General features: G+C 46.0%; 1 protein-coding gene across 3 annotated transcripts; it reads right to left on the bottom strand.

Annotated features, from left to right (window-relative positions):
* Positions 1–12,598: 12,598 nt before the first annotated feature.
* On the bottom strand, positions 12,599–68,561 carry LOC137423654 (sodium-dependent phosphate transporter 2). 3 transcript variants are annotated; one of them, XM_078773914.1, is made up of 12 exons: positions 68,520–68,561; positions 61,411–62,177; positions 59,637–59,777; positions 56,208–56,293; positions 56,018–56,114; positions 55,695–55,811; positions 45,704–45,910; positions 45,222–45,414; positions 42,451–42,837; positions 34,842–35,027; positions 15,575–15,659; positions 12,599–14,423 (listed from the first exon to the last, which is right to left on the bottom strand). In XM_078773914.1, the coding sequence occupies exons 2-12, from the start codon at positions 61,697–61,699 to the stop codon at positions 14,265–14,267; spliced, it is 1,947 nt and encodes a 648-aa protein (XP_078630040.1). In that variant the 5' UTR covers positions 61,700–62,177; positions 68,520–68,561; the 3' UTR covers positions 12,599–14,264. The 3 variants fall into 3 exon arrangements, with proteins under 3 accessions (XP_078630040.1, XP_067967130.1, XP_067967131.1); XM_068111029.2 differs by having other exon boundaries at positions 68,251–68,535; XM_068111030.2 differs by lacking the exon at positions 68,520–68,561 and adding an exon at positions 67,634–68,012.
* Positions 68,562–72,089: the final 3,528 nt, after the last annotated feature.

Here is a 72,089-nt window from a genome sequence, read left to right as displayed (position 1 = left end):
TTAATGCAACACAGCAAGACTTTGCATGGCTACTTTCACGGTATTCACAGAGGCACCATGAAGACACATCAGACGGTATACCAGTTTGGTCAGCATACAATTCTCGTGTGTGCACTCCAGAAGAGAACAAGACACCCAACCTTGATCAAGATCACACAATGCCTATCATTAAGGCACCAGCTCATGAGTGGACAACACTGGTGACAGTTCTTGAGAAGCTTTCGTACCTCAATAGTGTTGTGTGTCCAGAAAACACTGGAAAGATCTTAGTTACATTTGACATGGATCTTTACAAGAGGGCCCTAAAGTTAGAATATCTTCATGACCAATATGCTGGGAAATGGATGGTATGCCCTGGTGGTTTCCACACTGTCTTGTGTGCACTAAGGTGCCTTGGGATGACTGTTCAGCACAGCGGGCTTGATGAAGCTTGGAGCAAGGATCTGTACAGCACTGTGACAGTAAATCAGATACTCAATGGGAATCACCACAATCGTGCTGTTCAAGCTCATGAGCTCACATTAGAGGTATTCTTTGATCTCTGGCTTTCAGAATTTCTGAAAGAGAAGCCTGCAGTTGTAGAAGCTCTATCTGCCTGTATGGCAGATACTTTGGCATAGCTTGACAAGACAAATAATAATAAATAAATAATAAAATTTACTTATAATATGCTTTTGCTTGCCTTTGTGCAAATGAAGCATAGCAAATAATTCAAATGGTGGCCATTTTGAATTTCAAGATGGCTGATATTCCACGAAAGAGTTTTTGTTAACTAGATATTAGTGTTCTAGTAGCTTTTCTGTACAAAGAATGACACAAATGCCAGAAAAAATGGTCAGTGTTTTATGTGAAAAGATACATCTTTCAAAATGAAAATAATGGCAAAATTGGTTCAAATGGCGGCCATTTAGAATTTTAAGATGACTGATATTTCTCAAAAAACGTCTGTTAACTAGATATAAGTGTTCTGGTGGATTTTCTGTACAAGGAATGACAAAAATGCCAGAAAAAATGGTTAATCAAAGTGTTTTATGTGAAAAGATACATACAAAATTGAAAAAAATGGCGGCCATTTTGACTTTCAAAATGGCCGCCAAAGACGCCATTGAAAAGAATGGAACCAACTCAGGTCTTGTTGCCTAGGGTATAGGGATTCCAAAAAACATTGGTTCCACTAGTGTAGAAAATTTTGCACTACAATGACAACACCATGTACTATACCTCAGCTTGTCATCTTTCCGAGGTCGTAAAATGAGTACCAGCTTATTTGGAACAGGGGCACTGCATTAGCGGCACAACCACACTTCCAGAAATAATGCAACCAGCAGCCACAGGCCTGCATATGAAACAACTCTATGTATTCACCCATTTGTCTGTAAACAGGATATCTCAAAATGTTTGACATTCTGACAAAATTTGGTCGACAGGTTGGGTGTGTGACGAGGACAGATCGATTAGATTTTGTCGAAGATTCGGATACTATCATTTAAGTAATACTTCACCATTGAGACATGGGGCCAAAAACGATGCATACCGTGATATTTCAAGAAGTTATGGATGGGTTAGGACAAAGCTTGGTGGGCGAGTTGGTATGAAACAGGGAAAGCCGAGAAACAAACGAAACTGTCATGACGTTCGCTCATTAGGTTGGAGCGCCAAATTATAGATACTAATTAGTTACTCCCAACCGCATCCAAGTCGACTCCAGGTAGTGAGTGGATACCAGAGATAATGTTGCCGTGTGGCAGGCGGTGCTTATCACTCCCAGTAAGGTGCAGCAGCAGCTGCATGGGACACCTTACTGGCGGTTCTCCACTGATGGTATGAAGTCGCATAATGACTGATTGATATATATACGTATATATAATCGGGAGATTAAATAAGACGCGGGCGTAGCTTCAGGACGGTCGATCTTTAATTCTCGACAAGCTTTCGACCAACAAAGGTCTTCTTCTTAGTCGTCCCCAAGTTCAGCGGAAGTTCCCCAAGTCGTCCCCAAGTTCAGGACTTCCGCTTCGTACATATTCATTCATTCAAGAAGTGTCTGCTTGTTTGTTTGATTTATATGCATTCCTAAACGACTGGATTGAACGAGTTGAAAACTGGTGGTTGTACTTAGGGTGTGCATGGCTAGGTTTTAGGTGGTAAAAAAAAATTAGTTCCACGAGTTCAGGGTTGGGGAAGGACTCCAATTAAATTTGTATGTGTATGGCATTGCACTGCTCCTGGTTGGAGGTGGTATTACAAGTCACAAATATGCTAATTATCTATACGAAAACCAGACATCATTGAAGTAGGCCATTATACTGTTTGTTTTAATGATATGTACTCCTGAAACGCTGGACAGAATGAATTGAAAAATAGTGGTTATACATTTATGGAGTTTTCGGAGGGGGGATGGGAAATGGGGGGGGGGGGGGGGGAGGGGTGGGGAGTGAAGTCCCAGCAGTTCAGGCAACAACTCTCTCTGTGCAAATGTATTGTAAATCACCACCTGTTGGAAGCCGGTATTACAAGTCAAAATAGACGTCATAAAAGTAGGCGAAAAAAAAACAACAAAAAAAACGTCATAAAAGTAGGTGGAAGAAACAAAAACAACCATTCCGTAAGGACAGGTTCTTTGCGAGATAAAAATTAAGAGCAAATTCACTAATTTGTCAGAAGAGATATCTTGATGGTGGAAAATATCAGATAGTCTTGAAAGTAAAGAACAAGTGACAATGAACTAAGGCAAATAAGAAACAAACAAGCGTTACGCCTAGTAGTCGTCAATCTAAATAAAATTTGACAAAACCCACCACAAATTGTAACAGAAATGAAACCTCTTCTATTTGTCAAAGTAAGGTCTACTTGATAACGTATCAAAAGTATAATGACATATTTGCGGTGGAAAATGGTGAATTTTGATAATTAAAATTATCTGTTTTTAACCCATTTTCATTATAAAACGCCGAAATAGCAGAATTTTCAGATAGGCATAACTTTGTCAATTTTCAAGATAAAACAATAAAAACAACACCATAACGCATAATTTAATGGTCTATTAATAATATGGACGTGTTTAAAGTATTATATTGGGTAACTAGGGGAGAGTGGGGATAGTTAAGCCAGAGGTAAGTTGAGCCACCCCCTCAAATTCGTGCTGGCATATATTTTGGGCAAATTTTTTTAATACTCTGGCAACATCTTCTAACGCTCGAGTTACATGCTGGTTTTTAGCGAATTCTATGAGGTCTGCATGATTGTATTGAAAATTCACCTTTTTGTACTAACCCTTTTTGTACTACCGTAAGTAATTTTATTATGTAAGTCCATGTAATTTTAATATTTTTTCTTTATTTTTACAGCTTCAACATGGAGAACTGTGTGTTTTGTGAGAAGCCATTATCAGATGAACCAAGTTACTTTGGGCACAAAAGGTTGCGATACCATTTCCAAAGCAAGTCTAGAACGTGACACTGAGGTCTTTGTGAAACCTGGAGACATTGTCCATGTGAAGTGCCGAAGAAAATTTTGCAACTCTTTGGAGATACAAACTTTCAAACGAAAGCGTGCAGGAGAAGGTACATCAAATTCTACTAACACAACACACTCTCTCCGCTCAGATGAACCTATCTTTTCATACCAGGACCATTGCTTGTTTTGTGGAAATCCTGGCAAGCATGAGGGTAAGAAAAAACTGTATGAGCTAATTCCTGTAAGAACAGTGGAGTTTGATAAAGCGGTACTACAAGCTTGTGATGAACGCAAGGATGAATTGTCAGAAAAAGTAAAAGGACGAATTGTCTTCGTCCAGGACCTTCATGCAGCGGATGCAGTGTATCACCAAACCTGTAGTGTGAACTTTAGAACTGGTAAACATATCCCACATTCATATGACAGGAAGGAAAGTGATCATTGCTCAAAGAAACAGAAAATAGGCAGGCCAGAGGATTCCAATAGAGCAGATGCTTTCAGAAAGGTCACAGAATACTTAGAGGCAAATGATGAAGAGCAGACAACTATTGGAGATTTCATCCAAAAAATGGCTGAGGTTTTACGTGGTTCAGGTCTGGAGCCATATGGTTTCACATACATGAAAGCTAAACTTCTTGGGCATTTTGGAGACGAAATCATAGTGACAGAATTAAACGGCACTCAAAATGTAGTGACATTTAGACGCACAGCTTCAGCTATTCTAAATGACTTTCACCGGCGACCCAAGGATAGTGATCCGGTGACTGAGAAGTTGAGACTGATAGAAGCTGCGTCTAATCTCATCAAGAGTGATATTAAGTCAGTTGTTCAGTCCAAGGATGTTTATCCAACTAGTCTTTCTATGTCTGCCATCCCAGAGGCAACTATCTTTCTTCCACAGTCATTGCAATTGTTGCTGGATCATTTACTTGTTGGAAAGGACAAAGACTCAAAGATCTGCTCATTAGGCCAAGCCATAATGCAAGCCACACGCCCCAGAATTCTCATTGCTCCCTTGCAATTATGTCTTGGTGTGCAACTACATTCCCATTTTGCCTCTCGATTCCTCATTGATACATTGAATGCACATGGCTTTTGCAGTTCATATTCCGAGGTACAGAGGTATGAATGGTGTGCAGCAATGAATCAGGGATTGGACATATCAGGATTTTTTCCTGGGCAATTTATGCAATACGTAGCAGACAATGTTTATCATGATATTAGAACACTTGATGGATCTGGCACATTTCATGGCATGGGAATCATAGCAGTTGTAACACCCAAAAGAGATGTGGCTTCAGTCATAAAACGTGTTTCTGTGAGTGCAGATGAGATAGCTGCTGTTGGACGTATTAGCATAAAGCAGTTCACATCAGATGGTGATGGCCTGGGTGGTCTCAAGTATGAAAGTCTGCCAAAATCATCCAGAGACAAGCACAACTCATTGATAGATATCTTATGGATGACATCTCTGTCACTTCGGTCGCCCAGACCTGCATGGTCAGGTTATATGCAAATGATATACCAAGGAAGCCACCCAGGACAAGCATCTGTGATGTTCCTCCCGATGATCGACATGAATCCCAGCGACATGACGTGTGTGAACTCAACGTTACATTTTGTATCTGAACATGCCAGGTACCATGGAGTGACACCAGTACTTACATTCGACCAGCCTTTGTGGTTCAAGGCAATGACAATTGTTGAAAGTGCTCCAGAGGACAGTCCATTGCATTCGGTGGTGCTACGACTAGGGGGGTTCCATACTTTGATGAGTTTTCTTGGAAGCATAGGACACTTAATGGTGGGGACAGGCCGTCAAGAGCTCCTGGAAGTGATCTTTGCTGGCAACACGGTTTTGCATATACTCAGTGGTAAAGCTGTTGCCCGTGCCATTCGCGGTCACTTTCTTATCGATTCTGTGCTTCATACACTTTTGCTCTGTGATATTTTCCAAACAAAGCTGTCCATATCACCCCAAGACATCAATTCTGAGGAACTTGAAGCAATAGGAAACCTCTACGATGATCTCGTTTCTGGTAAAACCACAGTGGAGGAAGTGAAATCATCTTCAGAGCTGAACTCTCTGCAAAGGAAACTTGAAGCAAGCACAAAAAGTCTACTGGAGGCAAAATACATCACTGCCAAACTGTGGCTGCAGTATATGGAAATGGTTAATATCATGATGACATTTATCAGATCTGAATGAACAGGCGATTGGTCTCTCCACCTAGGGACATTGCAAGCCATGTTACCATACCTTGCAGCATCTGGTCATAACCTCTACACAAAGTCCTTACACTTGTACCTGCAGAAGATGACGCAGTTGGCAACCACACATCCCGATGTTCACAGGCAGTTCACCCAGGGACTACACGTTGTCAGGAGGAGTGATCGTTTTTGGGGAGGGTTGTCCCCGGACCTTGTTATTGAGCAGGTACTAATGAGAAGCCTTAAGACGTGTGGTGGTCTTACGAGAGGGAGGGGCATGACAGAAATCCAACGACTCGTTTGGTGTCTGTCAAGACCTGCTTGCGCAGAAGTGAACATTGCCATGCAGCAGCTGACGTCAGTCACATATGAGACAAGTGAACAACACAAGGACCAATCAAGATCTAGGCAAACAAGGGACACTGCGGATTCAGAAAAGCTCATGTCATTCATTGAATGGAGGTCCCCATTTGAGGCAAAGATCTCATTTCGGAACGTAGTTAGTGGCATCACAGCTGGACCAAAGGTTAATGTTGATTGTGCAAAACAGATCTGAGAGGCCATTCTAAATGAAATGGATGGAAAAACTGTGCTTCAGTATTCTTTCAAGAGAAAGAACCAAGCTGTAACGTTTGATTCTAAGGCAGCAGTCAAGATAGGTAATGACGTGGTCCAAATAGACCCTCTACTCCTATTCCAAAGGCTAATCATCACCGGATCTCAAGCTAATGATCTTGCGAATGCCCTGACCTATGAACTCTGTAACTACCCCCCTGCATTGTTTGAAGGGAAGGACAGACTCTTAGAAGCCGTGAAAGCGCAACTTGCTAAAGCCATCTGGACTGTTGTACCATCACAACCACCACCAAGTCAGAATTTCAAGTATGTTCTTGATGGAGGGGCTCTCCTGCATCGTATTGCTTGGCAAGTGGGTGACACATATGACAAGATATTGGAGGATTATAGCAAATATGTGACAAAACACTATGGTCAGGCAGTGGTCATATTTGACGGGTATAAGGCAGGGCCTTCAACAAAGGACAGCACACATCAGCGCCGAGGGGGGTTTGAAGGGCAGAAAGTAATGTTCAATCCATCCATGAAGTTTTAGTTAAAAAAGAATGAGTTCCTCTCAAATCAAGAAAACAAGGTACGGTTCCTTGACCTTTTGGGGGAAAGTCTAGTCAGGTGTGGCTGTGAAATAGCATTTGCTGCAGGGGACGCTGACTTACTTATTGTCCAAACAGCAGTGGACATCTCAGAAACATGCGAAGCAGTACTAGTGGGTGATGACACTGACCTGCTTGTTCTGCTAATTCATCTTGCTGGCAGAAACAAGCACAATATCTACTTTCGACCCGAACCAAAGAAAGGAGCATGTGTCAAATGTATGGGGGTCAATGTCATCAGGGACACACTAGGGCAGAACATCTGTGAGAATATTCTTTTTGTGCATGCTTTCCTGGGGTGTGACACGACATCGAGGATATTCGGGGTTGGAAAAGCAGTTGCTTTGAAACTGGTCAATGACAACACAGAATTCTGTGAACAGGCTGAACTATTCGGAAATAGACAGTCATCAAAGGATCAGGTCATCAAAGCTGGAGAGAAGGCCATGGTCACTTTATACAAAGGGAAGGAGAATGACCACCTTAATGCCATGAGATATCTACGGTTTCAGGAGCTGGTCACTACACGCAAAAAAGCCATCCACCCCAACATGTTGCCGCCAACAGCTGCGGCAACAAAGTATCACAGCCTCCGAGTGTTCCATCAGATCCAACAATGGAAGGGTAACACATTGGATGCTGAAGAGTGGGGATGGAAGGTTTTGGATGGGCGCTTGACACCCACGACCTCAGACTTGGATCCTGCCCCTCAGTCATTGCTGAGATTGGTCAGTTGCACCTGCACGTCAGGCTGTGGTACACTACGCTGTGGGTGCCGCCGACAGGGACTGGAATGTTCATCGGCTTGTTCGGGATGCAGAGGCATTTGCCAAAACATGTCAAATGATAACGTAGATGATAATGAGGACAGTGACAGTTAAATGTAACTTGCCAAACATGTTGACCATACATGATGTTCCTCATATAATGTTCGACTATATGCTATGTTGACTCGGCGGCTGTTTGCATGTATTCCGTATATAAGAATGAAGCTTGAAACCATATATGGGTACTTAGGGCCACGTTACGGCCTAAATGGTGTTTTCATTTGAAAGATTGACCCTGAAAACATGGGTAAAGACACCAGATTTGTCCATTTCTGATGAATGGTTGAGGAGTTATGTAATTTTGTGAATTTTTTATATAGCGGTCAAGGCTACTGGACGGGTCATATGTTGAACCTGAAAAAAAAAAACGTTCCACTCCAAATAGTTTCTTATACTTTCAGTATGTCATTAAGATACCTTCAAGCAACAAAATACACCAGGTTTCATTTCTGTTGCAATTTGTGGTGGGTGTTTCTGCAGTTTGACTGGACTATAGGTCCCCCGTCGGTGAAGTGATGAGTTGACAAAGTGGAAGACGCAAGGTGGCCATCTTGGATTTTTACGTGGCGACCCAATTTTCAATAGGATTCTTCCTTATGCCTAGATACACACACCAGATTAGAAGTTGGTACTTCGCTTATTTTTCAAAATATTCCGCTCACAAGGTTCAGACATACATGACGTCAGACATACATGGCGGCGGCCATCTTGGATTTTGACGTGGGTTACACCCACACACCAAATTCGAATGCGGTCCTTCGCTTACGCACACACGGACAAACCATAGTCCCCCTTTCGCTCCGCGGTGCGACGGGGGACAACAAGGTTTGTGTAAATGGGAATGAAAATAAAGTGCGTGTGGTGTTTAAAATACACATGATGAAAGATTCATCAACCTTCCTCCCTCGAACTGAGTAGGTCTGTTGGAGATGAAAGCAGTCAACAAAATGAAATGAAAAAAAACAAAACCATTACAAGTATTCTTTAGTGGTAGATACTCAATACACAAAATATGTGAAAGCAATTGTTCAAAATTCAAAACCTCCAAAAAAGAACAAACTTGAAAAAACAAAGATTGCAGACCCTCGCCAGGACATGTTGTGTGGTGTCCATAAGTTTTGCCTCGATCTGTTTTGCCATTTGACAAAAAGGCGTTTTAGCGATTCCTAAGGCTTTTGTGTTAAAACAAATGTGGTGGCCGAACCAAGTGACCGATGACATCATTTTTTTTTTTCTCCACCAATTTATCCCAAGATGATGCTCAAGGAATTTCATCTCGATCGGATGAAGTTTTGTGCTTGTCGAATTATGACGTCATAATGGAGGCACCTGTGACATCATTAAAATATTTTATTCCACATGGGGAGTTCTTTACACCGGTGTGTACCCCGGTTTAGACTAGGTACACCGTATCCCTGCGTGTCGAAAGAAGCGACTAAGGGTTGGCGTCGGGAAGGGCATCCGGCCATAAAAACATTGCCTCAAAAAGAGAACCATGACAATTACAACTACATATGGGCAGGGTACAGCCCGAATTACCCCGTGGGGGACTCCACTCCCTCTCGCCAAAACTCAAGATGGGGAACCCGATTGAAGCAAGGGTGGAAATCACTCCATTTATGACGAAACGTCTGATGCCCGACGTGGAGATCAGTTTCTGAGGTTTGGGACATGGAATAAAGGGACAATGACAGGGAGATCAGGAGAAGTGGTGGAAGTATTGGTCAGAAGCAGAGTGGACATATGTTGTGTGCAGGAGACGAGATGGAAGGGAAGTGGTGTGAGAATGGTGAAGGGTAAGCAGGGACAGAAATACAAGTTTGTGAGGCAAGGGTGCCCAGAAGGCATGAATGGTGTTGGTGTCCTGTTTTCTGAGGAGTTTGTAGACAGTGTGGTGAGTGTGACTAGAGTGAGTGAAAGGTTGATGATGGTGAAAATGATGATTGGAAAGCTCTTGGTGAATGTCATCTCGGGATATGCTCTGCAGGTTGGTCGGAGCGATGGAGAAGGACACGTTCTGGTGTGCGATCGAGAAGCTGATGAAAAACGTGAAAGATGAGGAAGTTGTTGTGGTAGGAGGAGACCTAAATGGACATGTGGGAAGGAGTATGGACGGTTTTGAGGGAGTTCATGGGGGTTACGGATATAGTGTGAGAAATGGAGGTGAAAGGATTTTGGAGTTTGCTGATGGAGCTGATTTGTTGATTTGTAACACTCAGTTCCAGAAAGAGGATAATAAGTTACATACACGTCAGGTGGGTCGACGACAACCGTTGACTACCTGCTGGTGTGTAGGCGAGATAGGGGGCACCTCCGGGACACAAAGGTGATCCCGGGGGAAGATGCTGTTTCACAGAACCACTTGGTTGTCTGCGACATAAGGGTGAAAGGTGCGAGGAGAGCTCTACGGGTGAAGTACCAACCGAGAATGAAGGCGTGGAGGTTGAAAGAGGTGACAGTGAGGGAGGGATTAAAAGAGAGGCTCAGTATGGTAGAGGATGATGTGGTTGAGCTTGAAAGTGGTTGGATGTCAATGAAAGCCAGTCTGTTGGGAGCCGTTGGTGAGGTATGTGGATGGACAAAAGGACCACCGAGGCACTCGGAATAAAGATAGTAGCATGGGTGATGGTGGTGGGATGATGAAGTTGGAAAGAAGATAAAAGAGAGGAGGAAGAAGTTCAAAGAGTGGCAGAAGGTGAAGGGTATGGGGGCAGAAAAGGCAGAGCATGAAAATTATAAGGCAGCCAAGAAGGCTGCAAAGAAAGAGGTAGCAAAGGCGCAGGAGGCATGTAGGAAAATGTTCGGAGAACGCTTGGATTTGGAAGAGGGTCAGAGAGCGGTATTCAGGATTGCAAAGCAGATAGCGAAAGAGGTGTGATGTGATGGGGGTGAGTTTCTTGAAGGATGAAGTGGGACAAATCGTTGTGGACCCAGATGGAATTAAAGGAAGATGGAAGAGAAATATGGAAATACTGTTGAATGCAGAGAATGAATGGGATGGCAACATAGAGAGTAACCCAGTTTTAGGAATGGCAGAGAAGATAACCGAGAAGGAAGTTGAGGAAGCGATAAAAGCAATGAAGAGTAGAAAAGCGGGAGGGCCGACGGGAGTTGTGGGAGATATGTTAACGCAGTGGGAAATTGGGGTGTGAAGAGAATGACAGAGATCTGCAATCTGGTGGTGAAAGAAGGCCGCATTCCAGTGGATTGGGAACTGAGCACCCTCGTCCCTCTATACAAGGGGAAAGGTGACCCTCTGGACTGTGGCTCGTATCGAGCGATAAAGTTATTGGAGCATGGAATGAAGGTATTGGAAAGTGTGTTGGAGAGGAGGATAAGGAAGAAAGTGAAGATTGACGAAATGCAGTTTGGATTTATGCCAGGAAGAGGAACGACAGACGTGCTTTTTATTCTGAGGCAGTTGCAGGAGAAGTACATGGAGAAGAGGAAGAAGTTGTTTCTTGGGTTTGTTGATCTGGAGAAAGCATTCGATAGGGTTCCACGTGAAGTAGTGACATGGGCATTGAGGAAGTTAGGAGTGGAGGAATGGTTGATCAGAGTGGTGATGGCAATGTACAAAAGAGCGCGCACAGCTGTAAGGACAAAGGACGGGAACAGTGGTGAGTTTGAAGTGAACGTGGAAGTGCATCAGGGGTCGGTACTAAGTCCACTACTATTTGTTGCTGTGATGGAGGTGCTGGCTCGGAACGTAAAGGAGGGTTTACCGTGGGAGTTGTTGTATGCAGATGATCTGGTGTTGATTGCAGAAAGTATGGATGGACTGAAGGAGAAGATGAACAAGTGGAAGGAATGTATGGAGACAAAAGGTCTGAAGGTGAATATCGGAAAAACGAAGGCGATGGCAAGTGGTAAATCATGTGGTGAGGTGGAAAGAACTGGGAAGTGGCCGTGTGCTGTGTGCAGGAAGGGTGTCGGAGTGAATTCCATTCAATGTGCAATGTGTGCTGAGTGGGTTCATCAAAAATGTAGTGGTTTGAGAGGGTAATTAACCAGTGTGGCAGCTACATTCAAGTGTAAGGTGTGCACAGAGGGAGCTGCAGATGGAGGAAATGTTGAGTTGCATCTTGGAGACGGCGTGAAGCTGGAATGTGTGAAAACATTTTGTTACTTAGGAGACATGCTGAATGGAGAAGGTGGATCAGACTCGGCAACGGTTGCTGGAGTGAGATGTGCATGGAAGAAGTTTAAGGAACTGAGTGGCGTGCTGACGAGGGGGGAGTGTCGTTGAAGCTGAAGGGAAAGGTGTATGCTGCATGTGTGAGAAGTGTTATGATTTATAGGAGCGAGACATGGGTAATGAACGTAGAGCAGCAACGAAGGCTGGAAAGGGTTGAAATGCGAATGGTTCGGTGGATATGTGGAGTATCGTTGAGAGAGGGGAAGACAAATTATGAATTGCGAAAGATGATGGGAATAGAGCCTGTGATGGATGCTGTGAAGAGAAACAGTTTGAGATGGTTTGGTCATGTGTTGAGGAAGGATGAAAGTGACTGGTTGAGAAGAGTGATGGAAATGAATGCAGAAGGAAGTAGAGGACAGGGAAGACCGCGAAAGACTTGGCTAAAGATGGTCGAAGAAGAAATGCGGGCAAGGGGGTTAACGAGGGGAGATGCAGAAAATAGGGCAAAATGGAGAAGATTGTCATGGGGACCGTAAGGCAAACCCCCGCTCTTGCAGGGAAAATGGCCTTAAAATGCCTGTTGTTGTTGTTGTTGTTGTTGTATGCGGAGTTCTTTACAATGAGCCATGTCTTAATTTTTTCTATGCAGTGTTTTCAGATATAGATGTGCAAAGTTTTTCGGTTTTTCCAAGATGGCACCCATACCACGTGACCTATGATGTCATAATTATCATTAAAAAATTACAGGTGGAGTTACACCTATGGTGAAAATTTCCTGTCAATCGGACCAACGGTTGCAGAGAAAACCATTTATTCTGTGCGGACAAACAAACAAACAGACAAACAGACAAACAAACAAACGGACTCAAATGTGATAACCTCTCCTCAGGCGAGGGTAACAAAACGACAGTCCAGCAGCAATTGGTCATCACTTCATTAAAATGGTTTGGGTGAACCTAGCAATACGAGTCTTTGGAATACCAGAGCAAACCATAATCGATAGCATATCCAAAATATAGTGATGGTGATTTTTCAACAGGCAATGCAAGCGAAACTAGAACGGCACTCGATAGAGCACATACCTCCACCAGGCTGAACAGTTTGTTTTGTATCCCAATGATAGGCCGGATCTGGATTCAGACCTGAACCAAAATCGAATCGGCTTGTTCTTGTCGTCTAACTAACTCGTCCCCCAAGTTGTCATAACTCGGCCATAACTTTTTTTTTAAATATCACCCAATCCCTCAATGGTGAATCATTTAAAATTAAATAATTCTCGTATCTGAATCCATATTCAGATCTTCTCCAAAATCTAATCAATTCGTCCTTGTCACAAACCCAACCGGTCCACCAAGTTTCGTTCAAATCCGTCCATCACGTTTTGAGATATTGTGCTGTGTATCGGTTATTACTCAATGACGAAGGATCACTTAAAAAAATTATTTTCTTTAGAATTTTTGTCAACTTTTTCTACTCGACACAACAACAACAAAAATTCTACACAACTTTTTGAGATATCTTGTCCACAGACAGACAAACAAACAAACAGGGGTGAAAACAACCTTTGGTGACTGAGGTAATAAAAAATGCATACCCGTGAGATTTTTGGTGCGATCATCCAAAGATTGTATGATATACGGCGACAAATGGCAGCGTTTCTCATCGGTCACGCTCAAAATGGATTGGTAACCTTTTGTATGGGAGTTTCATGTTAGAAAAGTTATGCAAGCAATAAGGCTAATGAGCAATAGTGCAAGCGATTGCGCATGTAAATTGGCCGGCAAGGCGAAGAGGAAGCACGACGCGAGTGGAGAGATCACTCCATGCTTTAGCGCGTTGTCCCACGTATTAGATAGTCCTTTCAACTGATATTTATTCTAGCGAGAGCATCAGGCTAATCTAACGTTTCCCCTTGCACACACACTCAATTTCCCGTATTTGGCAACGATAATATGAACAGAAATCAAAATATGAACATTTTACATTTGTTTGCAGGAACAACAAAACAATTACCGAACAATTTCCAGATGCCAATGCAGGGTGGAAGTGGAAAAAAAAACAAGTCAGTAGAACAAAGCAAACATTGTACATATATTTTTACACTCCAGAGGCGGATGCAAATGCCTGCTGGCATTTTACAAGGACATGCTAAAAAAAACAAAAACAAGAACTAGAGAAAACACAATTCGGTGTCAAACTTCTTGAACTTTGCAAGTTTTTTTGGGGGTACATTTACAGAAGTGAGATTTTTGGTTTTGACAGTTCAGATCCACCCGGAAGCAAAACAAACAAGAAATTGCGAAAATGATTTCAGCAATCTTTTATAGAATGATGCTGTTTTGGCCCTGGTATGGGGCATTTCAACCTGAATAGTATTTGCACTGCCACTAGAACATTCTTAACGCTCTAACATATATAACACTTCTCCATTTAAAGTCGAGGCTATTCTTGTACCCATGGCTATCTGGGCATGAAGTAGATGAAACAGGCCATGACTCCAGCACTGAACAGCCCCGCAATTGGGATCGTCACAAACCAAGCAATGAAGATATTCCTGAAAAGCCTCCAATCCACGGCCTTGTGTGAGCGTATCCAACCGACAGAGACCACGGAACCCACCTGAAGGGCACACAGAAGGTGGTCTAAGTCTCAAAGAAGAACCAAGAACCCCACCACCAGTTTTGATCAGGTAAAATATCAATCGGCCGAGAGGGGGGGTGGGGGGGTGGTGGGGAGGGCAGAGAGATTCAAAGGGGGTTGGGTGCAGAGATTATTGCGCAAACTTCCCGTTTGACCCAAAATATTACATACGAAAAAAAAAATCTTCCTACTCCTACTCTCTCCTTCCCACCCCATACATCACCCTTCCCCCTCCTATCAACCTTCCTTACCTTCTTCTCCTTCTTCTTGTGGAGAGCCAATTTTGGGATCTCCATACCAATAACTCAGGACAATTACAAAAAAAGTAAATCAGTCAAAGGCCGTGGTTACCAAGAATTAAAAAATGTATGGCATAGAATACAAATAATAACTTGCAAGGGGTACTACATTTACATCCACAAAGCAAGGAAAATGAACTCCACATTTTATTAGAGTTCGAGCATAAATGAGCAGATTACTTCATCTCCTTAACCAAGAGGCCATCTAACATTGGCGACATGTTCACTGTCCTACAAGAGGACGAAAAGTAGGGGATGGGGTGGTGGGGGGGGGGGGGGGGGGTCTGCTACTCACGTACAACTAAATGCTTTTTGAAAATGTTAATTTTAAACCTGCAACTGACTGTTGAAAACTAAAAATAAAGAAATACCCAGATCAATAACCGGGCCGAGCCTACACCTTGATCAAAATTACCACACGCATTATACCGACATGGCATTCCTCGCTTTGTTATCAGCCACACTGCGATTTTATGGTCGACCAGTGCTAGTGGTACCCCGTATTACCGTATGTGTGTGTGTGTATCCTTGACGCATATAGTGTTCAATGAATGCACATATTCTCTTGACAAAACTATTAATTTGGGGAGGGGAGGGGGGGGGGGGGAGGAGGGGGAAAGTGTGGGAGACGGTCTTGAAAAGTGTTACTCTTTATAGTACAGTACTCTACTGTGAAAATATTTGCACTTTCGAATCGCCCCTAAATAAATAAAGAATGGACATGTTTGCAAAAATCAGAACCAATTGCATAAAATGCTCCATGTTTTGAGGGACAGGCTGAAAGGCACAGCGAGATGCTGGTTTAACCACAACCACCACCAAATCACTCACCTTGCAGTGTGTGGTGCTAACTGGTATGCCGAAGTTTGAAGCAAGCAGGACAGTTAGAGCAGACGCCAGTTCGATAGTGAATCCACTGCGGTTGAATGGAATGGAAAATAAAGAAAAAATAAAACGTCAAAAGCTGCGACTCTGTTACATCAAAGCCATCAAAATACTCAAACTCAACTTGCGCATTCAAAGTCCTTCACGGGGACATTTTGAGTGTGCAGTGTTTCGACTCATTCATACTGGGGTAACGTTTGGATTATCACACATCGGAACTAGAAGGGCACGCGGTAGAGTGCATACCGACATCAGGCTGAACAGTTTACGTTTTGCATTCCACCAATAGGCCAGATCCAAAACCGTACCTTAACCAAAATCTAATCGGCTTCTTCTTTAATCTATGCAACTCATCCACCAAGTTTTATCACAACCTGTCCATAAATTTTTGAGATAATCACGCGATATACGTATATCGTTTCGGCCCGATCTCTCAATGATGAAGAATCACTTGAAGAATGAAAAATATTATCTCAATTCGGATCTTCACCAAAATAGAAACATTTCTTCCGTGTCACACACTCAACCTGCCCACAGAGTTTCATCCGAATTCATCCATAACTTTGTGAGTTATCCTGTTCACAGACAGAAAAGCAGATGGGTGAAAAAAGATAACCCCGTCACCTTTGGTGGCGGAGCTCTTGATTGATAAAACCAGTGCAGCCGAGTGCTGTGGTCGACAACAAGTGGAAAACGAAGATGTGATTAATAAAAAAGATGGTAACCATACTTTTTTATGAATCGCATCTTCGTATACACTTCGTATAATCTCGTCCGATCTTCATATATACATCTTGACCATAGGTGGGGGACCCCAAACCTTCAATCGTATACTCAAGCATCAATCCCATTCCTCCCTCCAGGTCTTTAAAACAGCTGTTCACCACCATATCTTATCTTCCTCCATCCAAAACCTTGATCTTTTCTACCCCCGCTAATTTCACCCCAAATCCACTTTTTTGAAATACCAGGCCATTTTCCCTGCAAGAGCGGGGGTTAGCCTTGCGGTCCCCATGACCATCTTCTCCATTTTGCCCTATTTTCTGCATCTCCCCCTGTTAACCCCCTTGCCCGCACTTCTTCCTCGACCATCCCTAGCCAAGTCCCTCAAGGTCCTCCCCGTCCTCTACCTCCTTGCACATTCATTTCCATCACTCTTCTCAACCAGTCACTTTCATCCTTCCTCAACACATGACAAAACCATCTCAAACTGTTTCTCTTCACAGCATCCATCACAGGCTCTATTCCCATCATCTTTCGCAATTCATCATTTGTCTTCCCCTCTCTCTCTCAACGATACTCCACACATCCACCGAACCATTCGCATTTCCACCCTTTCCAGCCTTCGTTGCTGCTCTACGTTCATTACCCATGTCTCGCTCCCATAAATCATAACACTTCTCACACATGCAGCATACACCTTTCCCTTCAGCTTCAACGACACTCCCCTCCTCGTCAGCACGCCACTCAGTTCCCGAAACTTCTTCCATTCACATCTCACTCTAGCAACCGTTGCCGAGTCTGATCCACCTTCTCCATTCAGCATGTCTCCTCGGTACCAAAATGTTTTCACACCTTCCAGCTTCATGGTCTCCAAGATCCAACTCAACATTTCCTCCATCTGCAGCTCCCTCTGTGCACACCTTACACTTGAATGTAGCTGCCACACTGGTTAATGACCCTCTCAAACCACGACATTTTTCATGAACCCACTCAGCGCACATTGTACATTGAATGGAATTCACTCCGACACCCTTCCTGCACACAGCACATGGCCACTTCCCAGTTCTTTCCACCTCACCACATACTTTACCACTTGCCATCACCTTCATTTTGCCGATATTCACCTTCAGACCTTTTGTCTCCATACATTCCTTCCACTTGTTCATCTTCTCCTTCAGTCCATCCATACTTTCTGAAATCAACACCAGATCATGTGGTCGTTCCTCTTCCTGGCATAAATCCAAACTGCATTTTGTCAATCTTCACTTTCTTCCTTATCCTCCTCTCCAACAACCTTTCCAATACCTTCATTCCATGCTCCAATAACTTTATCGCTCGATACGAGCCACAGTCCAGAGGGTCACCTTTCCCCTTGTATAGAGGGACGAGGGTACTCAGTTCGCAATAAACTAGAATGCGGCCTTCTTTCACCACCAGATTGCAGATCTCTGTCATTGTCTTCACACCTCAATTTCCCGCTGCCTTCAAAATATCTCCCACAACTCCTGTTGGCCCTCCCGCTTTTCTACTCTTCATTGCTTTTATCGCTGGTGTTGGGCTAGCGGCTAAGGTGCCAGCTTAGGATCCTAGGATCCTGGGTTCGAATCCCGGTCGATCGCTGAATTAACGCCAGGGGGGTTGACTCAACCTGTCATCCTTCCGAGGTCGGCTAATTTGAGTACCAGTTCACTGGTAATGCCCTGTTTGTCGTAAAAGGCGCCAAACAGGGTTGGCGGCAGGAAGGGCATCCGGCCGTAAAACATTGCTTCAAAAAGGGGACCAAAAAAACAACAACAACCACGGTGCCCGAAAAAGGCCAACCCCCGCTTTGCAGGGAAAAATGGCCTCTAAAGGTGTTTTTTATTTTTATTTTATTGCTTTTATCGCTTCCTCAACTTCCTTCTCAGTTATCTTCTGTGCCGGTCCGAAAACCGGATTACTCTCTATATGTTGCCATCCCATTCATTCTCTGCATTCAACAGTATTTCCATATATCTCTTCCATCTTCCTTTAATTCCATCTGGGTCCACAACGATTTGTCCCACTTCATCCTTCAAGCAACTCACCCCCATCACCTCACACCTCTCTTTCGCTATATGCTTTGCAATCCTGAATACCGCTCTCTGACCCTCTTCCAAATCCAAGCGTTCTCAGAACATTTTCCTACATGCCTCCTGCGCCTTTGCTACCTCTTTCTTTGCGGCCTTCTAACTTTCATGCTCTGCCTTTTCTGCCCCCATACCCTTCGCCTTCTGCCACTCCTTGAACTTCTTCCTCTTCTCGTCAATCTTCTTTCCAACTTCATCATCCCACCACCATGTTTCCGAGTGCCTCGGTGGTCCTTTTGTCCATCCACATACCTCACCAACGGCTCCCAACAGACTATCTTTCATTGACATCCAACCACTTTCAAGCTCAACCACATGCACATCATCCTCTACCATACTCAGCCTCTCTCTTGATGCCTCCCTCACTGTCACCTCTTTCAACCTCCACACCTTCATTCTCGGTTGGTACTTCACGTGCCGAGCTCTCCTCGCACCTTTCACCCTTATGTCGCAGACAACCAAGTGGTGCTGTGAAACGGCCTCCTCCCCCAGGATCACCTTTGTGTCCCGGAGGTGCCCACTATCTCGCCGACGCACCAGCAGGTAGTCAACGGTTGTCGCCGACCCACCTGTCATGTATGTAACAAGCTTATTATCTTCTTTCTGGAACTGAGTATTACAAATCAACAAAGCAGCTCCATCAGCAAACTCCAAAATCCTTTCACCTTCTCCATTTCTCACACCATATCCGTAACCCCCATGAACTCCGTCAAAACCATCCATACTCCTTCCCACATGTCCATTTAGGTCTCCTCCTACCACAACAATTTCCTCATCTTTCACGTTTTCCATCAGCTTCTCTATCGCACACCAGAACTTGTCCTTCTCTTCATCGCTCCGACCAACCTGCGGAGCATATCCCGAGATGACGTTCACCAAGAGCTTTCCAATCATCATTTTCACCATCATCAACCTTTCACTCACTCTAGTCACACTCACCACACTGTCTACAAACTCCTCAGAAAACAGGACACCAACACCATTCACGCCTTCTGGGCACCCTTGCCACACAAACTTGTATTTCTGTCCCTGCCTACCCTTCACCATTCTCACACCACTTCCCTTCCATCTCGTTTCCTGCACACAACATATGTCCGCACTTCTTTTGACCAATACTTCCACCATTTCTCATGATCTCCGTCATTGTCCCGACATTACATCTCCCAAACCCCAGAAACCGATCTCTACGTCGGGCATCAGACGTTTCGTCGTCATACATGGCATGATTTCCACCCTTGCTTCGATCGGGTTCCCCACCTTGAGTTTTGACGAGAGGGAGTGGGGTCCCCCACGGGGTACTTCGGGCTGTACCCTGCCCATTTGTAGTTGTAATCGTCATGGTTCTCTGTTTGAGGCAATGTTTTTATGGCCGGATGGCCTTCCTGACGCCAACCCATTTAGTCGCCTCTTACGACACGCAGGGATACGGTGTACCTATTCTTATCCAGGGTACGCACGGACCACGTGGTACGCAATCCGCTCGGTGTACTCAAATTACACGTGCCTCGTGCGAGGCTTGGTTCCCCGCTTCCGTGGCGGCGCAGGTATTTAGGTACGAGCGAGACTTGGTCCCGAAACCCTACCTTGCGTTTTCCCGGAAGATAAGTTTCAAGTCTCTCGGTTACGCCAGGCCCAGAAAGAACAAGGGGCTTAATCCCCCCTTGCTAAGGGTAAGAAGGGCGGCAGAAAACTGTAACAATTGGTGTCAGGAGTGGGATTTGGAACCCTGGACAAAATTTTTGAACACCAAAATTTTGGACACCAAATTTACAAATTGGCCGTAACATTTGGTGTCAGGAGTGGGATTTGGAACCCTGGACAAAATTTTTGAACACCAAAATTTTGGACACCAAATTTACAAATTGGCCGTAACATTTGGTGTCGGGGAGTGGGATTGGACCTGGAGTGCGCTTCACGCACTCAAAGTTACGAGTGGACTAAATTTAGTAAGTAAAAGCCAAATTGTATTTGTACCATGGCTAGTCAAGGTGGTCGAATGCCGGTGGGGGTGGATGACGAAGTAGAATTGATAACCCAGGACCCACAGGAGAGACAGTTGGTAATGGAAGCTGATACGGGTGTGGCAGCTGGCAAAGACAATGGCCGCGCCTCGCATGTGGCGGCGAAGGCCAAACCCATTGTGCAAGTGAGTCCCAACATGCAGTTGCTCATGACACAAATCATAGCACAAACGAAAAAAATAGAGGATACGATGAAAGAAATGATAGACGAATCCAGGTGTGACAGGGAAAAGAGGGTGGCGTCGAAGAAAGAAATAAAAGAAATGGGGGAGGACATTGGGCGCAGGTTGAGCAAGGTCGCATTGGGACGCGACGAGGTGATGCGGTGTGAGGAGTGCATAGAGAGCGAGCTTGGGCAGAGCGCAGCCAAGTTGACCGGGAGTATAGAAATCGCGACGCGGGGTGTAGAAAAACTGGTGATTGTCAAATTGGAAAAAGAAATTTTGTGCGCGCCGACGGTTGTCGAAGACGAAAGTAAAATCGAAGAAACAATTGGGGCCGAAGAGACGGAAGAGTCAGAAAATATAGCACAGAGGGAAGAAATGGAATGCACACAAAGTTCGTGTTCACATCGTGATGTCGTGCTTGCTAACGAAATCGAAAGTTTGCAGGTGTTGGTGGGAAAAGAGGTCCCCAAGGTGAGTGGAATTAATGGCATGAATGGGTTTTTGGCGCGCTTGGGAGAGAAGCGAAACCCGGGCGGTCGTGGAAGGTCCATTGTGCGGTGTACGAGGGCGACTGGTGCGCGTGTGAGAGAAAAGTGTGCACCGGAGCGCGGGTGTGAGAGAAAAGTGTGCGCCAGAGTGTGCGGTAACGAGAGAGTGTGTTACAGAGTGTGCAAAGGAGTGCACACCTGAGAGTGGGGAAAAAAGTGTGCGAGGATTGGGTGTGCAATGGGAGAGTGCACACCCGTGGGTGTTACAGACTGTGTGCGGGGAGAGTGTGTTACAGAGAGTGTGCAGGAATGCACACCAGAGGACGTGGAAGGAGTGTGCGGTAATATGGATGGGCAGCGCAGGGACGCCTAGGTGTGCGAGTGCGGAGTGGGTCGTGAGTGGTGAGAACGCGGCTCAAGCATCGACATCGACCGGGGTAGCGTTTAGCGCAACAGATAGCCGACGTGAGCTCTCGGTGAGTTGTGTGCGGCAGGGACCAGCGGGGATCGATGCCACGGCCATGTCACAAGGACCGACGTGCACGATTCGTGCTGGACCCCGCCCTGTATGGTTGGTGCCGCGCCGTGGCGGGAAAAGCAATCGGTGAGGTTCAAGGGGAGGTAGGAGATTTCGGGGCCGCGCGCCTTTGCGGGTGCGATGCTCCGACCGTAGGCTGTTGGGCCATCGTGCGTGGGACCGCGAGGCCCCGCGCAGAGATGGGCCCCTGAACCTCGGCCCATCCATGCCTCCTCCCCTGGATCGAAAATGCCGGATGGACCCAACCTAAAGGAGACAAACCAACCGCATGGATTGCTCGGCCTTTCGAAGCCGAGCTGTGACGATGTATTTCCGCACGAAGAGGCTCGAGTGTCGTGGACGAATGAGGAAATAGTGTATCCTGCGTGGAGGAATGGTAGTTTGACCATTCCTCACACGAACAGGGCTCATGAGCATTAGATTAGGGGGGTGGCAGTATAGGCACATGGAGGTGCCAGCGATGGTTACCTCCAGGGGGCACCGAAGCGAGCCGAGGGAGGGCTAGGATAATTGATAGGGAATTAGAAGACTGTAGGGACAAGATTTAAGTAGGGACATCTGAACGATAGTGGGGACGTAAAGAGCTTAGAAGGATGATAATGACGAAGGGGGTGCGTAGTTTAATGGGATGACGGGGAAGCACAAGTTTTAGGGGAAAAGCAGTTAGCTAGATGATGTTGTGTGTGTGAGGAAGTGTTGTTGAGAATTAAAGGAATTGTGTTTGAGGTGTGCGAGCACAAAAGGTGCTCGGAGCTCGTTAGCACCCACTGATAACACAAAGGAAAAACAAATCTACATTTGTGTATCATGGGGTCCATAGGCCTCTGACAGGCCTATGATGTTTATTTTAAGACTGAATCAACAAGTCTTCAATCATAAATTACTTTTTGAAGAAACAAAGATACATTTCGATTACAACTCAAGTAAAGGAAACCAGGCAATGACTGTTACTCCACTGTGTGTGTGTGTGTGTGACCCAGACCTGTGTGTGTGTGTGTGTGTGTGTGTGTGACCCAGCCCCCCCCCATGTGTGTGTGTGTGTGTGTGTGTGCGTGTGCGTGTGTGTGCTAGCCCACCCCCCCCCATGTGTGTGACCCGCTCCCCCCCCCCCCCGTGTGTGTGTGACCCGCTCCCCTCCCCCCCCCGTGTGTGTGTGACCCACTCCCCCCCCCCCCCGTGTGTGTGTGACCCACTCCCCCCCCCCCGTGTGTGTGTGACCCACTCCCCCCCCCCCGTGTGTGACCCACTCCCCCCCCCCCCCCCCGTGTGTGACTCACTCCCCCCCCCCCCCGTGTGTGACTCACTCCCCCCCCCCCCGTGTATGTGACTCACTCCCCCCCCCCCCGTGTATGTGACCCACTCCCCCCCCCCCCATGTATGTGACTCACTCCCCCCCCCCCCCGTGTTTGTGACCCACTCCCCCCCCGTGTTTGTGACCCACTCCCCCCCGTGTTTGTGACCCACCCCCCCGTGTTTGTGACCCACTCCCCCCTTGTTTGTGACCCACCCCCCCCCCGTGTTTGTGACCCACTCCCCCCCCCGTGTTTGTGACCCACTCCCCCTCCCCCCCCGTGTTTGTGACCCACTCCCCCTCCCCCCCCCGTGTTTGTGACCCACTCCCCCTCCCCCCCGTGTTTGTGACCCACTCCCCCTCCCCCCGTGTTTGTGACCCACTCCCCCTCCCCCCCGTGTTTGTGACCCACTCCCCCTCCCCCCCCGTGTTTGTGACCCACTCCCCCTCCCCCCCGTGTTTGTGACCCACTCCCCCTCCCCCCCGTGTTTGTGACCCCCTCCCCCTCCCCCCCCCCCGTGTTTGTGACCCACTCCCCCTCCCCCCCCCCGTGTTTGTGACCCACTCCCCCTCCCCCCCCGTGTTTGTGACCCACTCCCCCTCCCCCCCGTGTTTGTGAACCATTCCCCCCCCCCCCCCCCCGTGTTTGTGAACCACTCCCCCCCACTCCCCCGTGTGCGCGAGTGCGACCCACTCCCCCGTGTTTGTGAACCACTCCCCACCCACTCCCCCGTGTGCGCGAGTGCGACCCACTCCCCCGTGTTTGTGAACCACTCCCCACCCACTCCCCCGTGTGCGCGAGTGCGACCCACTCCCGTGTTTGTGAACCACTCCCCCGTGTTTGTGAACCACTCCCGACCCACTCCCCCGTGTTTGTGAACCGCGAGTGCGACCCACTCCCCCGTGTGCGCGAGTGCGACCCACTCCCCCGTGTGCGCGAGTGCGACCCACTCCCCCGTGTGCGCGAGTGCGACCCACTCCCCCGTGTGCGCGAGTGCGACCCACTCCCCCGTGTGCGCGAGTGCGACCCACTCCCCCGTGTGCGCGAGTGCGACCCACTCCCCCGTGTGCGCGAGTGCGACCCACTCCCCCGTGTGCGCGAGTGCGACCCACTCCCCCGTGTGCGCGAGTGCGACCCACTCCCCCGTGTGCGCGAGTGCGACCCACTCCCCCGTGTGCGCGAGTGCGACCCACTCCCCCGTGTGTGCGAGTGCGACCCACTCCCCCGTGTGTGCGAGTGCGACCCACTCCCCCGTGTGTGTGTGTGTGCGCGACCCACTCCCACGTGTGTGTGTGTGTGCGCGACCCACTCCCACGTGTGTGTGTGTGTGCGCGACCCACTCCCACGTGTGTGTGTGTGTGTGCGCGACCCACTCCCACGTGTGTGTGTGTGCGACCCACTCCCCCGTGTGTATGTGTGTGACCTACTCCCCCGTGTGTGTGTGTGAGACCCACTCCCCTGTGCAGTGTGCGGTTTGTGGGAGGGATGAGGGTGGGGAGGGAGAGGATTTGAGCTCTTGGTCACATTTTACATGAGATGTAATTACACATTTCAAACTGTATTTCCCATGTGCACGCACATGCATTCACATGTTATCAGAAGTAAATACATGGTGTAGATTACATCATTTGTGGATCTGATAAATTGCCAGTAACCATTTTGTAAAACTGAATGTGCAGCAACGAAATGAAGATGTCGAAATGTCACACGTCCATGCCCGTGGGATTCCCACGGGTGACCCCACTAGTATACATATACAGTATATATCTTCACAATAAAAGAAAAGCTCGTTAGCACCCACTGATAACACAAAGGAAAAACAAATCTACATTTGTGTGTCAATCTGACTAACCGCTTAGATTAATTAGAACCTTAAACCAAAAAAATGTGTTCTCGCCAAAGTTGATTACGCGAGCTAATAAGTTTGAGATTTACGAGTTTCATGCAATGACAGTCCGAATCGTGCGGATTGAGTCTTTTTTTAAAACAAAAAACAATTTAGATGTGCAATACAAGTTGTAACGGCAATGTGTTGAGAACCAGTTGGGTTATCCTACAAATTACATTCCCCCCCTAAACAACCTGCGCTGGACAAACTACATGAGAACCGCTTAAGCATGATGCTATGGTAGATCCATAACAAGACTCCCTTCCCCATTTGCACCGCGTGAACAATCGAGCCATCTGTCAAACTGGGTGGGGTGGGAACCGGGGGAGCAGGGATTGCCGAGACAAAGGTGGAGGGTTCCTTTACAAGCTGGTGAGCGGCCAACAGCTGTACACGTGACGTACAGTATCAGTTCGCTTACGTGCTTGGTTTGGACAAATAAGTCACCTGTGCTACTCACGAGTGTAAACCACATCTCAAATGATGTTTCTTAGGTTACGGGAATGTTGCGTTTAATTATCCTGCACCCAAAGGAGAACTTGACGGTTGTTTCTTTGTGAGGCTTCGGGTGTCTGGGGCTCGCAGGTACACAAGAAGAATTCACCACAATGGTTTTTACCCATTGTGGTCCAATACCAAAAGACGCTTCTGCACTGGGTTTCTCCAACCAGTCCCAAACTGACATTCTCGGGAGAGCGGTTCAAGATGTACTAATATCAACTACAACTTTTTCTTGGTGAAGAAATGAATGCACAAAAAACGAAAATATAAGGTGGTATATATATGGAAGGAACTTCGCACACAAGCCATGTGTATATGTATATATATATATATATTGTTGCGAATATGGAATTTGGCCTCCATATCCGCTTGTAAATATTCCCCTATTTCCCCAATACTCCCCAACTATCCCCAATCCCCCATTCCCTAGTCCCATTGTCTGTAAACAACAATCAGTAGAGCCGACCTTCCCCTATTTCCCCCATTAAATGTCGCACCCAGGTTCACCGCATCTCATGCAGACAACTTTCGGACATCTTGCTAGTTATTCTTAGTCTATGTCAGTTAAGGACTCGTTTCCATTAATTCTGACTCTTCGTTGCACCAGAATGTGATTATATGGCACCAGTAGTGAGTTTAGGACCTTTCCCATACCTCCTTCCATCTTCTTCCCCAAACAACAACAACAACAACAACTACAGCTACAACAACAACTACAACCACGGCGCGCGGGGGGAGTGTGCGTCCTCCCACCAGCTCGGTTAGCCGCCATGACCATGCGCTCCACGGGGTTACCACGAAGGGGCTGGCTGTCAGCTCCTCGTCAAGGGCGGAGCCTGGTAAACCCCCCGCACGCACCCAATGAGAAGCAACGTGCCGATTCCACGAGGCGGAGCTAACGAGCCGAGGGCGTGTCACTCCCCGCCGGATATACGAAGCGACTCACCGAGTCACCGGATGTGAGGTGAGATGCGCCCCCAGCTTGAAGAAGAGCAAGTCACTACCTCCGAGCGCTGCGACCTCCCTGCATGCTGCATCTCTGGCCGGACCGAGTCGATTCTGTCCCTGAGCCCAGGTGCACCTGGAGCCATCGATCCTGCCTTTCCTAGCCATCAATCCCCGTGTGAGTCAGCCTTTTGTCCCGTTTATCTGTCGTCTGTTGGGGTTAATATAAGATTGTGTCTAAGTGCTTGTCTTTCTATGCTGTACCTCTCGTCCCTGTAATCTGACCTTCCGAACGAATATAATCTCCTCCGGAGGTCTTGAGAACCGTATCCATGGTGTCGTGTCATTTTAATCCCAGCCGTGTGTCTTTTCCTTCATTGACCTAGCGTAGCGCGATTAGTCAACGTTCGGGTATAATCGGGTAACTTGTGCAGACGTGGTCATACCAAACCGCTCGGTAAATAACATCTAAGCCACGTCTGTAACAATTGGTGTCGAGGAGTGGAATTCGGACCCGGGACTAAATTTATTAGGCCCAAATTTGTAACAATTAGAATCGATTCGGAGCGCGTTTCCCGCGCGAAATTATAACGGCGAAATTTGATTTTGTTATACGAAAATAAAAACCCGAATTTTGAAAGTCGCGCTATGGCGGATCAAGACAGCTGGGGTCCGGTAGGGGAGAGTGAGGCAGGGTCGGTCCAGGACCAAATTGAGGGACATGAGGGACAGGAGGAGAGCGAAGCAGCGAGGGTAGCAAACGCACAAAATGGCGCCTCGCTGGTCACCGCGCCCGCGACCGTGGCAGCGCCACCGGTGGATTTGAACTTGTTTTTAATACAAATGAAGGCCCTTATGGCCCAGAATAGTGAGCAAATGAGGGCTCAGAGTGAGCAATTGGGGGTAATGGGAAACGAAATGGGGGTAATGAGGGACGAAGCGAGGGGTACTGGTGGGAAATTAGACAATAGATTAGTGGAAATACAGGAGGGGTTAATGGGGGTAGAAAACAGAATGGCCGCTCAAGAGAATCAAATGGAAGGGATGCAAAAGGGGTTAGAGGGGGTAGAAAATAGAATGGCTGCCCAGGAGAATCAGATAGAGGGAGTGAAAAATGGGTTAGAGGGGTTAGAAAACAGTATGGGAGGCAAATTGAGGGACATGAGGGACCAAGCGGAAAGGGAAGTTAACCAAATGGGGCAGCAGATAGAGGGGGTCAGAATGGGGGTAGAAACCAAGCTGGATGCTCACAGGGAGGAAATGGAGCAGATGAGGGTGGCATCTGGGCAGGAGATGCAAGTGATGGGAGAGGAGATCAGAAGAGGAGTGAGTGAGGAGGTCGGAGGAGTGCGCGAGGAGGTGAGGCACTGTAAGGAGCACATGGAGAAGGAGGTGAGAAAGGGGACTGTAAAGTTACAAGGGGGCACAGAGGTCCTGACGCAGGAGGTGGAGCAGCTGACGGTGGGACAGACGGAGTTAGTGGAGCAGGTTCAAAGGAACACTGCGGTATTAGGAGGTTTAAAAGCGACACAGAGAGAACTAAAAGATGACTTGGTAGCGACGAAGAGGGAATGTCAGATGGTACGTGAGGGACTGACAACGAGGCTGGACGAGGTGATAGAGGTCATGGAGACGAAGGACCGGCAGGTGAGGACGCACATGGAAACGGTCAAGGTAGCCTTAGAGGATGAGCTTGAGGAGACGTACCGGGGAATAAAAGAGGTGAAGCAGAAACTAGAAGAAGTGGAAGAAGGGGTGAGCGAAATTAAGAAGCGACGGAGAGGGGATAACAAAGAGATAAAGGAGGAAGTAAAAGAATTGGTCCAAAGCCTGTGTTCAAATCGTGATGATGTGCTCATTAACCGGATGAGGGATTCGCAGGTGATGGAGGAGAAGCGAAGAGGAAGAGGACCCGGTGTAAGTGGGGACCAATATGGTCGTGCGTATGATGCGCCAGGTGATTTAAGAAGCTTGGGGGTCGAGATGGACCCGGGTGTTCGTGAGAGGCCGTTGGTGAAGTGTGCGACAGGTCTGGTGTGCGAAAGAGGAGGTGTGCGAGAAAGTCCGACTCTGGGGTGTGTGAGGAAAAAGTGCGTGCCAAGGAGTGAGGGTGCTGGCGAGAGTGAGTCGGTCGTAGCGCGTGTGCGAGGGGGCACATGGAAGCGCGGTGTGGTGAGTGTTACAGAGGGTGTGACGGGAGAGTGTGCGCGAGAAAGGTGTGTGACGGACAGGTGCATGGGGAAAGAGTGCGCTGTCAAAGGCAAGGAAGAATGCACGCCTGTGGTGAGTGTTACAGAGGGTGTAACGGGAGAGTGTGCGCGAGAAAGGTGTGTAACGGGAGAGTGTGCGCGAGAAAGGTGTGTGACGGACAGGTGCATGAGGAAAGAGTGCGCTGTCAGAAGTAAGGAAGAGTGTCCACCTGTGGTGAGTGTTACAGAGGGTGTAACGGGGGAGTGTGCGAGAGAAAGGTGTGTGACGGACAGGTGCATGAGGAAAGAGTGCGCTGTCAAGAGTAAGGGTGAGTGCGCTGTCAAGAATGGAGGTGAGAGTAGTGAGAGTGACAAGGAGAGTGAGTTGGTTGTGACAGGTGAGCGAGGATGTACACCTGGGATGGAAGGATGCACACCTGGAATGGTAGAGCGTGAGTGGGAATGCACGCTGGAATTGGTAGTGAGGCACGTGGTTGGGTGTGCGAATGAGGGCACACCTGTGATTGTCACAGAGGAGGTGACCGAGGAGGGGCGCGAAGCGGTGTGTTGGTGAGGTGTGCTACTAACGAATGTGTGCCACAGTGTTCGGTGGTCAGGTGTGTGACCAAGGCTGTGAGTGGAATGAGGGTACCTGGGTGTGTAAGGAAAGGTACGAGGAGCATGGGCACGGCTGGATGTGTGAGCAAGGAACGGGCTGCGGGGTGTAAGCGTCCAGGTGAAGCATCGACGTTAGACGGGGTAGAGTTTAGAACGACTTATAGCCGAATCGGGCCCTCGGTGCGTGCCGGGCCTCGCTTTGAACGGCCGCGTCCGTGCTCCACTAGGCGGAGCTGGCAGCCCGATAGAAAGGGTCGTCATGGCGACCACTTTTTGGTGAGACGTGCCGGCAGGTCGAGAGCGGGACATTGGATGGCTCCGTGCCGAGATGGTGCGTGGGATCTCGGCACGGGTAAGCCCCCGTCCCTGCACCGAATGCCGGACGCATCCAGCCGCTGGCACAGAACAACCCGCATTCATGGCTTGGATTTACGAAGCCGGGCTTTGGACAGGAATTGGCGCACCGAGAGGCATTAGTGAGTAGACTGGGTGATGAGGTTAGTGTTTTGGACCCAAAATTAGAAAAAAAAACAAAATTTGGTAATTGGCAAGGGATTGGCAGTAGTGATTGGCAAATTTTTGATTCGTTGAAATTTGATGTGCAAAATTGGTAGTGAGAGACCCCCGATGTGGTGGGATGGCATCCCTGCCACCCTTCCCATAGGGGGGCAAATGCGCAATAGCTTATGGGGTGTATGGCAGTGAAAACTAGCCCGGGTGGGTTAGGATATTGATAGGGATCTAGCGAAGATGACAGTAGGTAACGTTAAGTTTAGTTAGTGACTGATACCTGTAGTGGGGACGCAGGTAGATTAGTATGGATGATAATGACGTGGGAGCGCAATAGTTTAAAGGGACGACTGGGAAGCGCAAGTTTCAGAGGGGAGTAGTTAGATGAGATGATGCCGTGTGGTTGAGAGTTGAACAGGTGTGATTGCACAGGTGTGCAACTGGACAGGTGTGTGGAACAGTGTATGAGTAGTGAGTGAGTGGATCAGCGCGAATGCGCTTGGGGAGAGAAGGGTGCAGGTGGCACCAGGTGTGAGAGCACAGGTGTGCAAGTACAGGTGTGTGGAGAGAGTTGGAGTAAGTGGTACGGAGTGGTGTGGATGGTGCGAAGGTGTGGATGGGGGAAGAGTGGACCCTTTTCACGAGTACCCGGGGCGGGTAGTGTAAGTGTTAGGTAGAGGGTACAGGTAAATTGTGGTTGGATATTGGCATCTGTGGTGCGGTTGCAGAATGGTGTTGTGAATGGGTGCATTAGTGTTGTGGAAATGGCTGGGCGTGTAGCCTGTTAGTGTGTGTAGTTGGTTGGGCACTCCACCACTGTGAGGATGTCGGCCAGGTGAGGCCGCAGGTGGGCTCTGGGAGCCGGTAGAGTTGTGGATGGGGCCCGAGGATCCGGAGGACGGACCCGGGTAGCCCAGTGCCAGAGAGGGCACCGAGTGGGGAGAGAGCCAGAGGGCCTTCCCCAGGTAGTTAGGTTAGGGTGAGGAGCAGGTAAGCTCGGAGGCAACTGCAGTGGTGGAGGTGTGCAGGTGGGTAGACCCACTGGGAGAGGTACACGCCACAGCCCAGAAATTGTGCGAGGGCACCGGGAGATGAATCGGGGGAGTGAGACCCCAAATTGAAGAGCACCACAGTTTGGCCAATGGGAATTGGTTTTTAGAACCCATAGTGTAAGAGGGCCAATGGTTTGGCCGGAAAAAGACCCGGGTAGTGTAAAGTTGATAAAGTCATTTAGGAAATAGTTAGGATTGATGAACCTGTCGCACCATACGCAGCCACTTACCTGTGGTGATGATGATGACTCCACACCTGTGTTTTCTTTGTTTTGGTGCAGGAAATGAGAATTGCTGTGAGGATTTGTGAGACGCATCACGACGTGGATGAGACATTGGGGTGATCCCATCTCTCCCTCCTTAGGAGGGACTGATGATGAATTGGTGATAGCAAATTATGATGTTGAGTTGGAGATGGCAAATTTTGATGGAAGTTGAAAATGGCAAATTTGATTGGTTAGGAGGGAGAGAAGACGAATTTGGTATATGGGAGGAACGGGGAAGACAGTAGGGATGTTTGTTGATTTGTAAAGTAGATGTTTATGGGTAGTGTTGTGTTTTGTGGATACAGTAAGGGGTAAGGGAGGGGCCATGTAGGTTACCTGGTGGGGGGGGGGGGGGGGGGGGGGAAGGTAGGAACGTACCTGTCTCACCTGGTTCCCATGTGCCCCCAGTGTGCATCATCTTATATTGCGTGCACTTTTGCGCCCTTACCACCTTACTCACTTGTCTGCTTCTTTTGTCTCCCACCTCCGAGGATCTGGTTTTGGGGCAGAGAGAGAGGAGAGAGAGAGGTGCTGGCTTCGCAGTTGTGGGCCTGCACTTTCGCTGCTTGCTGCTGGGATCGATACACCATATGGACCGCAATGTTTGTGGCCACCCACAATGGACCGCAGTTCTTTTGCGGCCAAGCACCACCCGTGGATGGACCTATGGGTCAACGTGGCACCTATGCCATACAGGTGAACCACTTATAGTTGGCCCCCTGACGGCCACAATAAAGAAATGGACGCGGTTGGCGCCTTTCTTTATTTTGTTTAAAAGAAGTAAGAAGGCCAAGTGCACCACATGAAGGCAAGACCAGCGGCAGAACATCGGCCGGCTGCGACACCACCGGTGATTTGTAAACACTTTATTGGTGCACCGGATGGTGCTCACTGTGTGATGGGGTGGTGCTTGATGCTTGGAAGGGGTGCTCTGCACATTATTAAAGGCCGTAGGCCACAGAGCACTCGTGGGTTGGTGTATCGATGCTAGCATGCGTGCTCTCTCTATGCATAACATCTGCATGTGTTCCTCCAAAAACAGGTCCTGGATCGTAGTGTAAATATCAGCGTAGTCTTGTGTAAATAATGCTCCCTACCGGCTGTATGTTTAGTTTGAGGATTCTTTCCGGATTCGGTTATCCTGTGGGTGTGTTTCTGTGAGGAGAAGGGTGCAACGTCGCAGGGGGACATATTTACTCATTTGTGAATATCTGTAAAACTGTCGCACTCAGGGTAGAGTTAATAGTAGAGGGAACTACATTGCGTGCCACACTAAAGTAGGTAAAAATTTATCGGGTCGGGACGCCCCGAGGGTAGAGAAGGGTGCAATGTTGCGAATATGGAATTTGGCCTCCATATCCGCTTGTAAATATTCCCCTATTTCCCCAATACTCCCCAACTATCCCCAATCCCCCATTCCCTAGTCCCATTGTCTGTAAACAACAATCAGTAGAGCCGACCTTCCCCTATTTCCCCCATTAAATGTCGCACCCATGTTCACCGCATCTCATGTAGACAACTTTCGGACATCTTGCTAGTTATTCTTAGTCTATGTCAGTTAAGGACTCGTTTCCATTAATTCTGACTCTTCGTTGCACCAGAATGTGATTATATGGCACCAGTAGTGAGTTTAGGACCTTTCCCATACCTCCTTCCATCTTCTTCCCCAAACAACAACAACAACAACAACTACAGCTACAACAACAACTACAACCACGGCGCGCGGGGGGAGTGTGCGTCCTCCCACCAGCTCGGTTAGCCGCCATGACCATGCGCTCCACGGGGTTACCACGAAGGGGCTGGCTGTCAGCTCCTCGTCAAGGGCGGAGCCTGGTAAACCCCCCGCACGCACCCAATGAGAAGCAACGTGCCGATTCCACGAGGCGGAGCTAACGAGCCGAGGGCGTGTCACTCCCCGCCGGATATACGAAGCGACTCACCGGATGTGAGGTGAGATGCGCCCCCAGCTTGAAGAAGAGCAAGTCACTACCTCCGAGCGCTGCGACCTCCCTGCATGCTGCATCTCTGGACCGGACCGAGTCGATTCTGTCCCTGAGCCCAGGTGCACCTGGAGCCATCGATCCTGCCTTTCCTAGCCATCAATCCCCGTGTGAGTCAGCCTTTTGTCCCGTTTATCTGTCGTCTGTTGGGGTTAATATAAGATTGTGTCTAAGTGCTTGTCTTTCTATGCTGTACCTCTCGTCCCTGTAATCTGACCTTCCGAACGAATATAATCTCCTCCGGAGGTCTTGAGAACCGTATCCATGGTGTCGTGTCATTTTAATCCCAGCCGTGTGTCTTTTCCTTCATTGACCTAGCGTAGCACGATTAGTCAACGTTCGGGTATAATCGGGTAACTTGTGCAGACGTGGTCATACCAAACCGCTCGGTAAATAACATCTAAGCCACGTCTGTAACAATATATATATATATATGTATATATACACAAAGAATTAAGTTAAGCACCCCCCCCCCGTTTTTTTACAACCTCGCACATTACAAGTTTGTTGTCGTCAAAACAGTGTAATATACCCATGATATTGCTATATTTTCTGGAGAAGTGATATTATGGTCACATAAAAACATAACAATCATGCCGTTTTCAATATTTTATTCTGAATAATTTAAGGTGAAATTTTTGGGAATTTTAGGCATATTTTCACCTCAATTTAAGTATGGAGCTATAGGTCCATCACGGACAGTGTGGATGACGTTTATGTTTTCTAACGTACAGTCATTGTTCTGAGAAGACCTCTAGCGATCTTTGCGTCAATAACGTGTGTAGGACCCACGTGATCGGATCACTGACTCAACCCTACGTCTCATAGACCCTGTAAGCCGTCGTATGCGTTGCTGTGGCAGGTTGTTCCATTCCCGATGTAATGCACGTTCCAATTCATCCAGATTGGCTATTGGAGGGACCATCTTCGCAATTTGTCGTCCCAACATGTCCCAAACGTGCTCGAGGGGGTTCAACCTGCCACAGCAACGCATACGACGGCTTACAGGGTCTATGAGACGTAGGGTTGAGTCAGTGATCCGATCACGTGGGTCCTACACACGTTATTGACGCAAAGATCGCTAGAGGTCTTCTCAGAACAATGACTGTACGTTAGAAAACATAAACGTCATCCACACTGTCCGTGATGGACCTATAGCTCCATACTTAAATTGAGGTGAAAATATGCCTAAAATTCCCAAAAAATTTCACCTTAAATTATTCAGAATAAAATATTGAAAACGGCATGATTGTTATGTTTTTATGTGACCATAATATCACTTCTCCAGAAAATATAGCAATATCATGGGTATATTACACTGTTTTGACGACAACAAACTTGTAATGTGCGAGGTTGTAAAAAAACGGGGGGGGTGCTTAACTTAATTCTTTGTGTATATATATATACCCCCTTGGCACGTGCTCATATATATATGTATATATGACGCACACTCGCCTCCAAGCCATCAAGCCATCAAGCCTGGGTTTGAATCCCGACCCAGCTCCAAACTGTCATCGTGGGGTTTCACAGGCAGGGTCATTCATCAATGTGTGTACCATTCCTCGGATGGACATTAAACTGGGTGACCCATCGGCCAGCCTTAGCTGGTGGATGTTAAAGATCCCACGGTGTCCTTTGCAAAGAGTCGGTGAACTATCACCGGCACCCAGGTGACATTTCAAATTCCTGCCCAAACTAATGCTGGGAGAGGGATGGCAAACAACCCAGCATGACCCTTGGCGAAGATACTGCTCTGGCAGAACCAACGCTCTGGAACACACAGTATGGTTCATCGGATCGGAGCATTACACATCAGCAAAACTTTTTATTACATAACTATTTCTCTGGAGTACAAAGCTGGAAGGTCTAAAGCGATGGCACGACAAGCCCTATCCACCCAGACTTACCTGGAAGGGGTGATGAGTGTCAGGTTCTTGCCCATAGTCTGGATGACTCGTCTGCCCCACACCCAAAGGCCAATGCAGATCCCTGCACTGCCGTACAAGAGCAGCCACACTGGCGTAGCGGTTTCCTGCAGCACACCTGGCTCACTGTAGATCATCCAAAGTGCCACCAGTGGCCCAATGGCATTGCTGCACATGAGGGGGCAAAGATCATCGAGGGGGGGGGGGGGGGGGGGTGAGTCAACCATACACACTTGCAATCAAAGATTTTGAACTTACAGCATTGTAGGAGATCGTTGCACAAAGCGATCTCGCCATGTCATGTGTCAGTAATGCTAAACCCTCCAATTGGGCTGCTTGAAACCGAAAAGCAGATGCGACCGCACATCTTTGGATGATGTGTGTTACACGTATGAAGTACGTCGCTGGCTAACTCCTTTTATTATCCAACAGCTGTTGTGGAATGCACCCCCTAAACATTCAAAATTACATTAAAAGCTGTAAGATCTGCCACAAAGTTGATTCATCTTGGTTAAACTGCCAACGGACAAATAAGTCAACGAGGAAGGTTTATGGCATTTGTTTTTACGAGGCAGATAAAGCAGCGCACATTTTAACAGCAAATAAACAAACCAGAAGTACCTTGAGGATAGATACGGCTCACAATTGTCAACAACTAGTAGGACATACGAATACGTTGACGTACTGAAAATTACCGCATTTAAAACAAACAAAAACGCTGCAGATTGAGATTCTGAGATATCTTTTTGGATCAGTAAGGGTCGTGGAGTGATCAACACCCCCTTGGCACGTGCTTTTATGTGAATGTCGGAGTCACTTTGCCACTGCAACCCTACAATAAAGGTTCCCCAATTCTTAGACTTGGCACCAACCAGCTTTGTTTCCACTTCAATTAGGACAATAGACGTTGGACCAATCGGGATGGTGCATGATTTCATCCTGGGATCCCAACATCATGAGGCAAATGTTAAAAAGGTAATGCCAAATATGTGGTATGGGTTCAAGAAAGATTGGCAATTTAACAATTTGTACAATGTCTGAGAACAGCCTCCCGCCTACGTTTGGAAAGGGGACAGATTGCTGGAAGGTGGATGGAGGAGAAGGTGAGGGGAATGATTCCAAGCAAACATAGCTCCTGCATGCTGCTTTGTTGACTCTTTCTGTGATTTGGACTTTACAGTCATTAATGTTGGTGTTTATGGAAAGTTGCTGTGCAGGTTCAGGAAAACGATTTCATAATGGTAAATTGTCAGTTAAATTATCATCTAACTAGCCATTTCTTTCCACGGACTACCAAATTCCACCGAGACCTTGCAGCATCGAACACAGTCTCTCTCAAATCAACATATTTGTGAGATTCCACACTGCGCTCATGTCTGCATGTCAGACCAGAAAGAAAATGGGGAGCTAGCGGAGTTCAGCAAAGCACAGACTTGCCTCTGGCTGTTGGCTGTTCAAGCCCATCCTGGCACCAGGAGGAAGTAAGAAGGAAAAAAGGAGTGGGGGAGGGGGGGGGGGTAGGGGAAGCTGTGACAGATACAATTCAACCACCTGCTCAATCCTCACTTGGTTCAGAAGCCATATTGTACAATGCCATCTTAATCCAGTCGTTGCCCAGTACTTTTATTCCTCCGGGAAAGAATCAGGCCACCAAAACACTCAATAATGAGCAATTATCTTCCGTAGATCAAAACTCCACAATAGGCTGATTTGGGAAACCAAATGGATGCTGACTTTTGAATTCACAGAAGCAGACTGAAATAGCGTCAAAACAATTCTTACAAAAGGAGGTCACAGAAACGATGGTATTTATGTCTATTTAACTCTTTCTCATTTCCCCCTCGTGGGTGGTTGGCAATGAAAGGTAAACATAAGTAGAATCAAGTTGTGTCTTCATCATTCACTGTCCTGCGATTGGGTTAAAAGCCAATTCATGGTGTGCATTTGGTATCTGTTTCCAGTACATTCCTTTGAACAAATTGTTTATAGATGAACATCCCCCATAAAGCCGCTGTCACTCCTTGACGTTTTAGCCAGCGTATGCCGACGTATGAAAAATTTGGCTACATTAAGAGCACGCTGAAGCACGCTGGCATACGTCGTAGTACGCCGAGCTCATCGACAAATTTTGTGCATGCACAAAATTTGTCGACGTTTGCCAGCGTATGACTCACACCAGCACTCAATTTTGATACATCGGCATACGCTGGCTAAATCGTCAAGGTGTGACAGGGGCTTTAGATAAGCGACTATTATTAGCCAGCGTGCGTAGCGCAAAGAAAGGTTAAAGCTATTGGTTCGCTCTGTCAGTCCATTTCTATGATCGAGGAACAACTAAATCTCAATTGAATTTTACATTTTGAACGATGTAGAAAACGAATAGGAAAACGAACAAGCAGTTTTAGCTCTACTTTGACTATTAATTTGGCAAACTGCACTGAACCTCATCCTGAGCATGGTAAAGCGATTGCCTCCTTTTGTCTGCCAAACAAAATTGAAAATCATTCTAAACAAGAAGCATGTTTTAGGGATGTCATAAAGAACACAAACAACAAGCATGAAGAATTAATTTCACTAAGGTGTTAAATAAGGTGGTGTAAATGACGGTGCGTCAACGGTGGAAAACTATCGAAAAAATGTTTTGGTTTTTTTTTTTCTACAAATTTGAAAACATTTATTTTATTTCAATTGAATTACATATTTGAACACTGTAGAAAACAAATCATATTGTTTGCATTTCTAAAAACCTGCTTAGTAGTACTTGGACAAAATTATATGTTGTTGCGACCAATAAAATTTGCCACGTGTTGGAGAACCAGAGATAATCAGACAAAATGGTGGCACCTAGCAGTGAAACCATAGAGCTAACTTCTTCCGAAATATCTTGTTTTAGTGCATCTCTTTTCAAAACTCGTTCCAAAATAGTTAGTTTCTCTGAGAAGAGTTGGCAGGAGGTTCAACTCAGGACTGTTCCATTTGACTCATCGGCTTGGACATCATATAGTTGCCATCGCACATATTATTCAAAGTTCACAAACAAAGCTAAAAGATTGTTTTCGGAAACGCAAAGCAAGAGTTCACAAGATCCTTCCAATGTCCTTTTTATCACAACTGCGCGGAGTAAGTTGCATCACGTATCTCAGTAAGATAAGTAAGAATGTAAGTTGTAGTGTATCTCAGTAAGTTGCAGGTGAGGAAAAACGGGTTCGTAGGAATCGAAAGCGTTTTTATTTTATTTATTCAACGTGACCGGAAGTGAAGTTATACTGTTCGCAGAAACCTGGGTTGCGACGTAGCCTTCGTGTGGCAAAGCTCATGACAGTAAAATTCTAGCTTACCTTTGTTGCGTGTTACTTCCCATTTTACCACTATTTCTGTTCTCCCTCTTCTTTCTGTCATTTATTTTACTGGCATTTATTTATTTTACATTTATTTTTTCTTTCTAGAAAAAAAAGTCGTATTTTTTTTCTTTTTCTACAACACCAGAATCATAAGCAAGAAACAAAATTCCATCGAGTCCTTCATCCAATTCAGCTTCACTAATTTATATTATAAAAGGAGCCGATAAAAGGAGACACAAACCGATTGTGTCTGTCTGTGTCTGTTTGTCGTGTTACAACATGAGAACGGATTAACGGATAGCAATAAATCCAACTACGGTGGATTCGGGTAACTCCCGGGAGTGTTTGTGATCCCCAAAAAATGTTTTTTTTTTTTTTTTTTTACGGGTACATGGACACGTGCCAAAACTGCAAATGCCAACACGTGACATTGGTTATCCCTGCACGGAGAGCAGGATCTCCCAGAAATCCTTATTTTACGGCGTAGCCCATAGAGCAAAGCCATCTAGAACAGTGTTTGTCCGTCTGCATGTATGTCCCCTCAAACACATTCCAATCAGAGCTGAGGATCTGGTCACATGACAGGGTGATGTGATTACATCTGATGTCATTACAGTGGTACGGCGGCTGACTCTCCACACTCCGGCATTTTGATTCAAATTTCGTTCAGGCCGAACACATCGTCGAACCTGTCATATATCACAATCGCCATGCTCTACCTTCACGTTTTTCCTTCAGTGTGAAACTCAAACAAACCGATTGTTAAAATGATCATGAAATATCGAAAGCATCGGCATTATGGCTCTGCCATCAAAATGGTACATATATGCCTTAGGCTTTATGCCTCACATTCAGACCGCTTCAGATAAATTAAGCCCAGGTTTCTTAATACAGTAGTGTATCGTTTCAGCAGTATAGTTTTCATAATAGTAATAATAATATAGTAAATATAACCATAACACTTTAATCCCAATGTCGTGAATACAAAGTTAATGGATTGAAGCGGTGTATGGTTCATGATTCCATGATAAGCGGTGCACAAAACTAACAACCGCGGAAATATGGAATTCGCCTCGGTTTTTTGATAGCATGTTATTAACGCAACCCTTGTGAGGTATATAGATTACAGTAGATCTTCCCTCAGTTCTGCAAGTAAAACTTACCTCACGGATGTCGGGATTCCTCCAAATTTCTTTGTTTAATGTTATAAACAGCATTAGCAACTGTTTAAAAAGCTAATCATGTGTTTGTGGTTTATAATATATTACAAGCCCGGCTACGCCGCTGTTAGACTTTCGGTCTTGTTTTCTTCCCCCATAGATTAGCCATCGCAGCAAAGATTGGTATTTCCATCAGCGAAGTGACGGGTCTTATATTCTAGTACCTTTTAAAAGGGAGTAACAAATCCTCAGTATGTTGCCTGCTTGTTGATTCTGTCACCAGAAACTATAAGACCAAGGAAACTAGAACGACATCTGAAAACTCACCATTTATTTTTCAAATTGAAAGAAGAGAAAGTGAAAAAGCAAATGATGGACGGCAGTGGTGCTTTTCACATCACCAATCAGTCAGAAACGAAAGGCAGTTACGAGGTTTTCCCTTCTTCTTGTGCAGAAAGCACATACACAATTACACATACACTACTGCAGAAGAACTGATCATTCCAACAGTCAACTCAATGGTTCACAACATGTTTGGCGAGTGAGAAGATCGGTTGTTGGACCAGATCCCATTGAGCAATTCTACAGAGAGCCGATGCATTATGGATACGGCAAGGGATATCAAGGATCAAGGAGATTCAGACATCTGAACCATGGAGCAATCAACTCGATGAGAGCACAGACATCACCTCTGTTACACAACTGATGTTGTTTGTGAGATATCTGCATGGGAATGAACTGAAAATAGACTTCTTGTTTTGCTTACCCCTTGAGGAGCACACACTCCTGTGTAGCCGACATTTTTCAGAAAGTGCGAGATTTTGGCAATCAACATAAATTGACATGGCAGAAGCTGTATCAAGTAACAACAGATTGTGCACGAGGGTTAAACATCAGGATTTCAAGTTTCAATGTGTGACATTGCTGTGACATTGCTAACTCTAACCCGGGTTTTTTTTTTAGGTAGTAGGTTGAAGACAGCGACCACTCAGGGTGGTACTACCATTCGGACATAGGAGGATAAAATGGTGCCCAGAACCATCTTGCCCTCTCCGTGTCAGGATTGCTGGTCTTACTTCCTGTCTCACTCAAACCATCACAATGAGGCTACCTTTAATCTCTCTTTCTTGCTCGAGCTCTGAACCGAGGTAGCACAATTTGTGAGGCAGCAGAAGATTAAAGGTAGAATTACTTTCAAAGCTTGAGAATGCAACATAGATGCTGAAGCTGGCTTATTTAGTGGACATTTTGGGCAAACCCATCACATTGAATACGGCGCAGCAGGGACGAGACATAAATGTTATCGAAGTAACAGAGAAACTTTCAAGAAACTATCGAAGTCTTTCAAGGACAAGCTTGATCTTTAGGTGATTAAAGTAGAGAAGTCCCTTTTCGTTGCTTTCACTATACTGGCACAGTTTTCAGAAGGGCTTGATGTGGACCCAGGTGATTTAAAGACACTACTTGTGCACACTTGTGCAAACAGAAGATGGAATTGGAGCGATACTTCTCCGAGGTCCCCAGGTTTCACAGACTCTTCTCCCTTGTTCAAACCCCATTTATGTCAAGTCGATGTTATGAAAGAAGACGGTTCAAAAAGAGCTCCTGGAGTTATGCCGGGATGGAGAAGCCAAAATGCTACACGAATAAGGTGCGAAGACGATTGACATTTGCTGAAGAGGGGCAAATACCCACAAATTTTCAGTGATGTTTCCAACAACTCATCTACGTGAACTTGCATTCCTGACCTTAGTAATCAAAACTAAAGGCAGAAATAGCCTGACCGACGTTGACAGTGACCTACGGTGTTCGTTGGGTAACACCACCACCAAATTGATGTTTTGTGTAAAAAAAAGAAAGAAAGAAATAACCCCCATGTTTCAGTCTTTTCATCACAGATTTTTGTTAGTAGTTTTTTAAAATAACCCTGTATTTTTTCAAGATACATTTTTTTTCAGTTTCATTTTACTACCAGGTAGTGCACAACCCATACTGATGTTGACCTATTGATAAAATATTAAATATTTATGTTCAGTGTTTAAATGTGTATAATAAAAATGTTATGTGATACAAATAACTTTCAAAACTATTGAGAATGGCAGCATAAAACACAGTAACAAATATTTGTTATGATGATTGTTTTGCACCCATAAGTAAAAAAAAATTTGATTCAGAGAAAGCCAAATAAAGTTAATTTCTTTTAAATCCCCAATGTTTTTTTTTTTTTTTTTTTTTTTTTTTACTCCTGCAGGGAATGACAAGGGGTCACGGTGACTAAATTCTCGGACAGGTGGGTCGTCAGGCGAATTCGACTGAGAAACACTGCTCTCGACCATTCAAACAAGCTTCTTTACCGAGGACAATCACAAAACTTTCACAAGTCCTTTTTTGTATACAAAGTTGAGGGTCATGGAAGAGCAAGAACACAGAACAGAAGGAACACTATCAGGACAGGGGTAAGACATACCGACATCAGGTTGACGGACAAAATAGAGGGAGACTTGGACAAATAAGGTAAGTGGGGAAACATGAGCGATAACAGAAGGCACATGGGGTGAGCAAGATAGATGCAGAAACAAACTCTCAGGAAGGAGAAATGACTTGTCGATACTCCTGATGTTCGCTTCTAGTGAACAAAACACATCCAGCTAGCCCAATCACTTTCCGACTGAAAAATAATTACAAGGGCAGAACCGAAGTGCCAAACAAAAAATTTCGCACGAGTTCAAGTCCGAGCCAATAAAAAGATAATCTTATCAGATAGTTTTCCATGACAAAACAAAACTTATCATTCCGTCTGATTTCACTTTCAACCTGGCTTCAATATTTTATCGGTCTGCAAGTTTGTATTATTATACAATTTGATTTTGATTTCAATGCGAAACCTAAAAATGCAGGCACAAAATTAAAAACATGTCTTATTGCAGCTATGAGCACAAGTTTGTATTATTATACAATTTGATTTTGATTACAATGTGAAGCCTAACAATGCAGGCACAAAATTTAAAACATGTCTATTGCAGCTATGATTATAGTAAAATGCAACAATATCTTAATGTACCAGGTTTAGTCGACCTCACCACCATTTACCTCACATCATTGCCACCGTGAGCAAAGGAGCCGAAGCAGGCAGTGAGGATCTGCAGGAAGTGAAAGAGAAGATAAACCTCCGGCTTGTCCTGGTCCTTGCTGATTTTCTTTACTTGCTCTGCTTCTGTCTGGACACCCTCGCCATCACCGTCACCACACTCCTCCGACTCTGAAAGTCCAGGCACCACAACGACGCCGTCCGCATCTGTCGCTACGGCATTGCAGTAGCTGGAATAACTGTCATAGCGGATTCGAGACTTGACATCAGGCTGCATCTCCATCTCATCGGTGCGTCGCACGTTGCTAAACTCGGGGCTCGAGTTGTGTGTTGGGAGGCCGTAGATCGCTGCTGTGTATGTAGAGTAGCTGTTATGCCGCTGCAGGGGCCTGTGCAAACGTGGTAGCAGAGTTGAGAAAGAACGGGTACGTGGGGATATTTTACATCAATGGAAACAAATCAGCTTGAACATGCACACCTGTGAGTTCCATTTATTCTGAGTCACAACATATTAATTGGATAGTTTTGTAACCAGAAAAAGGGTTAAGGGGTGAATATAAAGCAAAGATCATAGCATACAGGCTGCAGTCGACAATCCTCAAATATTTCCATCCATTCTAAAGTTGAAGAGTGCCTGGTGCTGGCACTAAGCCCGGTGTTGGCTTAGCGGTTAGGGTGCGGCTTGGGATCCGAGGATCCTGGGTTCGAATCCCGGTCGATCACTGAATTAACACCAGGGGGGTTGACTCAGCCTGTCATCCTTCCGAGGTCGGCAAATTGAGTACCAATTCACTGGTAATTCCCTGTGTGTCGCAAGAGGCGACCAACAGGGTTGGCGGCAGGAAGGGCATCCAGCCATATAGTCAGGTTCACTATGTCAATAAATTATATTTCGTTCAAAATCATGGTAGATTAGCAAACCTATACATTTTTGGAAAGGTTATAGCATAAGGAAACTAAAAATCAATGTTTACATTTGGAGAGATACCTGTATGGCGGCCATTTTGGATTTTCAAAATGGCCACTGTAAAATACATATTTTGTTCTATTTCTGCCTCTAATTACCCTAAAACTTTTAAAAAAATATACTAAACCTATATTTTCAGGGACAAGGAATCCAATGAAAGTATCAAATTAGTGCTATGGGGAATGGTAAGACACGAATCAAAGGTTTTGAATTGCAAAATACTGTCTTTATATTCGCGATAAGTTGCATAATCAAATACATGTTATCATTTTGTACAGGCAGTTAATAACATCAAAATGTGTCACAATAATTCATATCACCAAACATACACAGGCAGTCAGCAAAATCATATATACACATGCAGTCAGTATAACTTCACATCTACACAGGCAGTCAATGACAAAATATACACAGGCAGTCAATGGCATCAAACATACACGATTACAGAATATGCCATTTAGAGTTCATCATCACTGTCCAGTGTGTCGTATCCGACAATATAGTCTGCATCGTTTTCACAGTCCGTTCCACACAAGCAAAGGTCGGTCAAATTGATTGGCAAATCGAATTGGTCGAATGGTCGATCGAATCGAATCGATCGAATTGGTCGATCGAAGCGATTGGTCGAATGGGTCGAATGGGATTGGTCGAATCGAATTGGTCGGAATTGGCAAATGTAAACATTGATTTTCAGATTTTCCATGTAATAACGTTTCCAAAAATGTATAGGTTTGCTAATCTACCATGATTTTGAATGAAAAAACAAAGTGAACCTGACTAATAAAACATTGCTTCAAAAAGGGGATCACGGTGCCCAAAAAAGGCCAATCCCTGCTCTGTGGGGGAAAATGGCCTCTAAAGGTGGTTCTTCTGTATTCTAAAGTTGAAGGAATAGGAGGGGTTAAGAAATGAGGCAGATGATGAAGAATGACTGAATTCCCAATTCTCTTCAGTGGGGAAAGAAAATGACGAAAAAACAGTTGCCACCTCAATATCAATCACACACACACCACCTCTACTTCAAACCATTCATTGTGACTGGCTCTGGCAAAAGCAGACACTGGACAAAAATCAAAATTGAGATTTTGATATCGTCTGATTCCCCATGCTTTTCCCTTTCATTTGATATGTACATTATGTTAATTGGATAAAAATTAACGAAGTTATGGTATTTTAATGACAATTATATTTTCGTTTAAGCAATGGAGATAATTAGGTTCAAAGTTCACAATACAGTTCACACGCACAAAGATTGCGCACAAGTAGAGCTTTTCATTCATACCAAGCATGTATGTCAGGGATCTCCTTCGAATGACGATGTATGGCTCATCGTAAAACATCGAAATTTTGCGATCTTCGTGTCTTTTTGAGCACATTTTGAGAATGACATTTTAGATTCTTCTCGAATGTCACAACTTTTCTGTTGTTTCTTGGAAAAATGTTTTGGTGCATAATAATCTAGAGAAGTTGCTCTTTCTATCCATACAAACATCTAAATTTGGTCCCTGTGGTCATACTTTGACTCTCCTTGGCTTTTTCTGGCCAAGAGAAATGCCCCCCAAGTGTCTGCTTTTGCCAGAGCCAGTCACAATTTATAATATACAACGTAGTTTTTTGGCTTGCCAGAGTAAAATTAAACCCATCACCACCTTTCCCTTCTTCCCCCGACTTACTATTACTACTACCACCTTAACTCGGCATTCAAGTGGAATCTTGAACATCTGATAACTTTGTATATTTTTCATCTCTACTTTGCACCCATCCACCAGCTCCCTGAGAAGAAGATCACATTGTCGCAAAGCTTACTTGCTGGACTGGGGATCATTACCACAGCCATCCAGAATGCGGTCCAAATGAATTTTCTGCAGGAGTTCCTTGCAAAGGCCAGAGTCTTTGTGGATGGTGTTGTAGTGGCCATTTGCCAAGCGGCTTACAGACTCCGTCCCAGTCACCTCGGTATTTACCACGACTTTGCAGTATCCATTTGTATGTGCTTTGTCTAGGAGAAAACACATACGAAACAAAACTCGCGGTTTTTACAAAACTATCTCTTGCAAAAGGTCACACAAGGGTGGTGGAAGAGCCGAAGAACGGTAAGCAAACGTCAAAGTATATACCCCTCCCCTCACCCCCCCCCCCCTCTATCAAATGCCATTTCATGACCATTGCAGCAGAGGATAATGCAAGAAATGTGATCTCATACAAACTACCTGTATTTCTCAAAAGCAAAATCGAGTTAGCACCAGACTTAAATGCACAAAAAATAAAATTCTAAACCTAAAGCTGACCATTCAAGCAGCTGTCAGTGGTCAAATTGCTCCTCAGGTGTTTTCCCCCATTGGATGTATGGTCACACGGGAAGCTTTTTCCAAAATCTGTTCCTCGTGTATTTCCATCGATCCCACCATCCTTTACGATCTTGTCATTTTCATCTCGACACTGGGGTCTCGGTTCAGACTCCAAACCTTCGCAAGAGACTACATCCTTGGGGAGGCCTGTTGGAGAAAATTAACGTATGAACAAACAATTACACAACAGCATAAAAATACAGGATTTTGCCACAAATAAAGCAAATCGGACATTTCACCCGAAATACAATTTGAATCAATCACTGCAAAAATGCAACCCCTCCTCTACCACAGTTAGTCAAATGTAATCCTCTGTTAATCCCATAACTATGTCAGGAGATTAAAATATTACATTAGATAAAAAATACATTATTTATACTAGCAACGGTACCCGCCCTATGGGCGGGGCTTCAATTGGGAAGCCGAAATGAAAAGGCAATGGCCTTGTTTGTGACGTTTGTCACATTGTCTCCAGTACCCGTTTGTGACGATGTTTTCATTGTGACGAAAATATTCGAATTATTATTCGAATATTTGAATTCGAATTTATTTATCCGTATTTATTCGAATTGCACGAATATGTGAATTGTGATTGTGTTTCATTGTGATGTTTGTGCAGCGACAGGCGGTGTGTTCAAAGGGCAGAGACTTAATCAACGCGAGCTGATGACTCGCGCTTACTGGGAATTCCTCGTTCGTGGGACACCGTCTCAAGCCCCAGTCCCAGTTTACCCGAGCCTGACTGCGAATGGCAAGGTACACGCTGGCCCGTCCAGTGTAGCACGCGTGCGGCCCCGGACATCGAAGGGCATTAAACGTTCATTAAACATTAAACGTTCATTAAAGGATTACGAAACGAAAAACATTACGAAATTACGTTCACACCGTCACGTCAAACACTACCGTGAACACATACATCGTCACAATGAGAACATCGTCACAATGAATGTTATGCGAACGCGAATGTTATGCGGGAGTCCAAACCTGAGAATGCTGGAGACCAAAGCTGAAATTGGGAAAACTAAATAGCCTATTTTACTCCCAGGGGTCCCAGGATTACCCACCCAAAATATCTTTGAGATCGGTTCAGCAGTTTTTATGGTACCTTCGAACAGACAGACGGACATTTGGTGAATTATAGTAAGATCACTGACACTATGAAATGTCATGTTTGAACATCATGGACAAGCTGAAAATAATGTTATGTTTGTGGGGGTAGGCATGGATTACCTTAGGAAAGTTCAGAATGTGTAGGTTTCAGTATGGACCGTGTGACGCGAAGAAGCCATCTCGATGTACATAGGTAGGGAATCCGTATGGAACAAGATTGTATATGTGTCTTCATACGAGGGGTGGAGCAATGCTAATTAGGTAGGGTTGAAGGATAACCCCCAGTGTGTAATTGCCCCTGAGATTTTTCCCTAATGTTCTTATAAAACTCAGCCGGCCAGGCAATGGGCTCCATTAGCCGACCACGCCGTCAGGCCAACCACGCTTGCCAATCGGCAAGTAAACCCCGACGTCATCCGAACAGAGATTAGACTCCGCCTGCCGACGACTCGTGATGGGGAGGCCATGCCTCGACCTTAGTCATTGGGCGTCAAGCAGGGCAGTGAGGCCCCGCCCCGAAGACTACTATTGGTTGTGGCAATGGACTGATGTAATGGGACGTCGGTGATTGGACAGAGTGTGATGTCAGAGTCGAGCATTCGAGAGCTAGTTGAGCAAAAAGAAGCCGTCTCGCCATCTTGGTCTCTTCTTCTGAACCTGGGATTCATAACGGACGGTCGTGTTTGCCGCTCTCTCCTTTGTTCTGGCTTGGTTGTGGGCAGTGGCGCATATTTGGCTTGTGGTGTGTGCTTGTGGGGAAGAGACTGAACAAGAGAGATTTGGGGGCAGTCGGCATTGCGAGAATTACCTCACGTTGGGACATCGAGGAGCGTGACCCCGCGCCATTTTTATGCGCTTCCCGCACGGTGGTTTGGAGGCGATGAACGTCTACAAGCCCTTGGTTGAACTGCAAAGCTGAGTACTGGCCGAATACCAAACCATTTTATTTTCTTTTATTTCTCCCTGTGTCTGTAATTGAGTCCGTAGGGAGGTCCCTCACCTTAGCCTGTTACTATTAGTTTTACCTTAACATTTTTATTGTCTTTGCATTTATTTTCATTAAATCATTATTTGTTGATTTTACTTTTCTTGTCTTGTTTCATTTGTTTGTGGATTCGAATTAACCCAGTGTCGGCCGTCCGATTAGTTAAGGCTTCGGCCCTTTCCCGTGCACCAAAGACGATCCAATCCCGCCAAGGTTCGAAGTACGCCTCGGAATTAAAGCTCGTTTCGGTCATCCGTCACCCAGGGGTCTTAACCCCGGGGACACAACAATAAGATAAAGTTGAAAGTAAATACAGACAAAGGAATGATTGCAGCATAATAAACTAGAACGGCACTTGGTAGAGAGCATACCTCTGCCAGACTGAACAGTTTTTGTATCCCACTGATAGGTCATATCTGGATCCGGACTTGTTCTCGTCACTGAACCCAACTCATCCACTCAAGTTTTGTTACAAGTCATCCACAACTTTTTTAAATATTGTTACGGATCGCGGATTAGATGTTATTATGGGCCGAGCGGATGGTCCACCGCGACCCAACAGTTCCCCCGATTCTTCCCCAACTCACCCGATTCCACTCGAACGTTGACCAAATCGCGCTATGCTAAATCAATGATTGGAAAGGACACAACTACTGGGATAGATGAAACGACGCAAGGGGTACAGTTCTCAAGACCTCCGGAGGAGGATATAATTAGTGGTGGAGAAAAGGGGTAGATTACAAGGTAGAGTGAGGTAAAAGACACAGAAGAGATGGGCACTTAAATACACTCTTATTTTATCCCAGACAGACCACAGACAAACGGGACAAGGCTGACTTACACAGGGATTGATGGCAGGGAAGGACAGGTAGTCGATAGCACAAGGTGCACCTTGGCTCGGGGACAGGATAAAGCACGGTCCAAAAGATGCAGGGAGGCCTCACAGCGCTCGGAGGTGGCGTCTTTCTTTCTCCAAGCTCAGCGCGCATCTGACGTCACCTCCCTCTTCCTGCGCATGCTCAGCGCGGAGTGACACGCCCTCGGCTGGTTGGCTCCGCCCCAGATGGGACCGGTCCGCCGCTTCTATTGGGTGCTGGGGTTACCGGGCTCCGCCCTTGACGAGAAGCTGACAGGGAGCCCCTATTTGGTAACCCCGTCGAGCACATGTTCGATGGCGGCTCGTTGGAAAGGCCTGGTGCCCTCCCAACACCCCCTACCAACCAAGCCGGAGTGAGGACGCGCACTCCCCACGCCCGCCGCTGCTGTTGTTGTTGTTGTTGTTGTTGCTGAACCGTGAGGAAGAGCTGCGGGGAGGTATTGGGAGGTCCTAAACTTCCTAACGGTGCCATACAATCACATTCTGGTGCAACGAAGAGTCAGAATTAATGGAAACGAGTCCTTAACTGACATAGACTAAGAATAACTAGCAAGATGTCCTATAGTTGTCTTACATGAGATGCGGTGAACCTGGGCACGACATTTAATGGGGGAAATAGGGGGAGGTCGGGTCTACAGAGTGTTGTTTACAGAAAATGGGACTAGGGAATGGGGGATTGGGGATAGTTGGGAAGTATTGAGGAAATAGGGGAATATTTACAAGCGGATATGGATGGATGCAAATCCCATATCCGCAACAATATGATACGAAAAAACCTTTGTGGTCCTATCACTCAATGGTGAGGAATCACTTGCAAAATTCTCAGATCCGGATTAAAATATTCACCAAAACTGAATCAATTCTTCCTTGTCACACAACCAACCAGTCCATCAACCTTCGTCCGAATCCGTCCACAACTTTTTTATATATCGTGCTATATATAGTTTTTTGCCCCCATCTGTCAATGGTGAAGAATCACTTTAAATAATTCTCAGCCCCATATCTGGATCCAGATCTTCACCAAAATCTAATCATTTCGTCCTTGTCACATACCCAACCTCCTCAAATTTCGTCCGAATCTTAATCTGTCCACAACTTCTTGAGATATCCTATTCACACACAAACAGACAGAGGTGAAAACATAACCTCCATCCACCTCCTGTGGTGGAGGTAACAAAGATAAACTGGATACAACGACATTAACAGGGGTAAAGATCATCTGTCATGCAAGCTTGGATAATCTTATTTATTAAAAATAGAGGACCAATGGTCCTGCACGCACTCCTGGCTGGTTGCCAAAAGGTGGAGTGATGGATGGATCAGGGTAAAAATAAGAGCTGGATTTGAATACACATTTTAGGCCAGGTAGTATTGACATGATGTTCACAGTAGTGCAACTCCCTGCTATCTATGAGACTTAGTTTGAGATATTGTCCACGCCTGGTATGATGATGTCACTTCCTGTTGTGCCAAAATTAGCCCCGTTTGATTAAGCACAAATCCAAAGTGTCAAAAATTTATATTTTGAAATATTGTCCACATTCTGTATTAAAAGTTACACAGGAGGAGAAGGACATTGGTGTTGTTATAGACAACGAGTCGACTTTCCACAGGCATGTAGCTGTATCTGTCAACAAGGCCAATCAGATGTTGGGTCTTATCATCAAGAGGACGTTTTCCAGCTTCACCAAGGAAACTTTCCCATTAATCCTCAACTCCATGGTCCGTCCTCTTCTATAACATGGAAATGCAATTTGGCATCCAAGATTTAAAGCAGATGTCGATAAGATAGAAAGGGTGCAACAGAGAGCGACAAAGCTCATACCAAAACTTGGTCAACTTGCTTATCAGAAAAGACTCAGACAACTGGGCATGTTCTCCCTTCACTACAGGTGACAAATGAGGAGACATGATTGAACTGTTTCAGTGAAAGATTAAATGAGAAATGGAATACCCTTCCTCAGTTTATAGTGGTAACTGCACCATCACTTCAATTATTTAAGAGCAGGTTGGACAAACATTGGTCCTCCTCTCATCGAATGTTACCCTGATTTCCCAACAACCACGCACACCTCACAATAAATTATGTTCAATTTATGTCAAGTAGTGGGACATATACAAACCCCATCGATGGAATGATCGGAAGTTTAAACAGGATTACCTTTTATTTCCGTATAATAATAATGATGATGATGATGATGATGATGATGATGATGACACTGGCGGCCATATTGCATACCGGGTAAGATTATTTTAATCAAACGGTCCCAAAGGTAGTCAAACATATATTTTATTAGGTTTCGCATTGGTTGCTTAAGCGGTTTCAGAGAAGATTAATTCTAAAGCTATTCCTTCAATCCAATATGGCTGCGAGAACACGTGACCAATCTATATTTCCTGCTTGTTGTCGATCACATATGTAAAGCTTTGCATTGACCAGTTGAGTGGTTTCAGAGAAGAGGATTTAAAAAATGTTTTCTTATGATCCAAGATGGCTGCCATACCATGTGAATGATGTCATTGTTTACAAACTATTTTTCCCTTGGGTAGTTGGTCACAAATTAAAAGTTTTGCATTGATCGGCTAGGCGGTTTGAGAGGGGTGTTTTTAAAGGTTTTCCTGAAATCCAAAATGGCAGCTAAACGAGATCGAAAGTCAAGTACTTTTGGGACCTTTAAACCTTGGGATGACCTACTTATAGGTGGAGGGGGAGGATGCCGTGAACAAACTTGAGTTCTACCACACCAAAGTTCATTTTAGCCAAGTTTGGTCACAATCCCATCAGCAGTTTTGGAGAAGTTGCAACTGTTTACGGACAGACAGCATGCCATCCCATAAGATCACCTGAAATATGTTCCAGGTGGGCTGAAAATACAACATTGGAGCTTCTGCTGTAACTTGTGAATCAGTGGTTAGAGAGCTTTAAATACATTAGATAACAAGAAAGAGCCATCAGATGGCAGAGCCTCGCCAGGACGTGTTTTTAGTGGTATTTAAGGGTTTTGTGTTTAAACAAATACGGCAGCCGAACCACGTGACCAATTAAGTCATCATTTTTTTTCTCCACCAATTTATCCCTTGATGCTCAATAAATTTCATCTGGATCGGATGAAGTTTTGTGCTTGTCGAATTATGACGTCATAATGGAGGCACCTATAACATCATCATTAACATATTGTCGTGTGTCTACCCTGTAGTGAACACCGCAGGGCGACAGATGACCAAACGAGCTTTAACTCCAAGGCTTTTAATCCAATGGCGAATCTTCTTTATACGCGCAAAAGGGGGTGGGGGGGGGGGGGTGGAGGGGTGGAGGGGGGGGGGAGTGGGGGAAGTGGGGGAAGGGCCGTGAGCACCTGCCTGCGCGGGTACCCCAGCATTCTTCGAACCTGCGATAATTATCCATTCAAGCCGGCACAGAATTCAAAATGTACAATACCGGCTTTATTAAAGAAATGCTGGTAACAAGATAGTGCACAATAAACCACCTTTAGAGGCCATTTTTTTCCCCCTCAAGCGGGGGTTGGCCTTTTTCGGGGACCGTGGTTGTTGTTTATCGGTCCCCTTTTTTGAAGCAATGTTTTACGGCCGGATGCCCTTCCTGCCGCCAACCCTTTTTGTCGCCTTTTACGACAAGCAGGGAATTACCAGTGAACTGGTACTCAATTAGCCGACCTCGGAAGGATGACAGGCTGAGTCAACCCCCCTGGCGTTAATTCAGCGATCGACTGGGATTCGAACCCAGGATCCTAGGATCCTAAGCTGGCACCCTAGCCGCTAGCCCAACACCAGGGATTCAATAAAATAAGTGCACAATAAAATATAAAATCCTAAATGGAGCGCACCCTACACAGACTCATGAAACAGCACAAGGGAAAAAATAACTGGAAAATAAATGTGTTATTTTGTGGGCACTTAGCTCTGAGCGGCTCTTGAACCCAGTCGGGAATCGTCCAGGCCCGAGCGCGCAATCTGGGCACGGCACAGGCCTCGGCGGCAAGTAGGCCTCAGCACCCCTCGCCCACTCAGCCGCGCTAGTCTTCGTCGTTCGCTGCACCAGCACGCACGTTTCTCAGCGCACCGAGATGATGCCTGGACCAAGAGGAAAGAATGCACGAGCCGCGACCATCTGCAGGACCTTGGCACACCCCTGTTGACAATCGTGACTGTTCCCCATCGACGTCCACAGCGAAGAGATGAGCAGAGAGAAGAGGAAGAGGAAGAGCAAATGTCGGGTACTGCTCGTACTGACTGTACCCATGCAAGAAGTTTATCGGCCATTAGTCCTCTGACCGTCCACCTCCAGATCCGGAAACTGAGTAAAAGCCAAGAGGAGACAACACGAACAGTGGCCGCTTTCTATGAAATCCAATCGTGCAGACGACTAAATGTCAGGACTAGAGTCTTTAAAATTCCCGGTCTTCCACCTCCTCTGATGACGTTCGCGTACTCCCCAATTAGCGGCCGCCATCCCATCCCTCCATGGTCCCGGACCAATCACTGCTCTCCAGGGCATGGCCTTACGACCCTGCCTGCTTGATGTGGTGACGTCGCGGCTGGCAGCGTCGCGCTTACACGACATCCGGTCTAAACGAATATCCTCATGATACATTGGGTTTCTTCTTCTTCACGACAGTCGGAGCACACTACCTATGCAATTCTACCTAGACTAAGGTAATCATTGCCTACCCCCTATGAATGTAACAATATGTTATTCCTCATGGAGAGTTCTTTACAATGAGTCATGTCTCAATTTTTACTATGCAGCGCTTTTGAAGATAGAGGTGCAAAGTTTATTGGTTTTTCCAAAAAAAAATCCAAACGTGACCTGCCTATGACGTCGTAATTATCATTTTAAAAAATTATACAGGAGGTGCACCCTATGGTGAAAATTTCCTGTCAATCGGACCAACGCGGCTGCAAAGAAAATCATATTTATTCTGTGTGGACAAACAGACAGACTCAAATGCAATACCCTCTCCTCTGGCGAGCGTAATAAAATGGTTGTAGCATTTTTAAAAAATTCTAATTACAAATATTTTTGGCGAAAGGCTAAAATGTAAAAATAAAATCTCGCTAGTCATTTGTTAAATTTGGCCAAAAAAAAGTCCATAATTGCAATGCATCTCATCAAAATTCAAACACTTAAGTGTTCGAGAACACAGTGGTTCTGATGTCAATGAGGCAAGGTAGGTCTAGGTGTTATAAACAAATGCATCCTGTTAAGGTCATCCAGTAATGAAGCACAAGAGCTTATCTGGCCCTATACCAAGGCTTGACATTAACAGTTGCCCAGGGCAACCAACATTTGGTGTTGAGGAACCAAACTAATGAATCGGTTGCCCTTTCATGTAACATCAATAATCGTGCCTTGACCATTCATATTGAAAATATTAAATATGCATGTACAAAACAATGTTTTGATGTACAAAACGACCTCCTGGATCAATAAAAGTTACAGTAATGTGGTTGTTAGGCACGATCTTTCATGTGAGCGCTTGCAAAGGTGCAAAAGTAATTTGAAAGGCAGTTTGTGTGTATTAATTGTGTATATACGCTGGTCGCATCCGATCCGAGCTACTGTGAAATTAGCAATAAAAGGTGTGTGTGGTGTGTGTGTATATAACATATATTGAAAATACATTCAGGGTATTTGGAGTGTGTGTGTGTGTGTGTGTGTGTGTGTGTGTGTGTGTGTGTGTGTGTGTGTTTCTTACTTTAGGTAACAAGATATTTTAGTGAAGGGGATTATTTTTGAGGTTTATTTAAACAAAGTTGAATATAGGATGTTGTGAAATTATCATTTACAACAATCCTGAAAATTTAGTTTGTTACATTTTAGGAACAGCCGATACAATATCGTGTGTGTGTGTGTGTGTGTGTGTGTGTGTGTGTGTGTGTGTGTGTGTGTGTGTGTGTGTGTGTGTGTGTGTGTGTGTGTGTGTGTGTGTGTGTGTGTGTGTGTGTGTGTGTGTGTGAATATATAAGGTGCTGGAGTCCGTGATTATATATGACCCTTCACAAAGCTAACAGTGTATTCCACCTGACCAAGCACGTACCTTGCTCAATGCTCACATGGTCGCTTGCAAAACCAAAACAAGTCAAGCTATCTCCCAGGACCTATAGTGGAGACCCCGTTTGAAGAAGCGCTCAAGGTACATTCAAGTATGAAAATAAATGACAAAGGAAGTTTCAGGCGAAATGGAAAGAATTGAAGTGGCTTGGATACGGTTTAAAATGATATATTTTGCAACATATGTCGCAGCTTCATAGCCTTCGCCGACACATCTGGAGTCTGGACCCTTCATCGGATCTTCAAACTTCCCCCAATGTGCATGTGCAGAATCACCATACCTCCCAACACCATAGCAAATGCGCTAATGCAACAAAACTTGCGATTACAGAAAAAATAAATAAACTTATTCGGTGCCTACGACACCAGTGACTATTCCTCACGCCATCATCCGAACGGACAGGGAACAACATGCTCGTGTTACGAAGCCTTTAATCCAGTGTACTTCGTGATGAAGGCAGAGTTACCCTTCAACACTTACACTGGGATAATTCAATTGCAGAAGTTCAATGGACTTGATGTGGGCTCCACTAGCGTTAGCAACAAAGCATACAGAGCTTTTTCTCATACTTATATTCTTCTTTTGCTGGCAATGGAGTGTTCTCTTGATCGAACATTTTATAACTCCAACTTTTTTTTTTTCTTTTGCTTTTGTGAAAAACAGTGAAAGTTAAAAAACACAAAACACCTCCTCTACTTTGCTGTCCCCTACCCCACAAAATCAAAATCATCCTCCCCAAAAACAAACCATGTCAAGCCCTATTATGCAACTTTACCCCATCCGAAAGTGCTGTTTAATCAAGGTCAAAGAGAATAAATACGCTTGCGTGGCAGAGCGGAATGTGACCCACATAGTTTGTGGTGATCAACTCAACAAGATGCTTACCATCGATTTTCTTCTGCATTCGAGGGCAGACAAAGTACCAGACGAATGCAGCACAGAGGAGGCCACATAGCAAAGAAATCACCAACAGTACGACGACAGGTAGAGAAAAACCGAGCACTGTCGTGGAGCAGGAAGAGGAGACAACAGTAAAACTTTCCATTGGTAATAAGAGGAAGAATCAAGTTAAAGACAAACATAACATAGGTAGGTTGAACAAAGGAATAACACGGCTGCACAAAAGGGAAGAAAAAAAAAAAGTACTGCACAGGGAAAGCCACGGGTCAGAGCGGTGATGGTGGTTTGGCATGCGGTAGTGTACCCACCAGGAAACCCAGTGTGCATGGTGGTGAAGAGGTTTATACAGAGGGTCAGGCCATAGAACACCGGCAACGCTCTGAGCCCATTGGGAACAGGATCGGGCTACCAATGACAACGTTAGTTTAGGAAGAAATCCAGCAAAGAAATGCATTTCAAGCAAAGCATGCCGTCCCTCCAAAACCCACAAGTACGAACCTTGTTGAGGATAAAATATCGCACGATGGAGAAAAAGCATATTGACATTACTCCTGAAATCAGTGGGGAGATGAACCAAGAGGCCACTGCAAAACACACACACACCGTTTCATAGTTTTAACTATAACTTCTCATTTTTCAAAGCTTGGTGTTGGCTTAATGGTGAAGGTGGCTGGCTTGAGATCTCAGGGTCCTGAGTTCAAGCCCTTGTCATGCTGTTGAAGTAACACCAGGTGAGTTGACTCAGCCTGTCATCCTTCCAAGGTCGGCAAAATGAGTATCAGCTTACCGGGGAAAAAAAAATGAGTCATTTGAGTATCCTGCATCAGTGGTGACCCATCCAGGATTGTTCCCAACTAGGGCATGCCCGTACTATATATATGCCCGTACTATATATCTATCTAAAATTATATCCCCCCCCTCTATTTACATGAAATGGTTTGGTCCATTCGCAACGACCACAGAACCCCCCCCTCTATTTACATGAAATGGTTTGGTCCATTCGCAACGCCAAAGCGAACGGCGAACGGCTAAATCGCCATAGCTCGGTAAGTACTTGTCCGATTAATTTCAAACCTTGAAAAGGCACATCCTCGGGTCCCCAGCAATATACCTGGCAAGTTTCAAGTATATCGGACCGGTAGTTGTCGAGAAATCGTTGTCGCATACACACATACACACACACATACACACAGAGATTAATGGAATTATAGATAGACTAGGGCATTGCCCGTACGTGGGTGCCCGTTCCTTGCCAAAAAAAAAAAAAAACGCTACCCGTACGCTCTACCCCGCCCGTACGCCCGTAAACAAAAAATAACAACGCTCTTCGCTTCCGCCCTTCGCTCTGACTGAATTGGGAGAAATAATGCGCATAAGAAATCGAATTACGTACCGTAATGGCGGTCAGCTCGTAACGCGCACACTGTCCGGAAGTTCGCATATCGCATATCTATCTATCTATCTATTAATGCCCATTTATTCAATTATCGCCAACGTATTTTGGCTTTTTGCAATTTAATCGCAAGGAAAAGTAGAAAGAGAAGAGGGAAAAAAAGAAAAGCCTTGCCTTGCTGCAAACAGCTGCTGCAAACAACAACAACATGGAAGGCTGCACTGTCCGGAAGTTGGCATATCGCAGTTACGATTATTTTAGTGTTAATGGCCAATTATTCAATTAGCGCCAACGTATTTTGGCTGTTTGCAATTTAATCGCAAGGAAAAGTAGAAAGAGAAGAGGGAAAAAAAGAAAAGCCTTGCATTAACGCATTAACGCTTGCATTGCATTAACGGTTCGGCACACGTGATAGCTCGCTGCTCTCTGATTGGTTGAAGCGTTTTTTGGACATAGCTCGGTAGGTACTTGTCCGATTAATTACAAACCTTGAAAAGGCACATCCTCGGGTCCCCAGCAATATACCTGGCAAGTTTCAAGTATATCGGACCCGTGGTTGTCGAGAAACAGCGGTCACAGACACACAGACACACAGACAGACACACAGAGATTGCTGGAATTATAGATAGATAGCCAAGGAAACTGCTTCGGCAGCCCTAGGCATCTGAAGATGCAAAAGGAGTGGTTTTATTCTTTTGTTTTGTTCAATGCAAGTGAAGAGTCAAAATGTTATCTGCTGAACCATCAAGGAATGATATTGTGCCAGCAACATTCAGCACAGATGTTTTTTGTTTTTTTGGTAGTTTCCATCCAGTGTCACAGATTTCCCATTCCCGGTCCATTGCAACATGTCGCATTTTTAAGCTCCAAATTTTTTTTTTTAAACCGTAAATTGTTATGAGTAGCCCCCTCCATTAGTATAGTTAGTAACCTCAGATGACGTTCACGCACTCCCCAATCAGCCCCCGATATAGTTAGTAATCTATGATTCTCAAACCAAGCCATATGTCAAGAGGAAATCCATTATATTCCATGGCAACTGAATAGGTTAACTAATCTCAAGTGCACGCATTTGACTTTGGGTAGTGATGGCCACTACTGAGCAAGCAACAAGTGACAACAGACTTGCCAGTAGGGAAAAGACATCCTGTATCATGCAATATAACTCAAGCGAGGAGAGCTTGGCTGTCTTTGCAAGAAGTCAACTACCTTGCACTACTTCCCTCCGAGCCAGGCTCCATTGGCACATCCCATGCACAAACCTTCCACGTAGACCACAGTAAGTATGCAGCAAGCCATGTTTTGCAATGGTAACCAGTCCCCAATGCAGCACCTTATTTGGGTTTACGGCGATGTATAAATCAGCAAGAAATTCCGGAATATGCAGAATGAAGAACAATTCTTGCTCATGAAGGCTGGTGTCGACCTCCGTCATTGAGGTTATGCTAACCGCCATGAGGAGCAAGGAGAAGCTGACCCTAACCTTGCCACCTTAACCATTAACCCACCAATCTTGATTTTGAGTAAACAGTCATGATATGCATGGAATCAAATTAGTTTGTAACATTCCAATATATAGAAGGGCTCCAACTCAATGCTCAACACAGACTTCACTCAACAGTAGATCTGAGATGCTGTCCGGCCATCTCAGCCCACAAGCTCCTGATGCTGCGACCGCAATTCTCGTGTCTTTGCAATTGAGATAAAGGGAGAGTGCTGTCTCTTAATGTCTTTGATCTCCATGAGCTTCAAGATACTGTAACAACCACTCGATCATCTGCTACAGCCGTATATCCCGTTTCTGGGTTTTTATTCAGATTTAGTCGTCAGTTCTATTCTTTTGGATCTAACCAGCCTCTGGGATTGAAGCTAGCAGGTCTTAGCCATTCAATCAAATGGCGATTCGTAACAATGGATAGGTTAGTTATATAGATATAGATACCACCAAGTCCTTCATGCACATGTCAAACAAACGGTAGAAACTTTGTACTATTTTGAGCAACTGGGAGAAATATCTCGTCTTACAAAGAGGGAGAAAAATTAAGCTGTTGACACGTAAAGTGAGCCAACAAACATGGTGCAAGTCCGAAGGAAAAGGGGGTCAAAGTTCAGGTTCTCATTCACAATCCCATTAAGCAAAGATTAATAAAAGACTCCAAAATGTTGTTGAAGAAAATTAATCCATCAACACCGAAGGAACACTAAGATTATATGAGTGCACTGAACTCAATTTGGCGGTGGATGTGGGATAGCTCAATTACAAAAGGAAAACTGGAATACAGTACTAGTTTTTTATTTATCTTAAACATTTGACTGAATAGCTTACCCTCATCCCTCTCCCTCACTCATTTCCACCTTATTATGGGTCAGCAGTTATCTGACTGTTCTACCCATGGGGACATAGCTTGCCAAGATCAAATTTTGAGCGTCCGTGTTTTCCATTCTTGGTTGGCACACAGTAAAACAAACCTGCATATAAAATGCAGCCACATACAAGTACAAGTTGATTAACCAAATGCACACACTGAACTCACCGATCTTTAAAAGAGTCCTCCACTGCACGCTTTGTGCTCCTATCGCCACAAGAGAAAACCCAATAGTGGCTCCGACGATGCAGTGTGTGCCCGAAATGGGAAGCTTCAGGAACGAAGCAATCAGCTGCCACATTGCTGAGCCTGCACAAAAGGTAGCCGTACACCAAGCTAAGGGACTATCTACATGCAAGTGAGGTTGGGGAAGGGGACAATAACTATCAAAAAGTGGTTTTAAAAAATGGGGGTTATGGCAAAAGGAAAAAGAGACAATGAAGTTAAAGAAAAAGTAGAATACAACTGAATATTTATAAAAGTAGAATACAACAACTGAATCCACCTGCACACAAAAATAAAAGGTGGAGGCAGGTCGTGGAAAGAGATTTGAAGAGCGTGGAATTGCAAGAGGAAGATGCAGAGGACAGAGGCGAATGGAGAAGGCGGATCCGAGTAGCCGACCCCTAACTGTTGTGATTAAGGCACAGATGAGAAGAAGAAGAAGAAGAAGAAGAGGAAGAGAAGCTCCAAAAAGGTTTAAAAAATGGCGAAAAGAACAAAAAAAACCTTCAATCATTGACCATTTTTGAGGCGAAAATGCATAAATTTGCAAATGTCCAGCACTTCTTGGAGAAAGTAGAAATTAGGGGAATATTTGCAAGGGTAATGGATGGGGTTGTGTACTGAAAATGAAGGGGGTATAGAAAGGGGGTTCAGAAGACGAGTCATTTTTTCATCAAACAAACACTGGGAAATGCAAATGCCTGTTTCAGCAGTGGCGGCACTCGTCTAGAAAGAGCAAGGCCAAACGAGGATGGCTTCTTTAGAAGGGCCTATCATGGCTGGAAGGTAATCAGGACACATGACCACTTTACAACTCTAATATGCACCTGCTAACACCTGTCCATTCCATCATTTCTCAAACTTGTAGATGAAACACCACAATCCCACATATTTGTACAAACTAGTCATTACCCACTCCTGGAATTCCAGAATTGGCATCGTTTTCCAATCGCAATATCCCCTCCCTCAGGCAGGGGTCAGTGATTAAACCACTTGCACATGAAAATCACAAGTCGTCTCCCCATACCTGCCAGGGGGTGGGGAGGATCAGTTATTTAATGCCGATGACCTGACCCTGGGTACCCCAAGCACAAATGCAAAATTTAGTGGAGGTCGGCCAAGCTGTTTTTTGATTTCATAAGGAACAGATGTACATACATTGCTGTATTTTATATAGTAGGATAGGATAGTAGGATGTGAAAAAAACCTTGCGGTTCATAGTCATGAACCATACTTTATGCAGAGCATTGGTACTACCGCGGTTTACTTGGCTGCATCCTGGTTGGGTCACAAATCACACAGGTAGGCAAGGCAGGAATTTGGAATTTGGTCGTTGTGCCAGCAATAGCTCGCCTATTCCTCGCAAAGGACACTGTGGGTTCTTTAACTTCCACCAACTAATGCCAAAAGATGGAATACCCAGTTTAACGTCCATTTGAGGGACATCAATGCACATTCGAACGCACATCGATGAATCACCATTTTTGAAAAACCAGGATGAATTTATAGCTAGGTCAGGATTCGAAGGTAGACTTGACAATTTGAGGTGAGTTTGCGTACCTCTAGGCCATTATGTCAGCCCACCTTGAAGTTACTGCACCAAATTGTCATACGATAACCTTACAACTTCAATATTCATAAAAACCCAAAAGCTCATCAACATGTCATGCACGACAACGAAAAGAAAAGCAAACAGATTTTCTACTCAAATACTTACCAACCATGGCGCTGACCTGTCCAGCCATTAGTTTTGGCTCAGACTCGTTGTAATAGTTCACATCGACAATGCCCTTACGAATTGTCTTCCCGACTTTAGCTCCGAGCAGCACCGAGCCGAGCGTTTCGAAGATGGATGCGAGTATGCAGGCCTGACGGAGAGTCACCACACCGGAGCCCACAGCCGTGCCAAAGGAATTGGCGACGTCGTTGGCACCGACCGAAAATGCCAGCACGAATGCAATGACGAAACCAATGCCAAGCAGAAGCTGCTCCAGTGAGTCCGCCATTGCTCACAGCTTCAATTTTCTTACACGACCTCTGTTATTGCATAGCCTGCCTACGCCGAATGCTCCTAGTCCTAATCCCTTTCAATAAGACCTTGAACGTGTACAGAACCGTTATGACTTTCAAAAAAAAGAAAATAAAGGATCAACAGAAGACACTAAAGTTTTTGATCAGGTCAAACTACCAAATAAAACTCAAGAAATGCTCTTAAATACTGGAACTTCAAAAATAAGTTACACTTTCCCTCTACCAACATAAGTTAAGTACCTTCAAAAATATATAGATTTGAGAAACCAATATGGCTCAAATTACCTTAATTAGCTATTTCTACCTGGGACTGATAACCAGGTTGTTCCAAATTGCTATCGAACAGCTAAATGGGTAAATGATGCTGCTTTTGTTGAGGCAAAATAAATCTTCCACTCTATCTTCATGGTTCAAAACAGAAAGGTTTCAATTCCTGTATTCAAAAGGATCAACCTAGAAAGAAAAGGAAACATAAACACGAGACAGTGTTAAAATGGAAGAGATGCACCAGGATGTATACAAGAATGCACAAGGAACTTTGATACAGAAGGTCATCTGCCCCATCATGTCTGCTCTGTATCAACACAACATTCAATTCAGGTGTTTATTGACTTTTTGAGGAAATAACTGATACGGACACAGCACATTCACCTTTGGACGAGAGCTTCTCTGACGTCACAATTACTACACATGTACAACGTCATCCATCCATGGCTAAGCTACCGACTAGTCCTGCCAATATATCTACAATGGAGACCATTTCATGCATTAACTACTCTCTTGAGTGAAAGACAATGATCACCTGCTGATTAGGTGGCTCAAAGGTGGAAAATGACAAGGATTGTTGAACAGTGGGAAAACGCACCATTTCTTCAGCAAAGCACCACGTGGGCTTAGGCCCCAGTCACACCGGGCCTGCGACCAGGTTACGACCTAGTTGCGACCGAAAAATGTTGGAATCGCGGGCAAATCGTAGAAAGAGTGCACGACTGGTCGCAGAGGTCGTGGGTGATCGCCAGAGCAAAATCAGTCGCAGCAAAGTCGATGGTCATGTTCAAAACTTCTGACCTGCGATTCCAAATCGTAAGATGTCGCAGACAGGTCTTACATGGTCGTACCACCAGTCGCGCATGGACGCACCACCAGTCGTGCATGATCGCAGGGGTCAAGTAGTCGCACGATTGGTCGTGCTACTGGTCCTGCCACCTGACGATTGGTGGTGCCACCTGTCGTACGACCTCACGATCGGTAGTGCGACCAGTCACGACCTGTCCCGACTGGTTGCACGACCTTACGATTGGTGGTACCACCAGTCTTTAGCTCGCCAAGGCTGTGCATGTTTACCTCAAGCACTACTACAACAACGTCGGCAGTGTCCCGTGGCAGGATAACATGATCTAGGAACTGTTGTGTGAATGTTGGAATTTTGATTATTTTTTTTGAGATATGTGTATCATATATTATATGCTATGTGTATGATCTATTTTTGCATATCTATTTTGCAATGAACTTGTACAATAAACATGCTATTTCATGGTATGTCAGGAGAAAAAGTAATAATTAGTTGTCTTTATTGTGCTTGTATGGTCTGAGTAATAAATGACTGGTTTATATTACAATGGAAAAAATTATTATTTTAAATACAAATTAAATCAATACATGTATACACAAACAAAGTTCTTTGTCAAAGTAAAATCTTTAACACAACAAAGTAATGTGCAGAACTAAGCTGCCAGGCCACAGCTCCCTTCTTGGGAGGCATAGCGAATTATAGTTTCAGATGAAAAGTTCGACAAAGTGTACTCCTTGAGAGGTATGTAACTAGTGACTACTGATGCTGACGCACGATCGCGAGCCTTTAGATCTGATCGAGCGACCCATCTCATGACTGGCTGCGACTGGCTGCGACTGGCTGCGATTGATCGTACGATCGGTCGCTGATCGCCACCACTAGTCGCACGATTACCTACGATTGATCTTGCGATCGATCTTCTCCAATCGTTGGTGATCGCATGACCACGCGTACCACCAATCGTAAGATGACCTACCACCAGTCTTAAGAGCAATCGCAGTATGCGATCGCAAATGGAGATCGTAGCAAACATTGCCGATTGGTCGTACCTCGGCCAAATTGCCACCAATCGCACGATCCAGAAAACGTACGATCCAGTGTGACTGAGGCTTAAGCTGTGACCCGTCATGTTATTACAGTGTAGAAAGGTGAGGTAACTAGGACTGCTTCAGTTGCACTTGGCTTCCGGAATTTTTTTTAACAATCTTGAAAAGAAGTATTAATTTATACTGCATGGTGTAGGCTTGGGGTGTCTTCAGCTACTAAGCAGCTAGCTAGTGGTTCCCAAGCCAGTGGTTCCTTGACAGTTTCAAATGGAGTGCTTGCTTGAGTGCTCAGCAACTTGATGAGCACTCTACAAGAAACGACGTGGTAATTGAATACACCCCTGGTGTTGGCTTAATGGTTAAAGTGGCTGACTTCCGATCTTACGGTCTCAAATTTGAGCTCCTGTAGAGCCGGTAAAACAACTCGGCCTGTCAACCTTCCGAGGTATGTATGTATTATATATATATATATATATATATACAGTATATATATATATATATATATATATATATAGCCTAAAACAAACCCCTCCCTCCCCCCTGCCCACTCCCCGTTAGGAATCGCGAGGCCCTTTGGTTGGGCATGCGGATTAGTAGTAGTTTAGAGCGATGGAATACTGTAACTCTAACTCGCTACTGGTGCTTGTGGTCAAATAATGAAAGGGTGGTATAATTATTACCTTATCTGGAATTATAATTCCAGATAAGGTATCGCCATCGTGCACCCACCATCCGTCCGTCCGCCTCCTATTTCAACTTCGCCAGCCCAAACTGCTGGGCTGATCCGGCTGAAATTTGGCAACAATGTTCTGCTTTTGACACGTAACAGGAATTGCAAAGCTCTTTCCGGTCACGTGACTTTAAGTAGGTCAAAATACGGCAGACTTAGTAAATTCCTTCAAAAAAATCTTCTCCAGACCCACCAGTCAGAATGCTAACAATTTTGCGTTACAACATTGGGACATGGTCCTGATGTTAAATTGCGGAGGACATACCGACCACGTATGTCTAAAATGGCCTCTAAACGGTGGTTTTTATACCGACCACGTGAGAGGAATTGTGTCTAAATGGCGGTTGCAAAAATTCATTCAAAAATTTTCTTCTCCAGACTCACCAGTTAAAATGCTACCAAATTTGGGTTACAACATTAGGCCAGGGCATGGATGTTAAATTGTGGAGGTCATGCCAAATAGGTGACCAGAAGTGTGTCAAAATGGCTGACTTGGTCAATTTTTTGGAAAATCACATAAATCCCTTCAAAAATCTTCCCCAGACCCACCAGTCAGAATACTACAAAATTTGGGTGACAACATTAGGCCAGGGCCCAGATAAGCGACAGGTCCAGTGGTCCTATTTTTATTATTAGCTTCACTATTATTTATATTAGCTATATTATTATTATTAGCTATATTAGCTATATAATTAGCTTCACTTCACTTCACTATTATTTATTTTATTATTAGCTTCCCACTGCCATGATCTTTCCTGGGAAAACCACATTTCAAATCTGGCATCCAAAGCCAGTCGCCGACTGGGCATCCTCCGTCGTGCGAAGTCCTTCCTTGGCACACCTGAGCTCCTCACCACATACAAGGCTTTCATCTGCAACTCAATGGAATACTGCTCTCCCCTCTGGGCCGGTGCTCCTGCCTCACACCTAGCTCGTCTTCACGCTGTTGAAACCAAAGCGTTCAGAATCATAGGAATCTCCCGCGATGAAGCTAACTCCGAGGGCCTTTCACCCACTCACTGCAGGCAGGTTGGTAGTCTTTCTGTCTTCTACCGACTCCTCTCTGGCCTTGCCCCCCCCAGGTCTCTCTGGGCTCTGTCCCCCAAATATTCCTACAGGTCGCACAAGATCTGCCTGCAACCCTCTTATGGTTAAACTGCCAAAATCAAGACTCTCTGCTCACCTTCACTCCTTCATTCCTCTTTTCTCCCACCTCTGGAACAAACTCCCTCACTCTTCAATCCCACTCCACCCTCCAGGTCTTTAAAACAGCTGATCACCACCATCTCTTATCTTCCCCCATCCAAAACCTTTATCTTTTCTACCCCCACTAATTTCACCCCAAATCCACTTTTTTGAAATATCAACTTCTGTCCTGGATCTTCTCTAGCACGCGTTTTCAGTAGTCCTTGGTGTCCTTGTGTTTTATACTTCTCCCACCCCCCCCCCCCCCCCACTCCCACGCCTCCTCCCCCCAAGCCCTCTCCCTCCCACACATCTCCCTTGTCTCAAATGTTGTGTTTGTGTGCTTCCCCTTCTCTCCCCATCTTGTCTTTCGCTCCCTCTTTTTATATATTTTGTTTGTCTGGTTGATTTGTTTGTGAAATAAATGTTAGCTCTTTCACGAGCCTCGATTCAGTATACAAAAAAAAAAAAAAAAAAAAACTACATCCTAAAGCTTAATCATAATCGAGCTAACCCAATAATCAATCACATCTAGATAAATGCACTTACTTCAAGCAATTATTTAAGGACCATCGAATCCCTTTTAGAGGAACACTGGACCCAATCTCGCAATGCCACAGAAGCTCCACAATAACAAAAAGGCGTTTTATTAATCGACATTTCAAACGAGGGGTCGTAGGGTCCCGTCTGGGGGGTCTCTGCGCTCATCCCCATGCACGGAATGCAAACTCCGGCAAACACAAGAACAGTTACAGCACAAGCCTTAAAAAAGCGTTAAACATCCACAAACGTGATAATGGATAATAAATTAGACACGAGAATGAAATATTTAATGAACCTGAACGGCACTCGATAGAGCGGATACCACCACACTGCTGAAGAGTTTATGTTTTGTATCCCACTGATAGGCCAGATCTGGATTTGGACCTGAACCAAAATCTAATCGGTTTGTTGTCGCCTCACCAGCTCTTCCCCCAAGTTTTGTCATAACTCGTCCACAACATTTTCAAATGTGTTATATCTCGCTTTTCGCCCGATCTCTAAATAGGGAAGAATCACGTAAAATATATATATATATTCTTGTATCCAAATCCATATTCAGATCTTCACCAAAATCGAAATGATTAGTCCATGTCACACACCCAGCATCTCCACCAAGTTTTGTCCAAATCCATCCACAACTTTTTGAGATATCCTGCTATGAGATATCTACCCCAGATCCACTTTTTTGAAATTCCAACTTCTTTCCTGGAAGTCCTTGCAGTGTCCATATGTTTTATACCTCTCACAACTCCCCCCAAGCCCTCTCCCTCCCACAGTTCTCTCGATGTCCCTGCTCTCAAATGTTGCGTTTGTGTCCTTCCCCCTCTCTCCCCATCTTGTCTACCGCTCCCCTTATTTTGTGTTTTGTGTGTTTGACTTTTTGTGTGATTGTCAGCTCTTTCACGAGCCTCGATGTTGTATACAAAAAAAAAAAAAAAAAGGATCGTTTTTGGCCCGATCTCCCAATGGTGAAGGATCACTTAAAAAATTTCTAGTAGCCGGATCCGAATCTTCACTAAAATCGAATCATTTCGTCCTCGTCACATACGCTACATCTCTGCCAAATTTCGTCCGAATTCGTCCACAACTTTTTGAGATATCTTGTTCACAAGCGGACAGACAGACAAACAAAAAGCCAGACAGGAGTGAAAACATAACCTCCATCCACCTTCGATGGTGGAGGTAAATATCAAGTTTAAAAGGTTTATTATCACCAATAAGTTTGCTACGAAACAGCAAGAGCACAAGCAGCTCGTCCATTGTGCCAACATATGGGGAGAACAAAGGGTAGAACCCCAGATATATTGTAATTACAGCATTATAATGTACTTACACCGTCCAATTAGAGTTGTAATTATTGACTAATCGGTGCTCGCTTCGGTACGACGTCGCTGGGTTGAAGGGACGCACGTGGATGCTGTACTGTACGTACTGTACCGTACAGCTGCACACGTGGTGTCGCGGAGGCACGCCGCACGAGCTCCTCGGTTAACGAGGCACGGACCGGACGACCATGGACGTGCACGGCTCGAGAGGGAGAGACGGCGCGAGTCGAGCATGTGGCGTCACCAGAAATAGCAACCGCGAACGCAGCTCCGCCACGCAAGATTACATTACAGGACGAACAAAAGTCAAAACCATCGTCGGCCATTCAGTCGGCCCGCACCGCCACAGGGGACATCGCAGGGAGAAATTACGCGCGCACTGACGTCGTCAGAGGTCGCGGCCGCGCGACCTTTATGGGCATCTACATTAAAATAAATAAATATATCATTACTCACAGTCACAGACAGAAGTCTGTAATTAATTAATTAGTTAATTCAATAACACGTCACGTCAATGAAGAACCGACCTCGTACATGGCGGGAACGAGTCGCTCACAAAGAAATCGTTCGTGTGACTAAAATTAAATTTCGGGTAAAAATTTTAAATCGAACTTTCAAAACTCACCCTCAATGATACTCGGCGCAGCTTCACTGTACTAACTCCGTACGAAAGTACCTCACAACCTAGAGAGCGGGGTAAATGGAAAGATGTTCGCGCGTCACGGCTTTGCCCGCCAAATTAACTGCCTTCCAAGTTACAACACCCCTCACTTCCTCACTCCGCCTTCCCTCCCTATTCATAAAATTATCTTCCTTTGATGACCTCCTCCCCATCATCCATTCTCGAGACATCTTTCGCATACCTCACAAAACCCCTCCCAAACAATTTCTTACCATACTTCCGGATCATCCTTATCTTCTTATTCTTCTTCTTCTGCCTCTTTCTTGTTTTAATAACATTTTCAGAGTCGCGAGGTTCTATATATGCCACGTACCTAAATACTTCGGCTGTAGGGGAAAAAAATATTGCGGAGTTTATATTGTAAGCCACGTTTCTTTTATACATTTTAAACCCGATTTGAAAAGTCGATGGTGCTTCTGCTTCAGTCGGCAAAGTGTATCCGGTACGCCTGACCACGTGATCCCCATTTCTCCAGCCGAATGCAAAAGGCGTGATCTGGGTTCCCTGTGCCGAGGGTATTGTTACCTCCGCCACCGAAGGTGGATGGAGGTTATGTTTTCATGTATGTATGTATGTATGTATCTATGTATGTATGTATGTATGTATGTATTGTTATGAATTTTGGTAGAGCAACATCTAGAGCGAGGTAGATCTGATAGGTAGGTATTCGACTGTCGTGACAGGGACTCTACATGTAATAAGTTCTTGATGTTTAGGCGTTTGTCGGGGTAATATGTATGATTGTGGATCTACCTGGAGATTCGGGTGTTAAATAGTGAGGGATTAAAGGTAACGCCCCTGTGAGTTTCACCTAGTAGTCAAACCTTTGTCCATTATGGCACTCCAAACCACATAAACATTAGTTAGGTCCTTAGCGCAACATTAAATAATTCCTTTCCCTGACAATGACTTCGGAACAAACGGACAGGAAACCAGGCCAAAACCACCGCCACAATTGGCCGCCACCGTTTACACCTCCAAGGCCTACAAACCTCGCCTGGCACGTGTTATAACACAAGGACCGCGGGGGTCGGGGACGGGAGAGTGGAGTGATGCCGCAGAGGGCGTAACCTGGGCGAGCCGGCGAGTTGGGAGGCTTTTTATTGGCTGAGGAGTGCGCCAATGTGACGTCATCGGCCAGAGATATTAGCGACGGTCGGACGCCATTTTAGGCAGTTCGTTGGCAGTTGGCACACAGCAGTCGGCAGTCAAGAGTTGGCACTGAGAGTTGGCACTGAGACGTTGGCACTGAGACGTTGGCAGCTGGCACTTGGCACTTGGCAGTTGGCTGCCAGCACTCCCGCGCCAGCACTCCCGCAGAGAGTCGAGTCAAGTGGAGTCGTTTGCTTTGTGCAGCCCTGCGTGGGACCTTTGGAGCAAGGGAGCTCGTGGTGTGGGTGTGCCGTTGAACCTACGAGGCCTGGTGGTGCTCGGGGCCGTGGAACTTGGAGCGTTTGAGGCGTGCCGCGGGACGAAAGGAGCCGGGTGTTGGACGGCGGCCACCAAGACGACAAGGACGAGATAAGGCCGTACCCGCGAATACACTTTGCATAAAACTAAAAGACGTGTTATTTTCGTATTCATCTCCGTCGTATCGTGTTTGGAATCTGTTGTGCGTGGGATCCCAATTTAGGCTTATTAGAGTTATTAGTATTACCGGCGCGTGCTTTTTTTCACTGTTATTACTTTTCAATAATAAATCCTTGTATTATTTTCTGTATAAATCTGAACGCAGTTTCCTGGGTGTTTCATTTTAATAGATAAGGCTGCGGAGCTTGCTGTGTCCGCCATGCCGCGCGTTTAACTTTGTGTTGATTTGGAATCCGCCATTGAGTTTTCGCCTCGGGAGTGTAAAGCCTCGCAATCGGCCATCCGCAACTGTGGTGTTAATCGCGGTTGCGTAACAGTATCTATGTATGTGAACTTGAAGGAGCTGCGCTCCAACGCGAGTCGAAACTCGAAAGACAAAAGAAATGACGCGACCAAAGACGGAATTCGTCCGAGTTGCTTTATTGAAACAAAACAGCGCAGGTATTCTGACCAAAGCCCGTTTATCGGGCAGCAATATATATACACATTTATGTCGGGAAGTTTGCCCGGCAAAAGCTATACCGGGCATGCCCGGGTGTCAAGGGCGAGCCTTGGAAAGGCGAGTCTGGACCTGCCCGGGCGTGTTTGGCTGTGGCCTGGCAAGTCGAGGCTGGGCGTGCCCGGGCGCTCTGGACGAGCACTGGAAAGGCGAGAGCGGGCATGCCCGGACGCTCTGGGCGAGCCCTGGAAAGGCGAGAGCGGGCATGCCCGGTAGGTTCGGGCGTGCCCGGGAACAGTGAGTCCGGGCATGCCAGGGAGAGGCGCGTCTGGCCGTGTTCTGGCCGGTGCAAGGCGATTTGTGCATCCAGCGGTAACCGCTACACACGCCCCTCCAGAATCGACCTGCACCGGCAGGGTCAATTTAAGGGGGGTCCGGATGACCCGGCCGAAGCGACCCCTGGAGGGTCGTGGGGAGGGGTCCGACGTGGTGGTGGTTGGTCGAGCGGGGGGAACTGTGGACGGGGGGCGGCCTCGCCGCGGAGGAAGGGCCAACCGTGGTGGTCGGTCGACGTCCATGTGCGCCGGTTTGAGGCGGTTCACAGAGATCCGGTCAGACCGGCCGCCAACGTCGACGACAAAGGACTTGTCGCCCCGTCGCAGTACCCGGAAGGGCCCGTCGTACGGCGGCCGGAGTGGCCCCCGGTGCGCGTCATGACGCACAAAGACGTACTCCGCTGTGCGAAGCGCCGGGGGGACGTAGGACTGGGGGCCACCCTGGCGGGACGTTGGCATGGGGGCAAATCGGCAGGCGGCCTCCTGGAGGTCCGAGCGCTGGTGTGCGGTGGACCAGGGACTGGTAGCGTCGGGCACGAACTCGCCCAGGACGCGGAGCGGCTGGCCGTAGACGAGCTCGGCGGCGGACGCCCGGAGGTCCTCCTTGGGGGCCGTGCGGAGGCCCAAAAGGACCCACGGCAGCCGGTCGGTCCAACCGTCGTCCTGAAGGCCGGCCATGAGTGCGGCCTTCATGGAGCGGTGAAACCGCTCGCACAACCCGTTGGCTTGGGGGTGGTAGGCCGTGGTGCGGTGCAGCGTGACCCCCAACGAGCGGGCGACCGCGCCCCAAAGTTCGGACGTGAACTGTGGGCCGCGGTCGGACGAGATGTCCGCCGGTGCGCCGAAGCGCGCGACCCAGGTGGCGATGAACGCCTGCGCCACGTCGGCGGTGGTGGTGGAGGTGAGGGGCACGGCCTCCGGCCACCTGGTGGTCCTGTCCACCATGGTGAGCAGGTGGGTGAACCCCCGCGATGGGGGCAGGGGACCCACCAGGGCCACGTGGACATGGTCGAAACGCCGTGCAGGCACGGTGAAAGGTGCCAGCGGGGCCTGGGTGTGGCGGTGGACCTTGGCCCGCTGGCAGGCCATGCAGGCATTGGCCCAGTCGCGGACGTTCCGTCGAAGGCCGTGCCAGACGAAACGCGCCGACACCAGCTTCTGAGAAGCTTTCCGGCCCGGGTGAGAAAGGCAGTGGATGGAGGCGAAGATGCGGCGCTGCCAGGAAACGGGCACGATGGGGCGAGGCTGGCCCTGGGAGACGTCGCAGAGCAGGACGGTGCCCGCGAAGGGGATGTCGGCCAGGCGGAGGCCCGTGTCCGCCGCCCGGAGGGCCTGCACCAAGGTGCCGGTGGTCTGGTCGGCTGCCATGAGCGCGAAGTCCATGCCGAGGTGGACCGTGTTCGCGCTGGCCCGAGAAA

Source organism: Myxine glutinosa, chromosome 3, assembly GCF_964187855.1.
Source record: "Myxine glutinosa chromosome 3, kmMyxGlut1.1, whole genome shotgun sequence".
Lineage (NCBI taxonomy): Eukaryota > Metazoa > Chordata > Myxini > Myxiniformes > Myxinidae > Myxine > Myxine glutinosa.
The sequence above is the reverse complement of the archived record's forward strand: the minus strand, read 5'-3'. Positions and strand labels throughout refer to the sequence as shown.

Excerpts from the sequence above, each read along its gene's own strand:
- LOC137423654 (XM_078773914.1), bottom strand. The coding sequence starts at position 61,699 with ATGGCGGACTCACTGGAGCAGCTTCTGCTTGGCATTGGTTTCGTCATT. Across the intron at positions 59,778-61,410 it reads ACAGGTCAGCGCCATGGTTG|GCTCAGCAATGTGGCAGCTG; the intron begins GTAAGTATTTGA and ends CCTTTTGTGCAG. Across the intron at positions 45,911-55,694 it reads AATGCAGAAGAAAATCGATG|GCCTCCCCAAGGATGTAGTC; the intron begins GTAAGCATCTTG and ends TTTCTCCAACAG.